We start from the raw sequence: 68,610 nt of genomic DNA on the forward strand, positions 1-68,610 counted from the left end.
CCATGAATAGCCTGTGAGTGGCTGGGGGCGGGGAAGGTCGCTGATTCCTCACCTTGGCTCCCTGGCTTTGACTGGATTCTTCCACCCCAGAGCTGTTACTAGCCCTTCCCAAGTAAAGGATTGTCAGCACTTAATTATCTGCATGCCCACTCTCTCTGTGAATGACCCAGGGCAAAGGTATGACATATTCCAGCTGGATTTCCTCTTGTCCCTCTGCACAATCCCATCTAGGGCCAGAATGTCCACTGCAATGTTCAGTACGATCTGTTCAAATACTGTCCCTGAGGAGACAAAAGACTTAAAACACTAGTCCTTGCCCTCTAGTCGACCTGGGAGGCCAGGACAAGAATGTGTGTGGAAAAGATGTGCTACCATATGGAAGGGAGGACCTGGGAGCCAAATGCTGCTTTGAGCTATCTCCAGTACCTGGAACAGTACGTAGAAGATGCTTAACAAATATGTTAAAAGAGATGAAAATCGCCACAGTTTTCAAACTTTTTTATTTTAAGGACGAGAAAGCCTTTCTTCAATGAAATCATACCCCAGAGCTCACTACATGAAACAGGTGGATGCAAGGTTGCCCTGGTTGAGAGGAGTTGGAGTTGAGCCCTGTCTGCTGTCTCCTCTGGGCCCCAGAGAGCTTCCTCAGAGCCCAGTTAGAAAACTTGCTGTAGTCATTTGGAAAGGAGGGGCAGATCAACTCTTGCTCTCTTTCCTGGTTAATCTTAGCCAGGAGGGGATACTAGCAAAATAAATGGAGGTTTGAAAAACCCGGTTGGCCCTCGAAAGGGAATATGTGTGTCTGAAAAAGTGTCATCAATTTCTCCTCTCCCCGCCTTCTAGGGAGCTTCAATTATGAAGGGCAGAGGGGAAGAAGTTTTAAGTAGATTTATGAGTTGGTCCACAAATGAATATCAATGTAATGTTTGTTTAAATAAAGAAGGAAAGAAAAGTACTGTGGTCGTATTTTCCAGTATTTAATAGAAACCCATTTGGTGTTATCCTACAGGCATTCCTGATTTGAAAATGCAATGTAGAGGGGAGGGTATAGCTCAAGCAGTAGGGCGCATGCTTAGCATGCATGAGGTCCTGGGTTTAGTCCCCAGTACCTCCTCTAAATAACAAATAAACAAATAAACCTAATTACCTCCCCCCACCAAAAAATTAAAAATTAAAAAAGAAAATACATTTAAGAATTAAGCACAAATATGTGTAAGCACACTTGCCTGTCCTTTATGATTGGATTACCGCAATCCGTTAATTCTTATTTTGTAGTTGGCTTTATTCCTTTGATAACTATGTAAGTTTAAAAAGCTAAAGATCTAATCTGTTCTTAGCAAGTCAGCAGGAACCCCGGCTTCTCCCTAAATGCCTGGCATAGCCCTCTCCTCCACCTCTTGACTGGTCTCCTGACTTCCCTAGCTTCAAAATCTCGCTCAGGGCCTGCCCCTGATGAAGAGGACTGCCACCCAGCCACCCTTGCCCTTCCACTACTACTGCTGACTTCACCCCCTTGTCCAAGCCACCACCTCCCACAGCATCTGGGCTAGTCTTTTATACTTAAGTAACTGAGCTGGGTATCATGACGTCTAGTCTTAGGATAGAAGCCACTCAAGGTTTGAGCTGGAGAGAACCTTGGGCATCAGGACGAAGACCTTGTCAAACAAAGACCTTGTGAGAGGGCTTGCCCAAAGTCTCCCAGTAAGTTGTGACAAAGCCAGAGCTGCAAGCCAAGTCTTCCTATTTGTGCCTTCCTGGCTACGTCCTGAGTTCCTCTATTTCTTTTCTTTGTCTCTTTCCCCTACGTGCCTTTGTCCCTTCTCCCCTCTGACCCTCTCCCCATATCCTGCCTCAGAGGGAGGCTCTAGGGATCGTTGCACAGTACTTGTTCTCTGAGACCTTGGCGCCGACTCAAGGGGGATTAACAACCTAAAGGGACACACACAGCCGAGCGAGCCTGTGGTTCCCAGCTCTGAAACATAATTTGTCATTCTTGACACTGGTTCAGAAGCCAAGACGATGGCTCCCAGAGTTTAAATCACTTGTCAAAGGTCACTCACCTAAGAAATGGCCACAGTAGGAGCCCATTGTAGGTCCCCTGCCCTGGGCACAGCTCCAGGTGCTACCCAGAGCCAACCAACTCTGGAGGCCCACTGAGCCAGAGGCAAGCCCAGACCCCACCTCCCTGCTCAGAGCAGCGCGACCCTGGGGGAAATGTGTTATTCCTTTAGGTCTCTAAGCTTGTCTGCTTATTTGTGCGTGTGGTTCCCTTCCAACGTGTCAGGGTGGGAGGGAGACATAGTGTGGGCGGCTCCCACTGGCCTTCCCACTGGAAATAAGCGAGGCACCCTCGAGGCCCCTAGCCATTACCGCGGCTCGTGCGAAGCCCTCCACTGTGACACACCAGGGTCGGAACTCCACTCTGGACCTGCGAACCTGGAAACAGCTGGGCCGGCGGCTCGAGTGCTCCGGGACCCGCGGACGTTCTCCCGAGCGGTGCTCTGGGTTCCTGTCTTCCGCCCGCCGTTCTCTCACGTCCCGGGAGTACCCACTGACCCCAGCAGGCCTTGTTCTCGCGGCCGCGCCCATTGGTCAGTGGCCCCCAGGGCCGGGTGCGTCTCTGGTGGGGCGCCGGCCGCCGCCCCAGTGCAGGCTCCAGAATTGGAGGAGAAAGAGGTGAGGAAGCCGGGCGCGCGGGGCGCCTCCTCCGGGCCCGAGCCGGCGAGCGCATCTTCTCCGCTCGTCCCTCTCTGCTCAGCGAGCGCCGCCCAACTGCTGAGCCCGGCGGGCCCGCTGCTCTGAGTCGCTCAGGGCACGGGAGACCAAGAGCACTTGGATGACCGCACTTACTACCTTTGGGGGACTCCCCGGGGAAGGTGGTCAGGGACTCGGTGTGTGAGGAGCCGGGACCGGGACCGGGGTTGGGGGCTTCCCTGGGACCCTATCAGCCCGCTTCCCTTCGAAGACAGCCGCCGTCGCCCCGGGAGGGCGAGCCTCTGACGTCCCCAAAGACCTAGCGGACTGCGCGCCTCGAGGTGCCGGCCTCTTGGGGCGGGGAGAGGGAAGGGGTCAGCTAGTGAGCGGCTGGCAGAGGGGACCTGTTAGCAAACTGCTGGCGGGTTTGGAGGTAGGCTGGAATAGGGTTTGGAGACGGAGAAGCCCAGGAGAAGACTCTGTTTTTTTTTTTTTTTCTCTCCCCCTCTTCCAAAAAGGAACCACATTGCGAGGGGCAAATAAGGCAGAGTGTAAACACAAACAACCTCAAAAAGAAGCCAAGAAAAGCGAAGCCAAAAGAAGCAAGCGCAACACTGTTACAAAACTGTCTGGTTTTGTAACAATCGCCCCGCCGCTGGCCAATGAGCGGCGTGGCGGCGCGTCACGTGGTGCCGTTTTATATAACACTTTGCTGAGACAAGACAGTTATTAGGCGGCGCGGGGCGGCCGGCATGGAGCTCGCGGAGGCGCGACTGGGACCGGCGCACGGCATAGCGGCGGCCGTGACAGCCCTGATTCCCTCCAGCCGCTGTTCCCTGCTCCACGTTCCCGGACCCTAGACGCCTCTTCCTCGCGCGTGTCCCTCTCCCTATGGATTCCTTTCAGACTGGACAGATGCTGAGCTTGCCGGCTGAGCTCGGCAGCAATAACTTAGATCTGGCAGAGCCGGATGCATCAGCGGCCCGCGGAAACAAGGGTCCCCACCCGGAGGCGGCTACAGAAGGCCCCGCACCTCTACTGACGCGGCCGCCGGAGCAAGAGCAGCCTCCAAGGGCTTCGACGCCGGAGTGCAAAGTCCTGCTCACGCAGGCCGACGCCCTGGCGTCTGGGGGGCGCCTCCGGGAAGCCCTCGAGGTGTACCGACAGCTCTCGGAGCGGCAGCAGCTGGTGGCCGAGCAGCTGGAGCAGCTGGTGCGCTGCCTGGCCGAGAACGTCCCGCAAGGCGAGGCGCCGGCGCCCACGGACGGGAGCCGCGCGGTTGCGGCGGAAGAGGCAGGGGCGGCGACGGCCGCCGAGACCACCGAGGTGTGGGACGGCTTCAAGTGCCGGAAGTGCCATGGATTTCTCTCAGACCCCGTGTCCTTGTCCTGCGGCCACACCTTTTGTAAACTGTGCCTGGAACGCGGACGGGCAGCCGACCGGCGCTGTGCGCTGTGCGGGGTCAAGCTCTCCGCGTTGATGGTGGCCACCGGACGGGCGCGCGGGGCCCGGCGGGCTGGGCAGCAGGCGCCGCCGCCGCTACGGGTCAACGTGGTGCTCAGCGGCCTCCTCGGCAAGTTGTTCCCGGGCCCCGCACGGGCGTCGCAACTCCGGCACGAGGGCAACCGGCTGTACCGCGAGCGCCAGGTGGAGGCGGCGCTGCTCAAGTACAACGAGGCAGTTAGGCTGGGTGAGCCCACCGTGCCGCCAGGGCTGGGACGGGGGACGAGCCCCGCGGGGAGCTGGGGGGTGGACCCGGGCGGAGGAGGGCGCGCGGACCGGGGGATGGACCGCGACCGGAGTTGGGGAGGGGGGTTCTGGAGTTCCGTCTCCGACTTTTTCTCAGTCTCTACCAATTCACCGCCCTTTCTCTGGATCTGTCTATCTCCCTGCTCTTTGTCTTTCTGTCTCCTGTTACCTTGTGTGTTTCTGCGTTTCTCAGTCCCTGTTTCTGTTTGTGTCACTGTTTCTCTTTTTCTCGCCCCCCGCATCTTTGTCACTGTCTCTTGCTCGGTGTCACCATCTCTGCTTCTCGGGCTCGCCTTCTCCTTCTGCCTCTGCACGCCTGGGCCCCTCTTACAACCTGCTCGCACCTTGCGGGCCAGAAGGGGAACTTCGCACCCTTCCCGCTTTCGCGCCGGGGCCGCTGGGCTCCCGCCAGCCAGGGATGTTCGGTCGGCGCCTGCGTCTGCCGCTCCCACCCGGCCTGGGGTTGCCGGGGCGGCCAGGAGTTGTCCCTTCCGGGGCCACGGCTCCCGGTGGGGTGGGTCCGGCGTGGAATTAGGTCAGGAGAGCACTGGTTGCATAAGGGCCGCGAGCGGCCCGGGCCGGGCGGCCCCTCCTCCGCGCGGGCGGGCGGGATTGTGTAACGGCTGAGGTAACCGAAGTGGGCCACGCTCGCCTCGGAAACCATCCCGCGAGCGTGTGCGGGCGGGGTGGGGGGAGCGCTCGCGCCCCGCTGCCCTGTGACTCATTGTCACCGCTTCCTATCACACGATCCTCGGCTGAAATAGATGGCCCTCCTCCCGCCCGCAGCCTGCGCCCTCGCCTCGAACCCCAGCTCGCCAGTCCAGAGGGCGACCGGCCGAGCGAAGGCTCAGGGATCCCCGGGAACCGTAGGCTGGCTGCGAAGGGGACCCGCCTCTGTCCCGCTTTCCTGGCCTCCTGGGGAGAAATGGTGGGCTTTGCGGCTTCAAGGGCAATGTGGGTAGCCCCAGGCCTCTGGCCGCACTAGGGAGCCTGAGTTCCCTCAGCGACCGACTCCCTCCCCCCGACCCCCCACGTTCGGACCCAGGAAGTGGCCGCCGAGCCTCTGGAATTGCCCAGCTCGGGCCGGCTGCCAGGAGCACGGCGGCGGGCGCAGTGTCTGGCGAAGCGTGCCGGGGAGGAGGTGACGGGGCTGGGCAGACAGGGCTCTGGGATCCGAGGGTGTCCTGAGCCTGACTACGATGGGTGGAGGAGGGGGTGGGCTGGAATCTCTACATATTGAATCTCCACCCGAGCTTGCAACAGGTAATGGGGGTGGGATGGGACGAGGGCTGACTGGGGAAGACTGGCAGCTAAGGGAGAGGGGGACTCCTCCACCCTTCACCCCCTGTGTCCAAGCAAAGCATTCTGTGAGCTGCCACCAGGCGGGCGTGTGCTACAGAAAAGGCACAGAGGAGACTGTAAGCTCTTGACTGATGTCTTAAGGGCAAGTTATGGGCACCCAAGCGAGCCCTCTGCACACTCCTGGGGGAAAAAACCAACAAAGCCTGTTCCTTCGCAGAAGCTGGAGCTCAGTCCCTGGGAAGATCAGGGCACTTCAAAGGAGACAAGCAGAGGCTTAAGCCCAGGTGTCCAAGGGAGGTCCCGTTCCCTTCAGCCATCCCCTGAGGGCCAGGAAAGCCCCTTCCTTCCTTCCTCCTCCTCCCTCTTTGTTGCTGCTGCCACTTTCCCCTGGGGGTTCTTCCTTGCACTGCCAGAGAAGTCAGGGTGAAAATGTCAAGACCACTTCACCCTTCTAAGAGGGGAGGCCTCCCCAACCAAAAGCTGGAAGATGGCCAGTCTCTCTTCCTTATTAATCTAAGTACTATACTCCCCTTTGGAAATAAAGGAACCTGGCTCCCACCCCAGATTCAGTCTGGCCAGTTAGCAACAAATCTGACCAGCTAGCTAGACTTTGAGCAGATGCCTTCCCCTCTCTGGCCTTGATTTTCCTCATGTGAAGAATGGGTTGATTGAGCCACATGATCTCTTAAGACCTGTCCAGCCATGGCATCTAGTGATTCAGTGTTGGTGAGAGCCAACCTCCCTTTAGTCCCAGAAGCCTTGTCCCGGTTCATTCACATTTGGCTATCTCTCTTGAGAGAATGGAGACTTGCAAATGTATTTTCCATTTTCTTCAGAGAAACTTCATATGTTCTGGGTTTTGTAGACAGAGATTTTGCTAATGTCACTGGAAGACTAACTTGGACTTGTCTTCCTGGTGGCCAGGATGGGGGTCACATCTGGCTACTCCCTTCTCCCTCCTCCCTGGGCTGTTTCCTTGTGGGTGATACCTCACTCAGAAGCCAGGCTGCCAGTTGCTAGCCATGTCTATGAAGCAGGGTGCCAGAGTTTGCTCTATGTCAGAGTTGCTAATGCACCGCTGACACCACAAGCCCTCTAAGGAACTGCTTGTGAGAAGGGCAAAAATGACTTCTTTACAGCTGGGGAAGCTCAGACCCAGAGTGGCTGGGGGTGTGGTAGGCAAGGCAACATTAGGGCTGGAGATTGAGCTTACCCCTTTGGATCCCTAGTAGAAGAGTCCTAGATAAGTTGCCATTTTGCTCAAGAGCCATCCTCGTATAGGACTTAGCATGTGTTTGTGCTGGGAGCCATTAATGAGGTTGTTTTTTCTCATTTTGGCAGCTCCAAATGACCACTTGCTTTACAGCAACCGGTCTCAAATTTATTTCACCTTGGAGTCTCATGAGGATGCACTGCATGATGCAGAAATAGCATGTAAGCTCCGCCCCATGGGGTTTAAGGTGAGTGTGGGATGGGAAGGATGGGAAGGAATGGTACTGAGACCGGAAGGGCTGCCTCCCTGTGGGGGTAGGGGCACTAGAGCTCACAAAGAGGAGGAAGGCTCTGCAATGGAGCTGAGGCTCCCTTGACAAAGGGTAACCCAGGGGTCTGCAAGAGAGCTGGATTCTTCCCCAATCTGATCTTTAAGTGATGACCTGCAGAGCAGCCTGGGCTTTGCGACTCTCCAGAACATGGACTAGGGAGCCCAGCTGCCTGAGTATATTCATGTCCCAGCTCTGCTACTTTCACTAGCTGTGTGGCCTTGGGCAAATCCCTCATCAATAAAATGAGGGTATTCAAAGCACCTACTTAACAGGGTTTGTTGTGAGGATTCCATGAGCTAATGCATGTAGATACTTAGAACAATGCTCGGCACATAGCATTACATGTGTTTGCTCTCAGCATCATCATTGTTCTCCTGGGACAGTGGGAAGAGGAGGGTGAGAGAAGTATTGCTGGCTGGTTCTGCCATCTCAAGTTGTTAATGTAGTCAGTCAGACTGCCAGTTTCCCTAAACATGTGAGTCACATGGAGGGGTGGGGAGGAAGACAGGTCAAGCATCTCTCGGATGCCAGTATGCAAAGTGTAACTTTCTGCATCTCTGTCAGGCCACATGTCAATATTTTGTTTAGAAGATTAGATCTGAGCCTGGGCTCTACTACTTGCAAGCTAAGTGACCATGGGGAAGTCGCTTCACTCTCTGAACCCCAGGTGTCCTTGTTTGCAAAACGAAGATCTTGCTTTCTGCCCTGATGGCCTTACAGGGATGCAGTGAAGGGTACAGGTGAGTATGACCAAGAGGCCATTCTGTCACTACAACACTGGGTCTCCATGTAGTGCTTTTTCTGCGCAGCCCCAGGATGCTGTCCTCTGAAACCCAATTCATCCAAGTCCAGGTCCATGATCCCTTCCTTATCTGAATTCCATGGGGCCAAATATGTTCAGAATCTGGAATGTTTCCAGTGTCACAAAGACCATGTATTAGCTCTGGACAGTGTCCCATAGTCGAACACACTAATATTTCTGCAGCATATTACATGCAAATGCACACCAAGTGGATAAAGACTGTAACACACATCATTTTAGGTCAGGTTTTGCCATCTAAGACTTTTGATGTCAAGCTTCTGAAAATATTGGATTATCAGCCTTTTGGGGGATCTGGGAACTTCAGATAAAACACTGTGGCTCTGCATACTGGGCCATTCATGTCAGAATGGATCCTTTATGTTCTTTCTTGAGGGGGTTTTCATGAGTGATGATGAATTAGTATATTCTCTTTCCCAAGGAACACATTTACAGTTTATTAAAACTCACCAATGTCTTAACGCAAAGGAGCTTCAGTGGGAGCATTTCAGGCCTTGTAAGCAGTGCAGGCCAGGGAGCTGCCTGGGGGTAAGAGGACTTCTCTTGCAACACTTTCTGCTCCCACCATAAACTTAGGGCCTAAGGGTGAGGGCCTCGATGGTGCAGTGGGAAATGGGCCTAATTAAGCAGTGGACCCTTTGGATGAAATGGGAAAAGTGATTTCCCCAATGAAGGAAGACTTGATGGAGGTATTAAACAGGAATTTCATTTCCCCAAAGTGCTGGGGTGAGCAGAGAGGCCGTGAGGAGACAACTCTCCTGACTTGCGGGGTGAGAGGAGACTAGAACTGATGCTTCTGACTCAAAGCTGCCTCACACCCTGATTTGCATATTTCTCACCATTTCACTACGTGAAATGCCCCTATGGGAGGAGTTCACCTCGTGTAGCTGTGTTTCAGCCCCTCAGCCAGGGCTCAGTGGTTCTCAAAATCTCCTGCAAGCAGTACAGCGCTCAGTGGGGTGAGCTGGCTGCCCTGAGCAGGTAGAGTATATGGGTTCCTACTTGGTATGACTGGTCAGATCCCAAACGCCTCTCCAGTCTCCCAGCACTTGTCCTCTCTAGCCTGAAATGCCCTGAAATGTCACGCAAGCCTTTCTCGAGAGGGCCCTTGGCAAGCACTGCTTGGAAAGGGCAACAAGCCATCAGCATCCGGTTCCAGAAGGAGGGTGGGGGGCTCAGGGAGAGGCCCCCAAGAGGTTGGGAGCAGGGGCCACTGCTCAAGAAGGCAGATCCCAGCTGGGCCCTGTAGGCAGGCCCGAGCCTGGGGCCTGTAGAGGCATGTTGGAAGGTGAGGCCCAGCATAGAGTGCCCAGCAGCTGCAACCTGGATCATTTCCTTCACTAAGTTAGATACAGGGTCAGCCATGGAGGCAAGGGAATGGGGAGACAGCCTCCAAGACATGCTGCCAAGACCACTTGTCCCAAAGCACAAAGAGAGGACAGCCGTCTTCCCACATGTTTTCTTCTTTCTCCCTCTTCCCCAGGATGCTTCTCTGCTGCCCGGTAGAGTTTCTCTCCCAGGGCAGTTGGGCCTGGACCCTGAGGAGCCCTAAAACTTATTTATACTTTCTCAAGGTATGGTGAGGGAGCAGAATAAGCTGAGCCCACAGGAATCAAAGCATTTGCGCAGCCCATGGTTAGCCCCTGAAGGGCGATCTGCTTTGCAGGGATGGGCACAGTTCTAGTTCCAGCTTTGCCACCAGCTACCTTTGAGGTCTAGGAGAGGTCATGTGCCTTGGCTCACTTGGGCCTCTGCTGACAAACGGGCGGTGAGTGTGGGCAGTCACTCAGCCAGTAACATGGACCAGGTCTCCGCTTGACAGACTAGTTAACAGGAAGGCACAGTTGGGCAGGTCCTGGAAGCTGGTTAGCATGTGCTCATGTGGGGGTTCTTATGGCTTTTGGTGTTCCACCCAGTTACAGCAGTGGGGCAGGGGGTGAGGGGAGGTAGCATGGCACAGTGGTTGAGAATTTGGGCTTTGGTATCAGCCAGTCCCAGGCTCAAACCCTGATTCCACAATTTACCAGCTGGGTTACTTTGGGCAAGTCACTTCTCTGGCTTTCAGTTTTATCTTCTTTAAAATGGGCTTCAGAACAGTTGCCTATACAATATGGCTGTACCTAAGATAGTCCTTTTAAACCCCTTCACAAGACAGTGAACGCCCACGAAGCATTCAGCTGGTGTTATGAATAACAGCAGTGTCAAGAGGCCGAGAAGAGCGGGGCTGAACGCTTATGTTTTCTTCCAGGCACACTTCAGAAAAGCCCAAGCCTTAGCCACCCTGGGCAAGGTGGAGGAAGCACTAAGGGAGTTTCTCTATTGTGTGTCCCTCGATGGAAAGAACAAAAGAGCAAGGTCTGAATCCCAAAGGGTGAGTTGAGATGACGTCAGGTCCAGCTGCCCCATGGGCTCCCACCTCTCTGTCTTCTCCAGGGTGGGGAGGGAGGGAACTGTCCTCCCTGGCCTTTGGGGTCCTGAGTGTGTGGCGCCCTGGGTTGAGGGGACAGGAGTGAGAATGCAAGTACCAGTTGATGGCCCAGAAGCACCATCCTTTTGGTGGGTACAATCGGATTAAGCAGTTCCTGCATTTTCATAGAAGCCTGTGAGGAATGTTTTTGCTTTTTCGACTCAGGGTCTGGGTTGTCACTGAGAAAACAAACAAACCAAAATAAAACCAAATAAGTTAACATGGGGATGAAGGCTCCCGAGGAGATTCTGGCTGTTGTCAAGAGGTCCAGGTTGTGAGGCTGCCTACAGTTGTAGAACTCTTCTTTGGCTAAGTCACAACTTCAGCAGCCACAAAGGGCAGCCGGCTCCTCAGAAAGGATGTTGGTACCCATCTGCCCTGCCATATGCAGAACTCCAACCTTCAGCTCTTTTGCTAGAAGCAAGGCACGTCCACTGTCTCACAATGTAAGTCAGGGACCGCTATGATATAACCCAAACCGTCACTCCAACTCTTGAGTCCCGGGAGAATGTGGTTGTTATTTTTTAAAACTGCATGAAATACTGAGAGCATTAGTGAGGGCTCGGGCTCGGGCACCCTCATTTCGTGGGCCGTGCTGCTGCCTGTTCTGCAATGTGCTCTCATGCTGTCTGGCTGCTTGGCCTGGAAGCTGCATGCTGACAGTCAGCGGTGGCCTCTGCTCTCCCTGTGCCCCGCCCTCTACCCACCACCGCACCCCGAGTACCTCTGTCCCAGTGTGGTTTGGCAGAGCATTGGATAAAGAAAGGAAGCAAGAGACAGGACTGGTTTATGAAGGCTCCAGAAAGGCATCTTTAGCAAAATGAATGAACTAGGGGAGGCCGAGCTCTGGAGGTTCTGCCTCTCACAGAAGGTTTCTTTTCCAGGAAGTCGTTTTAGCCTAGTTAGGAGCACTGGTGGCAGAGAACTGCTCCAAGCTGTGGACTCTTTCCCAGATCTTAACTGCAGTCCATAGTGTGAATAATAATAATAATAACAACAACAACAACAACAACAACAATAATGGCAGGTAACATTTATCAGGCATTTCTCATGCAGCAGGCACTGTGCTATGGACTTTATAGGGAAGATATAATTTAACCCCCACAACATCCCTAGGAGGGTAGGTACTAAGATTTATCTCCATGTCACAGATGAGACAGATGAGAAAGCCAAGGCTGGGTGATTTTCCTGGGGTCGCACAGCTAGTGATAGGTGGAAGAGCGATCAGACCTGACTCCACCTACCTCCAGAGTCTGCCTTGTTGGCTGCCACACCATCCTACTCTCCCAGGATGCCGTGCCAGGAGTCTCAGCACTCACTGCTGGGGCTGGGGGGATGGTAACACTGGGGTCATCCAGATCAGAGATGGATGGACAAAGGCAGTTAGAAGAACCTTGACTTTTGGGGACAGTGGGTCGGCCCCTCTTTCCGGCCTGCTTGTATAGACCAGCTAGTGTCATTTCCACAGCTGCCTTAAGGGGATGGGGCAAAAGCATTGTGCTAAGCTCTGGAGACCCAGAGAGGCATAAGTCTCAGTCCTCAAGGACCTTACAATCTTGCATTTGTTACATAATGTGATATAAATACCCGACAGACCAAGCCAGCATTTGCCTGTGACGAGCGTTCCGGAGTTCTGAAGCTAGGGCGAGAATTTAGAAACCAGTTTCCACTGAGCGTGGCGGGGGCATGGCAGTTACTTAAGCACACTGTGGACCCTCCGCTGTGCTTATTACTGGATTCTTCCAGTTCCAGGGCTACAGATATGACAGAGATGGTCCAAGTTCACTTGGCATTAATTAGCTGCCTTAGCCACTCACAGGCCAAGATTTCACTAAAAGCATTTGTTTTTATCTCAGATTCTTTTTTGCCTTCTTGACCCATTTGGGCCATGCTAAGGGTGACGTTGAAGTGGAATTGACTTTCATAAACATGGAATGATCATTCTCGCTGATAGTTGACCCTCAACTTTTGTTTTCTAAAGCCACTGAGAAGGCCTCAAATGAAGTCTTCAGTAGTAAAGGAAGCAGCTCAGTGTGGCTGTCATTTCTGCTTTGGTTCCTTCGAGTTTCCCTCTCTATCCCTCCCACCACTCTCTGCCCTTTTAACTGTGTACCTTGGGATGCTGTGTGGCCACCTCTGCTCTTTTTGGGAGAATTCCAGGAAGACCGCTTCAGAGTAGGTTGGTCCTGGTGGGCCACGCAGGAGGGCTTCTGAGTGTCAGCTTTGGCTCCTGTGAGGAGGGGCCTCTGAAAGCGGGCATTTATGGCCCTGGGCACTGGGAGTACCTCCCCACCTCACTTAGGGCTGGAAGGAAACATAGACATCTGTCTGAGGACTTTGGGCCCTGGGATGGATAGTGTCTTAATTCAATTCCATCCAGTGTGATGAGTCTTTATTGGACATCTGTCCTGTGCCCTCCAGAAGCAGACCATCTGGTCAGAGAGAAAGACTTACATCTGCGACACAATCTGAGGCTAGCAATAGACTGTGTAGTGTCAGGCTTTGCATTACAGTGCAGTAGAGAACGCGGAAGGACGGGGAGATCAGGGAGGCTGGGGTAGCAGGGGAAGGCAGCGCTGGAGCTAGGTTTTGAAGGATGAGCAGGATTTGGCTGCATGGAAAGTGCTGGCCTCGGAAGGTACATCATGAAGGAACTGCTGGGGGCCAGCAGGGGAACAAGTCAAACCAGAGTTTGGTCAGAGCTTTGGTCAGATTCTCCTGAGCAACTAAAACTCTTATTGCCCAGAGCAGGGGTGAAGCGCCCTTTAGTGGGTCTCAGCAGTAAACATGTGAATATGTTTCAGAAGCAAGTGCCTTTCTGTGTTACATGTTACATACAATATATGCATATGTATATTGGTAACTGGCGCTCTCTTGAGGGGGGGGACTGAAGCAAGGATGTGGGTGGCTGATGGTGTAGCCTTCATGGGGCCACACGTCTTTGACTCCCAGTCCCTTCTGGGTCTCCTACCTGCCCTATCCCACGACCCCCAGCTTATCCAGTGGCAAAGGAAAGCAGCCAGAGACTGAAACCTGCCTGTCCCCAGTACTGGAAGTTACCTGAGAGTCTCTGGAAAGTGAAGGCCAGAAAGGGGGAGGAGAGGCTGGGGGAAGAGGGAAGAAGGTTGAGTTCTGCTTTTCCTAACACTTCACTGCTGATGCGATTCAAGATCCAGGGATGATGTTCGAGGGAAGAGGGTGCAAAATGGGCAGGCGGAGGAAAGAAGTAGCAAGGAACCCAGAGGACGTTTGTAGACTTCTACCCACAGGGGTGTTACGGACAGGACTCAGGTCCCCGGCGGATGTGTCTCTCCTGCCTTCACCTCTCTGCCTCTTTCCTCCTGGATAGGTTTTGAAATCCCACTGCAGATATTTCTATGGAAGGGTAGCCCCGGAGTGGTGGTTTTTTAAAGCTGGCTAGGGTGACAGAGGCATCTGTGGTGCCTTTTCAAAATGCAGACTGCAGGGCCACATTTCAGACCTTGGGGAGCCAGGCAGGGGAACTGGAACCTGGAGTTTTCATAAGGTCTCCAGGTGATTCCGATGCCCGGTGTGTCAAGGTCTCTGGTCCGAGGCTTCCTCCTTGGGGTCCGGCCCTGCTAGCTGTGCCCCTCACCCCTTCATCCCCCACCTCACCTGAGCACCTGTAGAAACTTAAGTAGTGAAGTCTTCTGTTTTATGTCACAGCTTCTCCTTAGTTTCTTTTCACCATCAGTCCCGGGGGATTCTCAGGAACATTCTCCTGATATCCTGAAGCTGTTGGCACCTCACCCTAGATTAAAGGAACACGTAGAGTCAATGGCTACTGAAGGCATCCGCCATAATCTACCGAACTTGTCACAGGTAAAACTCCACTCACCCAGCTCGCTTGTGAGGCTTCGTTTGGCTGTTTTGTGGGCAAACGTGGGGAGTGAGCCGTACGTCTTCTACTTCGGTTCCTGAGAAAGAAGAAATGGAGTCACTAGTGGCTGTGTTCTTTGCTAGAAAGTTATTTCTTGAAGATAAAACTGGATTTCAGGCAGGGTCCCAGGGTTTGTGATTTACTACCTTCAGTTTTCAGTTCTTGGTCACATTCAGCTGAGAGAGATACTTGACAGAACCGGAAAGGAACTGGCCCACTTCCCTGGAGCCATTCAATCGGGGTGGCTTTATCAGTTCAGGGGCGGAGCCCGGGAAGAGGGCCTGACAGCCCCTCCTTTCCTGCTTTTTTGTTTGTTCAAGCTTTGAGTTCCTTGGGCAAAGGCAACTCCGTGTGACCCCCAAGTGGAGGTAATTTTGTATTCCTGCTCCGAGTCTTACACAGAGGTAGGCTTCCGATACATACCTGCAGCCGGGAAGAGGGAAGCCACTCAGGAAGTATTACGTTCCTAGGAGGAAGACAGGTATTTGTGTCTTTGAGAATGATGGGTTCCAGGTCCTGGCTTTCCCAGCAGAGGGTGGGTGGGTAGAAGCTGGGGCTCAGAAGCCCAGAAGTGAGAACAGAATTGAGCTCTGAAGATCTCGGCACATCGGAGCATCTGCCTCCCCTCCACCTGTGCCCTGTGTTCTTCCCCTGTATGTCAGCCCTGGGGTCTCTGTGGCTTCCTGGATTCTGCAACAGGTGGAAACCTTACATTTCTCTGGCTTCTTTCCCTGTTCTAGAGAATGAATAAAATGCAGGTGTGCTTGACTCAAAAAAGGGGGTGGGGGCAGAACTTAAAGTATCTCCTAGAATCAAAATAGCCCTTGTGCAGTTCAGGACTTGTTTGAGATCATTATTACAGAACTGAGAACACTGACACTGAACTGAAGGGTCTGGGGTGACTTCTAATTGCAGCTCAATATGAAGTGAAGAAAAATAGCACTCCTGGCTTTCCAGTGTGAGCCAGCTGGGGAACAGGGGGTGGGTCTCCACCCGAATTTTGCCTTGCAAAGCAGTGTACTCTGTGTAGACAGGGCCGGGGGCTCATGGAAAGTTGAGGATGCAGGTCAGAGACTTAGAAAACCCGCATCCTTTTTCTCCTCACTTCATTGTTTTCTCCCAACTGTATGCTCCTTGCTTTTCATCTACCTACCAATTTTTGTAGGGGGTGGAGTTGGAGGGGTGAAAACAGCATGTGCATTTTGACCCCATGTGCTAAGGGTGTAGAGTAGAGAGCGTTCTCCAGGTACATCTGCATAAACACCTTGTCATCGGATTCGTTTCTAGTGCTATTTTCTAGATCCTTCTCGCAGGCAAAATTCTTTAAAAGGCTAGAGACATTATTGATGGTTTTGCCAAATGATCATGTCTCTTTTTCAAACTTTTCACCCAAAATCTAGTAAAAGGACAAATTTAGCCCTAGTTCATTTGACCAGTGTAACATACAGCTCTGCAGCGTGAGGGAACTCAGGCCTGTGAACACACCTGTGCCAGAGCCTTCCTGAAAGTTCTTTTGGAGCTGAGTGTGGGGCTTGCGGGTGGCCCACGATGGCAATGAGGGCGAGAGGAGTATTGAGTGGCAGGATCTCCGCTCGCTGCACTGCATGCCTTGGTTTCCCTCAGGTGGTTTCCCTCAACTGGGGCTACACTTCCATTCTTTCCTTCACCACGGCCCCAGGACTCTCTCCCTGACACGCCTTTCTGTCCTTGTCCTGGTCCTCTGCTCCGCCCCAGCTGGGCCTGCCTGTGTCATAGATGCTGTGGACAGAAGTGCGAAGCCTGTCATCTGACTGCCCCCGGTTAGGCTATGTGTCCTCTAGGTGATGAGGACTGCTTTCTCTTTGTCCCCCAAGGGGAGAAATATCAGAGGACAACATTGGTCCCAAGTAGATCCTGATGTTTGGCTCTCTCTTCCTCCAGGAAACGCTGGAGCTCCCACACTGTTCCAGTCAGGAGGCAGCGGCAGCCAGGGGAGGCCAGGGAGGAGCAGAGGAGGGGAGGGGGAACGCTGCCTCCAGCAAGACTGGCAAATGCCAGGAGAAGAAAAGGAAGCACTGTCAGACTGAAGCCCAAGACCCAGAGGTGCCTAAGAAAGCCTCCAAGCCAGGTGCGGACTCTGCCTGGGAGAAGGGCACTTGGAGGTGGAGCTTAGGCTCACCAGGAACTGCGAGTCACCACCCTCCATGTCAGGGCTCTGCACGGCGGAGTGGGGATGTGGTCCCAGCTCCCGCACTCAGCCCAGCCACCTCTGGGCCAGGGAGAATAGTTCCGAGCATCCTGCCAGTGCTCGATACTCATTGTCAGGGAAAGCCAAGGCCTACAAAGCACAGCATCGAGTAACGACACCTCATGCCCTTGATGGTGTCACTTCCTTCAGGCCAACTTCTACCTACCACCCTCCCCATTCCAGGAAGGTAGAACCAGGGCAGTGTGACCAGGCCTCACTCTGCTCATTCCCAGTTGCGTTCCCCAAGGTCGGCATCAGAGAAGCAGCAGCTGCAGCTTGATATCTTTCCAAGAGAGGCTGGCAGCACCAAGATTCAGTATCAGCTTTGAAAGCCTGGCTCAGGCCACCGAGTTGCTGCTGCTAATTCTGTGTGTTGAGTGAGGTGCCTGTTGCATTTGAATGAAGTCCCTGGGCTCCTGGACATTCCCTGACGTGCGTGTCTCTTTCCATGGGGCTGCTAGAAACCTACCAGCACCTGTTTCCAGGTACCTCATCCTCAGTGGCTCAGGTGGCCACTCGATCAACTCTTTGGGAGGTGGTGAGAGTGGCAGACTGAAAACATAATTGGGTTCTTTTGCATCAGAAATACTGTCTGTGAAACCAAAGTTGGTTCACCTCTGACTTCCGCTTTCTAAATCACAGATCCTCCCACTGATCCAGGGGCCAAACCTGCTCTCAGTGTTCCGCTCGCATCTTTTGACGCCTCCGACCTTGAATGCTCCCTCTGTATGAGGTATGTGATGTGTACTGTCACTTACTGCCCGAGGGTTCTTCCTCTCTGGCGTCTGGACCTCTCTGCGTGTGACCTCCTGCTTGGTGGGTTAACACATAAAGGCGTGGTTCTAACAGAATGGAAATCGCAATGTTGACTGTCCCACAGGCTAGCTTGTGTCCCCTGCTTACCGATTGCATTCCCTGCACTCCTGGCTTGGAAATACCTAGAGAGCGGGAAGGAAATGGTCTACTCAGAGATCATAGATTGATGGCCCACAGGCTGGATGTCTTTTGTTTGGCCTTCATGGGATTTGGGGGGTTGCTATTAAATGTGAATGTTTTGAGACCAGATACGCACTTCCCAGTTGGTCACAGCCCCCACCCATGCCCACTGCCTTACACCAGCCTTTCTCTCACATTCGCCTTGATTTCCTGGCCCCTTGTAGATATTTTAGTTTGTGACTCTGGAACTAATCTCAACTGACTACCAGCTCAGGATCTCAAAGCCCAGGGGCTAATGTCACTACCACAGGCCCATTCTTCAGAGGCCAAGGAGAGGGCCTGACTAGTTTTTGTTCTGTGCTGTGAATAGTAGTTAGTAGTGGCCATGAACTACTTAGCCAAGCGTCTCTCCTCCACCCGGTGCCAGATCATCTCTGCTTTCTCAGATCTCCAGAGGAGCAAATTACCCACATGCCCCAACCCCCAACACACACACACAAGGGAAGCTGCTACATTGTGGTCTGTGTCCAAAAAAATTACTTTCATTTGTTTCATTTCACAGCTGTGACTTTGTGGCTAAGAGGAGGCACTCCAAAGCCAGATGGCCTGGGTTTCAACCCAGGCTTGGCCACTGACTGGCTGTTTGAGCTGGAGCAGGTGCCTTTCTCTGCCACTGTTTTCTCATCAGTACAACAGTAGTATCTGCTCTGTGGGGTTGTTATGATTAATTGAGAAAATCCATTTAAGACACTTAGAATAGTGCCCATTAACTTTTTTCCTAGACCAGAGGTTCTTTAACTTTAGGCCCATTGGACCCCTGAAGAGGTTCTATGCATGAATTCTAAAAGATCTATGAATTCCCTGATTGTATGTAAAAGTGTGTTTGTGTGTGTTTGCATGTGCGTGTGCGTGTGCATGTGTGTGTTTTCCAGGACAAGGTGTACAGCTTTCAGTAGATTCTCAAATGTGCCTTTTATTTTCTCCAAAAGAGCATCAAAAGGAGGCTGACATATTTGCGCAAAAGTTGTTAAGATGGTTGAACCCAGAGAAGAGATGTCAAGAAAAATCTTTCAGTTCAACGCAGAGAGGGATCCAGCCAACGGAGGCGCCTTGGGTGTTTTCTTGCCCTTTACAGGCCCAGACGCCTTCCACAGCATTCCCTTGAGTTTGTACTTGGAATGACTTTTCCTGTCCTTTGAATAAAAATGAGTAAGGTAGCGGGTACCCGAACATGTACTTTTTCTTTCTCTTAAAAAAAATTAGCGTTGTCAGATTTGCTCATAAGCTCAGACAGACCTAGTAAATGAATGCAGCAGCCCTGGAAGAGAGCGTTGCACACACTGTCGGAGTTTCAGCTGGAGAGGGCGAGGGTGGGGTGGGTTGTATAACCAGCTCCCTTTTGCCACCTCACTCTCCTGCTCACAGCAAAGTAGCAGGTGGGTCATGTCAGAGCCAAGGTGTGAGAGAGAGAAACTGCTTCCGAGCAGAGTAGTGAGCCCCAACAGGTAACGCCTCTGTGGCTATGGCCCATGACATGAGCCCTGGCCTTTCAGATGTCAGACTTTGAGAGACTTGATTCGGCTCACTCAGAAAGCCCAGGTCTTTGGTGTACTTGCCCTCCTCAGCCCTCCTCCTGGCGAAATCAAACACACAGGCTCATCCTGCTTGTGCATTCCCTGAGGACTAAGAATCCCGAGGCTGAAGTTCATTTGTTCCCTTTCCTCTGCTTTCTCCCTTCCATCTTGTTTGTCCCTGATCTCAACAGGGGGCTTCAGAGAAGGGCTATAAGTTTGGTCCAAGAAATAAACACCAAGAGGATAAGACCCCCTTCTAGTTTGCTCACTCTGAGTTTAAAAGCCATTATTTCCCTTGTCCTGTCCTCTTTTCTAAATGATACTTCAAAGCAAAAACCCATCTTTGCCCAAGTGGCTGTTGTTGGGGCTGGTAATTCCAGGGGAACTCTAGCTGCTTTATGGTAGAAGGAACCTGCCAAGTCTAGAGAGCATTTTTGATTTCAAGGCTCTTAAAACCATAGCCCTAGTTCAGAAGCAGGTAGTCAGTCCCCCTCCCGACAGGGTTTGTCTCCAAGTCATAAATCAGATGTTGACAGAGGCCATTTCAAACACATGCTTTAGCTTGAATTATTGCAGTCTTGAAAAACTTCCTGTTTCCGCCTCTCTTCAGTGTTTTTCTTGTTGTTGTTGTTGTTGTTGTTGTTGTTGTTGTTGTTGTTGTTAGGGTGATTATTAGGTTCTATTATGACCCTCATGTGTTTTGTGGGGAGAGGATTTAAGAGCAGAGATATTTTCAAACAATCTGCCAGGTCATGAAACTAGACATTTGTACCTCCTGTGCACGTTTCTAGGATGGAATACAGTCCCACAGTGCCGCATTGCTAGAAGACAAGTTAGAGCGTGAATTTATTCTGATTCTAGAGAGAAAGTCAGCAGCAGCCTCTAAATTCCCCAGGGAAAAGGGTGGAGCGAGTGAATGGGACAGTATTTGGAGGGTGCGCTGAGGCACTTTGCCGTCTCCGGATCTCCCTTGCTGGGTCAGGAGAGCTCTGCTGAGGGAAGGTACTCTGATTTCAGCACCTCAGAACTCTGCTCCTCAGTCTTTAGTGACTGCACATCCTCCCTTGAGATTTACCCGAGCCAGTCCCTGAGCCCTGGGGGCCACCTCGGGGGCTGCTGTGTGGCAGCACCTTTGGGGTGACAAGGATATTTTGAGATGTAGAACAGGAATGTTTGATATTTGAACCAGTGGCCTAATGGCCCACTGACCTCTTTGCCAATTGAAACAAAAAGCTTTGTATTTAACCTAGTTTTAGCTGCCCCAGTAGCTGGGTATTAAGGAGTCAGTACCTCCCCCCTCTCTCTCTCCCTCTCTCACTCTTTCACTCTTTCTCTCTCTCTTCAACCCCCTACCCCGCCTCCTCCCTCCTCCTCATTCTCTCTTTGCTTTCATTTGATAGCAGCAAAAGAGCACAATACAAGGATGTAACTGGTGGGAAAAGATAGCTATTTCCCGACAAGCCAAACATTTTATCCGGGCGGACATCTAACTGAAAGCATTTATTATTACTATTGTTTACTCCATCACTGTGACAATGTAAAATGCTTTCTTGTGAGAAAATCTGGGCCTACTCTGATTTATAAATGCCTCCGTGAAGTGTTTTCCAAAATCATTGCCTAAAGTGGTAAATAAAAGAGGAATTTGAGGATATATCTATTTCTAGCTCTGTATATATAGAGAGAGAGCCTCTGTGTCTCTCTGTCTCTGTCTCTCTCTCTGGCGGTGGGGAGAGAGAAGCAAGAGAGAGACAGGGAGGGAGAAGAGGGTGTGCATGTGTGAGTGTGAGTATTTGCATCTACAAGTAGATGGTGGTGTTTGTTCTAGGTGGAGATGTGCACACCGTCGTGGCTGTGTCATATAGCGGACAACAAAGACAGGCTTGGGAATCACATGTAACTTCACATCCCAAGCCCTGCTACTTGCTAGCTAGCTGTGTGACTTTGGGCAAGTTACTTAACCTGTCTGAGTCTGAATTTCCTCAAGAGTGAAAGAGAGCTAATCATAATTACTGCCTACTATTCTGTAAAGTTAATTTATATCAAAAACAGTATTGCACACATCCAGGATAGCAAAAGAAATATATTCCCTCTGTTCCCACTCACTTTACTTGGTCAGCCTGAGTGTATAAGTGGGCTGAGTATTGAAAGTTGATATATTCTAAGCATCTGAACCTTGAATTATTTCAAAGCAATAATTATGCAGCATCTGTGGTAGCATTCTTGTTTGTGATCACTCAGATCAGGAGCATTTTAATCACAGCTCTTGCTAAGAGTTGCTGTATCCTTTTGTGTCCATTTCATCTGCTCACTAAACGTCAGTATTTATTGCAATGCATTGGCCAGCTATATCACTATTATTTGTATGTGGATTACATCTTAAGTGAACAAAAGGCCCAATTTTTAAATTCTCTGGAAAAGTCGTTTTGCAGATACAGATTCATCACTCGGTCTTCATCGTTAACATCATCGAATAATGTATAAAAAGCATTCAGATTCTCAGGTCTCAAATCACTGAGGGAATGAGACCGTCTGGTTTGGCTGCTTCTAAAGTTAGATCACAGCAGTGGTTCCCCAAATCAGCCTGCAAATCACAGTTTGGACAAACGTCTTATATTGTAAAATACATACAGTGGAAAAGTACATAAAATCATGAATGTATTCTCTTAACAAAATATTGTAAAGAGGATACCCATGCAACCCCTCTCAGCCCAAGAAAGAAAACATTGCCAAGACTCCAGAAGCCACCCATATGCCACTTCCAAACATCTCCCTCCCCCACTGCCCCTGAAACCATCATCTTGACTTTGATCTCTTCTTTTAAAAAAAGTAGTTTTACCACCCATGTACGCATCTCTAAACAGTGCAATTTAGTTTTGCCTATTTAAAAAAAACTTTATATATATTGAATTATCTAGGATGTATTCTTTTGTTCTGGCTTCTTTCCCTCAGGATAAAAATTTATCCATATTACTGCATGTAGGTGAAGTTTGTTCATTTTCATTAGCATGTCCATTGTATGAATCTACCACAATCAGTTGTATTATGGATGGATATTTGGGTTGTTCCTAGTTTAGGGCTATTATGGATAGTGTTACTGTGGACAGTGTTTATGTCTGCTGGTGCATATAACTCTTTGCCCAGTTTCAACTGGGTTCTCTCTCATTTTCTTACCAATGTTGTAGGCACTCTATGTATGTGCTAGATAGAAGTCCTTTGTTAGTCGTGTGTGTTGCAAGTATCTTCTCCCACTCTGTGGCCTGCCTTTTTGCTCTCTTAATGGCATCTTTTGATGCACTAACAAGTTCTTTAGTTTAATGCAGTAAAAATGATCAATCTTTTTGTCTACAGTTAGTAGGTTTTTGTGTGTGTCTTGTTTAAGAAATCTTTTTTTTTAATCTTGAGATAATAAAGACATTATATTTTGTCTTCTAAAAGCTTTACTGTTTGCCTTTCACATTTATTTTCACAGCCCACATGGGATTGGTTTTCATGTATAGTGTGAGCTATGGTCCAACTTCTTTTCCCCCTATGGATAGCCAACTATCCCAAATAGCATTTACTGAGAATGCTACTTACGTATTGAAAATCCCCCCTTTGCTCTGAAGTGCCCCATTTGTCATAAGTCAATAATCTGGGTCTGGGTCTGTTTCTGGGCTTTCTATTCTATTCCACGGGTCTCTTTGTCCTTGTTTTATTCACTACTGCTTTATAACAAGTTCTGACGTCTGGTAGAGCAAGTCATCCCACACTGCTGCTTTTCAAAAGTGTCTCAGCTCTTCTTGGCCCTTTGCCTTGCCTTATACAGTTTAGAAATCAACTTGCCAAGTTCCACAAAAACAAACAAACAAATGAAATAACTCGTTGGGGTTTTTATTGGGACTTAGTTAGATCTTTACTTTCTTTCAGTGAAGTGTTTACAGTTTTTTCTGGTAGAGATCTCATCAACTTTTGTTAGAATTATTCCTGGGCACTTGATTTTTAAAAACAATCGTAAATATCATCTTTTTAAAAATGTATTCTCTTATGCTTGTTGATGGTATATAGAACTTGTGTTTATCTAGCATCCTTGCTAATTCTATCAATTCTTATTAATTCTAATAATCATTGTGTAGATTCTTTTAGATTTTCTAAGTTCATCATCATCCCATTTGTGAATAAAGATAGACTTGGTTTTTTCCTTTTCAATCCTCATACTTTTATTTATTTTTTTCTTGCCTTGGTGCACTGGTTAGGATCTCCATCAGAGTGTTTTTTGAAAATTAATTTTACTTTTTGGGCAATTTAGTAACTAAAATTTATTAATTCTGTTAAACAAATTAGCTATTTTTTAAATAGGTTGATCATACTAAAAAAGTAGAAAATAGTAAATATATGAAAATCTCTCTCCTAGTCCAAACCTTCATTAGCTTGTTAGAAATATCAAACCTCTGCCACTCCCCTTGACCTCCTGAATCCTAAAATTTATCCAGTGAGACTTTACCATGTCTATGTTTTTAAAGCTCCACTGGGGACTTTGATAATTAGGTTTGGAGACCAATACAGAAAATTCACCTTCACAGAGATTAGTAGGATTGTGTAATACAATGATCCTCACCCTGGCTGCACATTAAAACCGTCCCAGGAACTTTAAAAAATCCTGTTGCCTGGCCCCTACCCTGGACCAACTTATCTGAATCTCTGTAGGGGAGTTCCTGCGCCTCTGTAGTTTTTAAAGCTCCCCAGGTGATGAGGGTGCTTGTGTGGGGAGGAGCAGGAAGGAAGGTTTGCCAAGGGGTATGGGGAGACATTTGGGGGTAACAAGTATGTTCACTATCTTGATTGTGCACATGATTTCATAGGTGTGTACCTGTGTCAAAACTTATCAAATTGTACACTTTAAGTATGTGCAGTTTATTGTGTGTCAGTCATACATCAGTAAAGCTCTTTAAAGGAAAAGCAACCCACGTAATTCTCATGCATAGCAATGGTTAAGAATCATTGTTCTAGTAGAAAGGCCACACGACTGGAAGGGGAAGTTGGAAAGACTTTCATCTGCCAACAGTCGGTTGTGTACTCTTAGACCAGTGACTTCATCTCCTCTGGACCTCAGTTTCATTCTGATTGGTGGGTTCAATTTTTTTTCAAGTCCTTCAACTCTGACGTTTTTGATTCTTTTGCTCAGCCTGGCTGGGTGGGCTAGGCGGCTGGTGCACCTCCTGGCCACACGAGGGCGCTGTGCAGCCTGCAGCCTCTTCCTCTCAACTGAACACTCTTGTGAGGTCAAAATAGGCTAGTCAGGCGTCTTTCCCTTCTTTCTGTCCTCTTGGTGAATGCGAGCTCCACTTCTGAAGCATCATCTTCAGCTGCCCCCTTCCAGTGCTCCTGCGGCAGGTGAGCCTTTCTTTAAGCAAAAAAAAAAAAAAAAAAAAAAAAAAAAAGAAAAAAAAAAAAAGAAAAGAAAAAGAAAAAAGAAAAAAAATCCATGAATCTCTGAATGTACAGAACAGCTTTTTAAAGGATCCCCAGATTGCTTTAAAAAAATAGCCAGCTCCTGCAAAGCAATTAAAATAGGATCTAATTAAAGTATATGTATGGATAATATGTATATATGTGTGTGTGTGTGTGTGTCTATCAATCAATAGGAACATTAATAATATTACTCTACTGCCCCTAGGAAAATTCTTCATCCATATAAAAGGCAGTTATATGTTTGTTACAGGTGCAATTTCGAGATCCTTCAGGCTGTAAACATTGCTTAGGTGAAAAATGAAATCAAGGTTAGCAACAATCCTAGTCTTTTCCCATTGTAATGTGATATAAAGTGCTTAAATGTGGGAGTGTGCATGTGTATTTATCTATCTCTGTGTTTGTTTATCTATGTGTTTACACATATTCAGGTGAACAGGTTGGCTAGATATTTTAGAATGGAATCTATTCAGACACTCTGGGCATTCATCTCCATTTTTCTGGGACCTGACAGGGAAAAAATCTGGATCCCCTGGAAGAGACTGACTAGAACTAATGTTACAAAATGATCTAGCTATGTCCTAAATTTTAATAAATGCATTATTTTAAATCCAGCTCAGAAATAAAAAGCAAGTGCTTTTCTGAAGTGCAACAACAGCAGGGATTTTAACAAAAAGGAAAAAGAATCCCCTCCCACCCCCACGCATAGAATTTCCCAAATAATACTATGAAACCTTAACATTGAATAGCTCTGTCTTTTATGTTTCGTCTTATTGTAGTTTTCTTCCATTTTTATTCCTAAATTTCAGATTATTCTATGAGCCAGTCACAACACCTTGTGGACACACCTTTTGCTTAAAATGCCTTGAAAGATGCCTAGATCACAATGCGAAGTGTCCACTGTGCAAAGATGGCCTTTCACAGGTAAAACGTTGTTTTTTTTCTTGATTGGGTTAGCTCATTGGCATTGGGTACGAAGACAGTATCCTATTGGATCCCAAGCCACTGCACTGTGCTAGGGCAAAACACCCCCTCAGACCATCTATTTCTCCTGTCTTAGAGCCACCCCTCCCCCTCCACAAAGCCCTTCAGGGAAATGAGGCAACATCTAGCTTTTTATAGTGAAATTAGTCAGTGGTGAAATTAACTTATGTTGGAAACAAAGGCATCAAAATGGTGATAAACATGGATCCTGGTTCAAAGCCCATCATGGCACCTGATTCACTGTCATCTTGGGTGAATCTTTTGTCTTCTCTGGGCTTGGACTAGATGAGCTCTGACGTCCCCTTATCATCCATGTTTTATTCCGTGGTTTGAAGAGATCACTTCCAGGTCCCTAAAAAAAACCTCACAGACCTTCATTGTGGTCTTTGTCCCACTCCTCAGCTGCAGCTGTACTTATTAGCAGATATTTGGCTACTTGAAAATCTCTGGGGCATCCAGGTCCTCTAAAATGAATCACGCAAACTGCCACCTTTGTTTTTCAAGTGGGCCTGATGTGATTTTCTATAGCACAAGAAGATCCAGGAATCCATCTTGTTTCCCCCTCTCAGGGACTTGTGGGCCACATTTTACAATCAGTATTAGTGTTCCTTGACCCCTGTCACCCCTGAGGAGAGGTTGGAGACACAAGACTATCTCTAGGTGAATGTAGATCCAGAGAAGTCATGTGTTGAATTTTCCCAGCACTGCAACATTTAAACTATGGGAAGGGAGTGAAATAAACATCCAGAATAGCCCTGAGGGTGTGTGTTAGGCTGGTGTGGGTGGTGGCCAGTGTCATATATGGCCTAGGTAAAGAGGTGAGATTTGCTGTCTTGATTGTAGGTAAGAAGCTCATGGTCCTTATACTTAAATAATACGTTTGTGTTGTGGTTAACACTGCAACATTCAGATAAGCAGAAAGAAAGAAAATCTACCATTAAAATTTTAGTATGTGATTTTCCTGGGTTTTTGTTTTGGCATTAGTGGAGAAGTCACCTCCTTCTTGGATAGGCTACTTCCTGAGGCATTTTTTTTCCCCAAAGGCTAGGACTGGGCAAAACAGCCAATTTTCCTGCAGCCAGACAATGGCAGTAGCTGAGAAGGCATCCTGGGGGCAGATGCTGTAGGGTCCTGGCTTAGGGGCTAGAAGATATTCCTACCTATCTCTGTATATCCACATAGGGTCACACTTGCACCATTTTCCAGAGAGATAAATATCTTATTCCGATTGTGTTCACTGCGGAATAAACAGACATAGCCCATGCTGGGAAAGGAAAAAAATGTCTGAAGCCTGCAGTTTTATACTCAGGAGCTCCCCCTGCTGGGCCTGTGTGGGTAGTTTCCATAGCCCGCAGTTCTCTGCAGATGTTTTCACTCCTATTGTCTGGTTCACAGTGTCAAACACCCACTCCTTACAGATCCCTGGATATGCATGGGGTAGGGGTGTTTGGGAGGAGAGTAATAGTGACAGTTGATAATTGGGCCCGAGTTAGAGTCTGAAATCAGGATTTATAACATAATTTCAGTGGTACCTAGATGGTATAATAAAAAAACAAATAGGCAAACAAAATCACCAGTATTTAGCTTTTTTTTTTTTTTAAACTGAAGTTAGAGGAGAAAAAAATACGTAGGCTTGAAATATCCAGAAGCCAAGCACCAGGGCAGGGTGGGAGTAGGGGAGGGCAGGAAAGGATCAATGATTGAAAATTGCTTTTATTTCCCTGGACCTTTTGACCACAGACTTTCAGCATATACCAGATGGAGACCATTTCCGGGAGCTTGTAAACACAATAATCAGAAAAAGGAAAGGAAGGATTTTCCCCCTTTTTTTTGTGACAAGAACATGATCTCAATTTCAATGTTTTAGGAAAACCTTGAGACATTTAAAACTTCAGTGCAGGTCTTTTCAGGTTAAAATATTTTTTTCTAATTGTAAAAATAATTGCATATTTTTTTAAACTAAACTCTTAAGTTCCAGAGAATACATACATCATGATAGTATCAGTTGCCAATGTGTGGGTCCAAATTACTCCAGTGTATGGGACATTTAACTATTCTGCTGATTACATCAGAAGCGCTTTGTGTTTTTGTGATGACTGCCTAATATCTAATTGCCTTGTTCCCCATATAGTGCTTGGCATCAAGAAAGTACAGCAAAAATGTCATAATGGAAGAGCTAATAGCTAAATTCCTTCCAGAAGAACTCAAGGAACGAAGGAGGCTTTATGAAGAGGAAATGGAAGAACTTTCTAAGTATGCATATGCACATTTCTATTTTCAGTTTCACTCATACCAGCTCCTAGAACTGAAAGTGCACATTTCTTCCTAACTCCTCATTTAGTGATACCAGGTTGGTAGTTTGAAACTGGCCATAGTGAAAGTATTTACACCATGGAAATTGGCAAATGCTGTACACCAGGGCTTTCTGCCCCCTCCTCCCAGAAAGCCAGTTGTTCCACATTCACCAGCACAGCACTGAAGAAACCTAAGCTGAACCACTGACCAGGTCACATCTTGGCACTAGTAATGGGTGCCATGGGCAGGAGTAAACTGGAATAACTTAGGGGAACTTACCAAGTACAGTTGATTCTTAAACAACATGGTTTTGAACTGCACGCTTCCACTTCTATGTGGATTTTTTTCTATAGTAAACACTATAGTATCACACGATCTAATCAGCGGTTGGTTGAATCCACGGATGTGGAACCACTGTTACGGAGGAACCATGTATGTGGAGGGGGCTGACTATAAGTTATCCACAGATTTTCAACTGTGCAGAAGGTCAGCGCCCTGACCCCCGTGTGGTCCAAGGGTGAACTGTATCCAGAAGACTGTTTTCAGATACATAAGGAGGTTCCATGAGGTTAAGAACTTTGATGTCACCCAGGCCTGGGCTTCTGACCCAGTTTTGCCACAAAGTGAGTATGCTTCATGACCCTCGGCAAGTCACTTAACCCCTCTGGGCCTCAGTTTCCTCATCTGTAACTTGGGGATAATAACAGTTCTTATCTTGTGGATTTGTTATGAACATGAAGTGACCTAGTGCATAGTAAGAAGTTAATAAAAGTAGTAGTAAGAATGCTGCTTGCTATGATGTTTCCTCCGCCGTCACAGGTACTGTGAGATGCAGAGAGGAGGGGTGGAGATGGAAATAAGGCTCCAAGCTCTCTGCCTGGCCGGAAGAACAGCTCGCTTAGCAGAAAAAGCAGGAGGAAATCACTCATTTTTGCCTCTTATACTGCTGCCCTCCCCCCTTCCCACCCCCAGTGGAATTCTCAGTGTGAAGCTCTCAGTGGCAAAAGCTGTTCTGGTTTTATCCCCACCCTGTAGAAAGCGTTTCTATACTGCCAACACTTTGGGCCTTTTGAATCACATGTTTTTCTGGGGAACTAGAAATGAAATCCTTCTTTTCTTATTGACATGTTAGATCTACTCAGGGCATCTTTATCTTTATTTCTGATTGTTAAGTTCACCTGAGTCCCTCTGAGCCCTCTTCTCTTCTCAGATATCATTTTAATGTCTTATTAACAAACACTGGAATATACTAGGGGGATTTCTCTTTAAGGGAATCCTAAACGTAATCCTTTGGAGATTTGGGCAAATGATCTTCTATCTATTGGTAGGTCTAGGTGTAGATGTCCCTGTATTGGATTTACTAGACAGATAAGAGAAGAGTGATCCAGGGGCAGCCGATCTGGTGTGTGGCTTCCCATCAGGCTGTAGGTCTGAATCTTCATGGGCACATGTTGAGAGGCAGACTCATAGGTCTTGATCCCAGAGCTAATGCACCCGTGTCTCTGGGGGTGCAGTGGCCCGGTCATCTGGGTTGACGGGCCTCCGGTGATTCGGATGCACAGGAACATTTGTCCGTCACTGGGCTGGATAGACTCTTGCCTCTCCACTGCTCTCCCCTCCTCCCAGCTGGGCCTGCCATGCAGATCCTCGAGGGGCTTTGTAAATGTGAGGTGCTCACGGGGACCTTGCAGAGATTTTCCCACCATCCCTCTGGAGAGCTGAGTCCACTTTTACCACCAGTACCCCTCCCCATACTGCCAGCAAGACACCTGGAGACATTGTTTTGAGTGGAGAGCATGAAAGAAAGGAAAGTAGGAGGTCTAACTATCACCGACAACGTAAAGGTACTAGAGAACTTCTTTAGCCAAATTAGAATGTATAGAATGTCATTTTTCATCTTAGCCCTTAGGCTAACCTGGGCACCAGGTAGTGGGACTCAGCCCACAGCATCAGTTGCATTTTAGTATTTTTTATCAGCCATCAACACTTGATGTCTCCTCACCTTCCTATGGGGGAACCACATGGTGACATTTGACCAACTTTTCTGTGTTCTGCTCCAATGCTGTGAGATCCATGTCATTTGCTCTTCCTGACAGCTTAAATAAGAACGTGCCTATTTTTGTGTGTACCATGGCCTATCCCACGGTTCCCTGTCCCCTGCACATCTTTGAACCTTGTTACCGGCTGATGATTCGTAGGTGCATTGAGACAGGCACAAGGCAGTTTGGCATGTGCCTTGGAGATCCTGTCAAAGGGTAAGTGAAGAGCTATGCGAGTAAAGGGACGCTGGGTGGACAGGGGCTTTTGTTTTACTTTGGGGCCCTCCTAGGAACGTCTGTACGGATCAGGGTCCCTCTAGCCCCTAGTTTACCATGTGAGAAGCTGCCTATTTAAAGGAACCTCAGGATCAATCTTTTGTTAAATTGGTGGTATATACTATAAAACTTGTTTTATAAGAGCACGGGCCCTGGAGTCAAACTGTCGGGGTTCATATTCTGGCTCCAGCCTTGGAGCAAGTTTGACTTTGGGCCAGTTACTTAACCTGTGACTCAGTTTCCTTATCTGTAAAATGGGTATGATAATAGTGCCTACCTCTTTGGGTTTGTTGGGAAGACTTGTGAGTTAATAATGCATGTAAAGTACTGAGCACCATACAATAAATGGTAGCAGCTATACATTAAGATTTTTTTCACACAGGCACTGCCTATGGTGTAATTGCAGCTATAGACCCTGGGACAGGCAAGAAGGCAGAAGTCCCTCAAGGCACAACATGAGGTCATTGCAATGTTGGTGGGAGGCGCAGGGGAGGCCAGAGAAGAAACTCATCAAGAATTTACTTTCTTGACTCCATTCCCAATAACAGGTTTGCGGAATATGGCTGCATCCTAGAGATCAGAAATGTTCAGTTCTTTGCCGATGGCCGCTCGGTGGTTGACAGCATAGGCAAGAGGCGCTTCAAGGTCCTCCATCAGGGCCAGCGGGATGGTTACAACACAGCTGACATCGAATACATTGAAGACCAAAAGGTGAGGTCCTAGAATCCCAAAGCCTGGCTAGCCCTGTAGCTTGACAGACCAAGATGATTGCAAAAGGGTCTCTCAGCACTGATGCGGGTCTTGTGATTTCTCACCAAGTGGCTGTAGCGAAGTTGAATGCTGCCTGATTGCTGTTTGATTGTGGAACGGCAGTAAGTGCGCCCAGCACCCGGGCTTTCCCTGCCTAGTTGCTGAGTGATATTCATGCATGAGAGATGCCAAGCCAGACCAACTCCAGGGCCCATTCAGCCTAGGAGTTAGGTCTCTGCCAGGGAGACCAAGATCTGGAGCTGGATCCGTACATGTGTATTTTATTTTTTTATTTATTTATATTTTAAACCTTTTTCTTTTGAGATAATTGTAGGTTCACATGCACATTTATATTTGTGAATGTGCAACCTGGCCAAGAGCCCCTCCCAATAATTCATCATCCCATAAGGTGGAAAGATGACATGTCCAGTTAATCCTTGGTTTCCTGGATTAATGGGTAGAAGAAGAGATAAATCATCCCATATCTGTTCATATTTACATTCACTACATCATACAAGATTAATAAATATTTGATCAATGAATACACGTATTTGACTTGGAAGATAGAGTTACACACTGAGACGTGGACACATTGGTGTTCCTCTTCCCGGTGAGCAATGGGAAAGCAGAAGTTGAAAATGAAGAGGACAGAGGCATGAACTTGCACAGCCTAGTTTGGCATCATGCCTCCACTCAGGCCAGTTTGCATCTGCATCACTGGTTCTCTGTATGTCCTGCTGTTTCAGCTCATTTACCAGCTGAACCTCTCTCCATCCTCCACCCTCAACAGTGTTTACACACAGTCCATCACCTGGCTGAGGAGCCTTTCACATACCACACGGGAGAAAGCCGGAAAGGCGAACCTTCCCATAGTGTGACAGGGTGGATGTTCAAAGAGTCAGGTGTCAAAAGGGGCTGTAGGCGTGTCAGAGAAGGTGTGGAATGCTTCACTTCCACTCTGATACTTTCAGGTTCAAGGAGAGGATTGTGCTGAGCTCATGGGATTACATAACTGTGTCTATGAGCAAGCGTCATCATGGTTTCATTCACTCAAATCATCTCTGAAGAATCGGATACTCAATCATTTTGGCCCAATGCCAGAAAAGGATGCTGATCCCCAGGTATATAAAAATGTCTCTTTGTAATTTTTCACCAGATGAGAGAGCCTAGGGTTTGTGATTAGCTGGGTCTGTGGGTTCCATCCAGCAAATCAAGTGTAGAGAGGAAGATGGACCCAAATCGGTCTTGTTTGGCTGGGCAGTGGACATCATGGGTAAGACCAAAAGGATCCCAAGTCAGAATTGGAGTAACTAAAGGGAAGCAGCAGGAACTTGGATCCAAGACAGGTTTTGAGAGGTAAGTCAGGTGAGAGGATGGGAACACAGGCACCATCAACAGAAGAACCTTTCATGGGAGTCCAGATTCCCACCATGGTGATGTGTTAGGGTGAAAAGATTCACGCCAAGCCAGGCTTAAGAAAAGGAAGGGTACCCAGGGCGCTGAGACCAAAGGCTGCTGCTTCCAGAGGGCTTCATAACTCTCTCCCCCCATCGCTGCAGGAGCCAGGAGCTGGGGCTAGCCACCTTACATGATTCCAACTGCAAGACCAGAGCAACTTTTCACACCCAGGTCCCTCCATGCTTGGTCCTGCAGGCCTAGACCTTTGTCATTGTCCTCATCAGGGGTGAGCAAGTTTTCTTGAGAAAACTGACCCAATCCTTAAATTTACCCTTGGCTGAGTTATACTAGAAGACAGTTCATTAATGCTACTGGATCAGTCTATTTCCTGGGGGCACAGATCCATTTGAGAGATCAAGCTGCAGATCACAAGCTCTCCAGAGATGGAGATGGAGATGGTTAAGTTTCACCAAGCTTTGCTTGCCTGCTGTAAGTCAGGGCATACTCTCTTTCTAGGACAAGGCTAGAAATAAGCCAGTCAGAACTTTTCCCACCATCACCTTTTCCACGTTCTGAGCTGGCTCTCCTACATAATCGCCACCATAACTTCCCTGATTCTTTACTTACACACATTCGTGACTCTGTAGAATGTAGAATAGAATATGTACATTCTGACTTTCCTGCCCAAAGACTGGCCCTACTTACCTTTCTAGCTGCATGATCCTGGTAAGTCCCTTCCCCTTTCTCAGCGTTTTTCCCCATCTCTGAAATGAGGGATGTGGATGAGGAAGTCTCTAAAGTCTCTTCTTCCTCTTGCATTCTGAGGCTGTAAAGCACCAGTCTGTTCCCTAATGGGCTGAAGTGTCTTGTTTTCTCCAGACCACAAAGGTGGCTCCTTTACCCCCCATTCAAAGACATCATGAATGTTGGAGGGAGAAAGGCCAGTTAGTGCCTCCCGATGATTCAGCTCCTGGCTCTGGGCCCCTGTGACTCAGGACTCCAGCGGAGCTCTGTGCAAGCTCACAAGCAAACAGAATGTTCCCCTTCACCTTCTGGAAAGCGTTCTCCCCTAGTCAGGCAGAAGGTAGCAATCAGCAGTGATAACAGCATCTTCCACAAGAGAAAACACAGATGTTACACAGTGATCCGTGAGGGCTCAGTGACACAGAAAGCGGAAATCTTAGGTTTCATTTTGTTTCTTATTATGACTGTTACCATGTTGCTCTGGCAGTAGTGGCAGCAGCAGCAACAACAACAACAAAAAATCCCATCCGGTTTGATCCAGTTAGTGCTGCAGTCCCAGCGGTCCCAGGTCTCATTAACAAGAATGTTCTAAGCTTCTGGAGGAGATTTCTTAGAAACCTCTACATATATTAACATCAGCTTAAACATCTTTGTTAATGATCCTGGGAAATAGAGTTCAGGATCTGTCAATCTAATATTCAGAACTGATTGTAGGAGGGGGAGCATGTCACATACTGCAGCGAGGACAAAAAAACACTTCAAATGAAGCTCGAGGCACAGAGAAGCAGAGGCAGCAAGGGTTGAGGGACATCAGGTGGCCAGTTTGGAGGCAACTAATCCACCTGTGGGTGATTTGACCAGAATGTGGTTCTCTGCAGTCCTAGAGCCAGGCTTAGTAGGAAGTAAGTCACTGATGTCTACAATGTGTGCCTGGGACGCTGCTGATGAGCAGGATGTTGGTGCAGGATTTCTGTGGGATGGGAAATCTCTTTATTAAGAGGAAACCTGGGACAGTCTACATTTCTGTGTGACTGTGTTTTCCAATTGGAATTTTTGCAAAGTGGGATTGCTGTGCTTTGGGGCTGTGAATCATAGGCTTTGGTTTTGGGGGAGGAGCTAGCTGTGGTCCTATAGTGACCTGGCCTATGTGGATTCTGTTGCGTTCAGCTGGAAGCAGGGAAATGAAGGGAGGTAAGAGACACCCAAAGCGTAAGGGGTCATGGGAGCTGAAGGCCCCCATGCTGTATGCATCAGGCCAAAGGGTCCACACGGGATCTAAGAGGTGGAAGAGACTGAGTAGTTGTCCCTCGGTATCTGCGGGGGACTGATTCCAGGAGGCCCCGTGGATACCAAAATCCCTTATCTGAAATGATGTAATGCAACGAATACAGCCAGCCCTCTGCAGCTACAAGTTTTACATCTGCAGATTCAACCAATCAATTTCAATCCACAGGTATGGTTGAATCCATGGATACAGAGGGCCAACTGTAGTAGATAGTTTAGCTCGTAAAATCACACAGGCTAGAAGGTATGGTGTATTTGTTAGGATATCAATTTGTTTGCTTTACCCACTACCAAAAACAACTGTAGTTTAAACAAGACAGAGAGCATAAGTCGTGGAGGGCTAGGGCAGATCTGTCCCAGATCATTCAGAGACCCAGGCTTCTTCATGACAGAGCTCTGCTGTCCGCTGAATGTTGCTCTCATCCTCCTGACTGAAGAAGGCTGATGATCACCACGTCCACGTTCCAGCAAATGGGAAAAGGAAGGAAAGAGGAGGCGAGGGCTCGTGCTTCTTTTCTAGAGCATGACACAGAAGTCACATATCACTTTCTTTTACGCCTCATTAGCCAGGACTTTGTCTTATGGCCTCACCTAGCTGCAAGGGAGTCTGAGAAATGTAGTCTTTTCCTTCCCCCTGGGTGGGCATATGCCAAGCTAAGATAAAGGGACATAGGTAGGTAATCAGCAGTCTCTGCCACACATAGAAGCAGTTCCACCTGGGATGTTTACCTTGCTGCTTTGGAAACCTGCGGACTTGTATTACTTCCACGGGGATAGGATGAGCCCACTGCTTTTCTCTATTGCAGATCAACCCGAATGGTCCAGCCTGGTGCTGGTGGACGTTAGCGGTTCTTCCATTGGAAAGCCGAGCTCAGCTCCCGTTCCTAGCAATGAGGTCCTTAAAGGATCGACTGAACGGTATTCGGCGGGTCCTGGCCTTTATATCCCGAAACCAAAACTAGTGAGTGGATTGCTGCAAAGGAGCTCCCACACTCCCCCACCGCCCTGGGGGAGTCGTCTTGTAAATATATCTAATTGCAATAACATCTGAGAAGGAAGTATCAAACAGAGGCATTATCCTGCTATGAATCACAGAGAGAAATTAAGTAGAAAGAGCGAACGGATGTGACCTGTTTGAAACTTTCTTTCTTAAGATGCTTCTTGACATGCTGCACAACTACATGCACAGCAGAGGTTGTTTAAGAGCCCAGAAGAAAAAAAAATTTTTGATTTTGACATAAAAATTTTCTCAAAGTTTAAAGTGGTTTTGCTTTAATTTTCTGTCTTTCATAGATGAATGACTGTGTGGTTGAAATGTGAAGCCAAGTCACTAATCATGTTGTGCATTTTTTCCCTGACTTGTGGTCTCATTCCAAACAGTTCAGGTTTTACATGGCATTGTGTAAAATAATGTTCATACTTCTTTCTGTTTTAATAATTTATTTTTTGCACTACTGTATCCTTTTTCTCCTCATGTATGTATGTAACTATTAAGTGTGCATTACTGAAAATTATTTATTGATGTGGTTTTCCATGTACCTAGGGGGAAGTAACAATACTAGAAATGTGCAATATTGCTTTAACCGATTTTGCTATATTTGATCCCAGTTCTTGAACCATTTTTGTATCTATCAGGATCATGCTAAGATCATTTATCCTCACAGATTCCCTTTTGCTTTCAGCTTGAATCGAACAATATAAAATACTTAAGGGATTTGTTTTCGCTTATGGAATAAGCCAGGGTAAAGTAAACTAATCCACTTTCTACATGTTATACAGAGCCAGGCTGAAGGAATTATTTTTCTGGAATCAAGAGATGAATTAGAGGAGTGTCTTTTATTACAATCTATTATAGGCATTTATTTCTGCAATCTAATTATAAGTATATCTTAATTTCTGCCCAGTGCAGTTAAGAATGGAATTTTTAGGCAGGAGAATATTTAACCCTTCAGAGGGAATGGTTTTTGGTCTGGCGTGTCACAGTCATGCCCAGCTAGCCTCCACACCCCACCTTTTCCCAGGGTTCTGAGGATCTGGACCTGGCTACCATGTGTGGAAACACTTGATGAAGGACTGTCCATTATGAAAAGTGTAAAGAAGCCAGGAACAAAAGTAGAACCCTTAAAAAAATCCTCAAACTATCTTTTTGGTTTTTGAATCTTTTTAAAGGAAGCAGACAATCCATGATTTTATCTAAAGACTATCTTTCCTCCTAGGTGCAATGGGCCAGAGAGTTCAGTACAGGGGAAGAATAGTGGTCAGGAGGTAAGAGTGAGCCCTTGTCTAGCTGGTTTAGTGCTAGTTTGATGTCATTAGTGCCAGGAGAACCTGAAAAATACCTTGAGTCCAAGAGTGTTATAATGACAGAGTGAAAAGATTAGGGCAGGGAAGAAGTGAATCGTGTTGTTCCTCCCTTCAAGCAAATTATCCCCCCGCCACCATGTGATTCCGGACAGCTGCAGTGTGTGACTCACATGCGGCCCATCCACTCTGTTCCAGCCAGAGGTTAATGCTTCAAGCAATCAGTCTGACTTCTTCCATTACCACCTGTGGCCAGAAACAGAGAAGGGAGAATGAGATGATCCAGGTGACAAAAAAGAGATTCCCGTAAGCAGAAACCAAATGATCTTTTCTGCCCTTTCTTAATGAACACTGTGTTTTCAGAACACTCTGTTACCAGATTTGATGCTTGGAGCCCCACTGGGCTGGTAAAGAGTGAAAGTATAGGCGTGGTTACTGCCACCTGGTGCCCAACCACGTGGTCACAGCACAGTCCTAGTACAACTAGTTGCCTGATATCGAATGTAAATGAAGCAAAGAAAAGGGTCATAAATGTCTCCAGTTGCTAGATATGTTACTTTTGTGATTTCAGTTTCTCCCAGCCCGAGTTTCTCATCTAGGAAATGGTGGTGATAAATACTGCATATAGGGTTATAACATTAAATGAGATAATATATGTATATCACATAACATAGTGCCTAGCACATAGGAGTCATTTAACAAATGCTAGCTATGATTAGACCAGTCATAGCTGCAGAATGTCATTGGGACTATATTTGCATAAAACCCTGCCTTTACACACAATACCCATTTCCAACCTCTTTTAACTTTACTGGGGGAATCCACACCTTTGATTTCCAGACCATAACTTGATGATTTACATGTAGTTCCTTTGGGGGTCAAGTCTGTTTGGGAAAGTGAAAAGACTGGAAAACACATGAGAGTCAGAGATGAGGGAGAATTCTGTGCCAGGAAATGTTTCCTCTTTCAAGAGGGCTAAAAAGTAGCGTTGTTCGGAGGTGTAGAATTTCTGATAACATAGAAGCCTTAAGTTCTAGCTCTGTTACCATGACCAACTCATCACTCCCTGCTCTCTAAAATGTATAAAATTCCACATTACAGAATATTGCATGTTGCTAAGTGAGGACCCAACTCCAGCAAATGTAGAGCTCAGCAGGGCAGAATTGCACTTTCCTCTCAGTTAGCCTGGAGATGCATTGGGGTTATTTTGCAGCCAGCTTTGGTTTCAGTAGTGGTGGGAGGCAAGTTGCCAGGCTAAGCCTTGGCTTTCTTTGGTATGTATTTGAATGGGGTAATCAATTGGACATGACCATTTCACCGCTTGTAAATTGATTTTACTGCAAAGCTAGGGAATGAAGCATATACAGAGAAAAAAACATAAGGTTAAATCTAGACCAGAAGGGCACGACTTCCCCCTTGGTAGTTAGTGCCATTTATTTGGTTAGTTTATTCCTGCCTATTGTGACTGGCCTAGTCTTTTCCTAGTAGATTATTTTGTGTGTGTGTGTGTGTGTATGTGTGTGTGTGTGTATGTGTATATAGATGTATATAGATGTGTATATATATGTGTGTGTGTATATGTACATGTGTGTATATATATTAGGTACCAAGCAGACATTATGCCTTTCTGCTTTGTACTGTACTATTGCTGCTAGCTAATAACCAGCAAAATGTAGAAAATGAAAAATGATAAAACTAATTTTCTGTAGACAACTTGGAGAAAAGAGTGCTTGCCCCTTACTTGAGGGGGGGTGGCAGAGAACTGACTCTGTTGACAATTTGCCTTTTCTGAAGGCCGACTGCTTCTAGTCCTATGCTGCCTCAGCATGCTGGGGCTAGTCGAGTCACTCATTGCCTGTGTGGCACTTCCAGTTCTGCCTGTGGAGCCGGACTGGGCTCAGATCATCCCCTGTGACTGGCCATTGGAGCAATGGAGCTCTAAGGCTGGTTCACAGCACCCAGAGGTCTCTTATTGTCAATAGATCACATACTGTTGATGAACAGGAACCCAATGGGGACTGTGTTCCCCACCACCAACTCCATTTCCAAGATGGGAATGTTATTTGGGGACTTAATTCTTGAGTTCCCAACTTGTTGACTTTGCATCCATTTCTGTTTCCCAAGGCAGAATCATAGCAGAGGTGTGTGATCGAGATGCAAATGGAAGGCAGCCCAAATAAGGGAAAAGGACAGATTTTTCAGCCCATTCTTGGGCTTGAGGAGTGAGACTTTGATTTGATCAAAGATAGTTCTAAGAAGCAGCTGGCAGCATGGGCTGCAATTTGTGGCCCTTCCTGAGTGCAGTGAGAAATAAGGAAAGGAGCCAAGTAAAGTATGTATTTGGTTCCTCTTATAATGATCACTCCCACTGTTCGACTATTTAATAATCTGGATTATGCACATCCAGAGGTGAAATGAAGACATTTTCCCTTACAAATGGGTATTTTCAAATGCGCTAAGTTAACCTTGAGAGAGAAGTGCCTGTAATCTCTGTTCCTGGTGTCATTTTAAAGCTTTTGCTTCATGACTCTGTAGCCATTTAAAACTTTGTCGCAGCAAATGTGATTAACAGAAGTTTACAAAGCAACACTGTAGCTTACGCATCATTTTTAAAGTTGCCTGACATTTATCTATCGTCAAAGCGACAATAATAAACAACAACAAAATCAAAGGAAAGCAAATAGGTCAATGTGGCATCATAGGCTTACCTTAGATAAACTAGTTCCATCATTTTCTGCAGTTCTCAGTAATGCCAGGATTAAAATATCAAGCAAGCCATTTAAACAGTGGCAAATGTGTCTTTGTGTTTGTAATTCCAGTTGTTTCTTATGCAGCCACTTTACTCTTGCACTGTAATGAACTGAAAGGGGAATTAATGCTTTTGTTTTCCTTCCCGTATTGCTATTCAACTACCTCTATATGCTTGATGTCTCTTTAGGGTCTTCTTTCCTCCAAATCTGTGCAAAAGAAGTTTCAGCTCATCTATGTTGTAATAACAATGTGATATAGACAGTCTCTGTGAAAGCTTGTTGTTCATTAAAAAGTGTTTCCTATTGTCTCACTTTGTATCTAGCACAACTGTACCTGTACTTTAGGGCAAGAATTGCTCGAGTTACTTCAGTATCTTTTTGTTGAAGCTGAATAGAAGGGAAAGTGATCAGAACATATATTTTGTTCTTGTTCCTATTGATTGTAATGCGTTTGACTGGAAGATCTTGTAAGAAAATAGACCTGCGCTCAGAAAGCAAGCTCTTATGTATGTGACAGTGAGGCAGGTGTGACCTGATTAAATTAATTGTTTAAAAATGCACCAGAAAAGCTTGTTACTACTAATTATGTGGAAGCTTTTTGCTAATAATCTGCTCCTAGTTTATTTGTCAATCCATCCATATATTGGGTTTGCTTAAAGCAGAGCGTGCTACCTACTGTGTTTTCTCTGGCATGATAAAATGTTCATGAAAGCAAAGTACACGTTTTTATTTCAATTAAATGGTTTCTCAACACTAGGCTAAAGCTAAGGCCCGCAGCATGAACCCTTTGACAGGAAAATTGGTAAAACTGACTGGGACAATGAGCCATATTGACCAAACTGACTCCAGCCCGAGGGCTTTGGCAGCATCTCATCCCCTTTACTGCACAGATTTTGGTCTTGTGCCATCGATGACTTTATACAGGTTCTGTTTTACCACCGAAGAAGAGAAGACACAGGAGTAGAGCAATTTAAAAAAAAAACCCAAAACGACAGAAAACTCCCCTTGGGCCTGACCTTGTTCTTTGTAACAGGATTTTCTGGGGGTAACTGAGAAAAATCAGAACTCCTGCCCAACCAGGCCCCAGAGGGAATGCTTGGCTCTGTTGGCCCTCACCCTTCTGTGCCTAGCCTGCAACTCTCTGGTTCTCATGAGATAGAGCACATGCTGGCCGAAGGTACAATCTTCCCTCCAAGGCAGTTCTTCTGCCCAGAGTGCCTGCCTAATTCTCTCTGGAGAACTAGATTGGATCATCTAAAAAGAAGATCTTGCTTGAGCAAAGAAAGCCTAAACCAACACTTTCTGCTTCCTCTCCTCTGGGCTCCACTCTTTGAGTTCCCCAGGGCAAAAGAGGCCTCCCTAGAAGGAATTCCCAGTCTCAAAACAAGGTAGGAGCAAGAGAAGGGAAGGCCAAATGCCTAGACCCACAGGCTTCTAGATATTTAAACTTTCCCTTCCTCCCTTATGGTTTTTAATTCCATCACTTCCAGGAGGGGCTGAGGTGGGGTGGGAAGGGGCTGGTGTTAGTACTCTCCATACTGGCTTCTTCCAGGTAACACAGGAACTTCCCAGCCAGACTTGTCCATGGTCAGCCTAACGCAGAGGCTTGCCCTGGTCCAGGCAGAAAAGTGCAGGCCCCAAGGAGCCCTGCCTCTAGATCCTGAAGCCCACTTCTCCCAGCCTTTTCAGTTTTCTGTTAACTGATGTCCCCATTTCAACCGGTTCTTACATTGACTGGCCACCCATGTTCACTATCCACCTATACACGTCTTAGCCAAAGTCATTAGAAAGCCCTGGGAAACTCTGTCCTCTGCTTACTGAACTGCTGCCCTCTCGCCCTCCTACAGAACACCACCTGCCTCCCAGTAAGTCAATATCCACAATTTCTGCATACCACAAGTGCAGTGAAATTAAGTCCTGAAATCACTTACTTAACCTAAGTCTAGTTTGGCTATAAAAATCTTGCTTCTCTTGGATTTTAGAGGTGCATGATGGGAATATTCAACACAGCCATGGGAACTGGGGAGATCACTGCTTCTTTGGCCCATCAAGCTGCCCACTGCCACGCCTGGCAGGCACCTGCATTCTCAGGACCATGTACTCTTCCTCTAAGCCCCAGTGAGCACTTTCATAAGAGGACCAGGGCTGCAGGTTGGGGGAGCATGAAGTCGGCAAATGGAGTTAAGCTCTTCAGTTTTAGTGGTCTACAGGGATGAGTTCCAACAGGGAGGGGTGGGAGTAAGAAGGGAGGAAGAGAAGGGTGTGGACTTTCTCATTAGATCCTGACTATAACCTGTGAAGTAGATCTCCAGTCCCATGTTATAGGGGAGTCAACCGCAGCCCTGGGTGCTTACATCACTTGCCTATGGTCATACAGATTAACACCCGGGCAATCTGACTCCAGAGCCCACACCCTTAACCACTATCATGAGCCGCCCATCACACGGTGCCACAGACCCAGGAGAACAACTCAGCTGGTGGATACCTGGTGGGGAAGCTGTAGTGAGGATGACAGTGAAAGAGCGGCAAGAACAGCTCCCATCTACCAAATGTGAACTATGTGCTGGGCACTACCTCTTGGTACCTTGTTTAGTCCTGAGGTGGGTGCTGTTATCACCCATCTCTTACAGAGGAGGACTCTGCGACTCAGAAAAATAAAGCAACTTGTTGAAGCCGCATGGCTCAGAGGCAGGGAGGCTGGGCTTGGAATCCAGGCTGTCTGACCCCACAGTTGTTATTCTCACTCTGCAAGTCAGACTGTCTCTCATGGAGCCCATGGCTCTTCTCACTTCTTAGGCTTTCGGTTTCCTATAATCAGCTGCCCCCCATAGGCATTTATCTCATTTAATAGGAAGACCAGAAACAAGAGATTTCAGGGTTGGTTCATAGGTCCAATAATCCCATCAAGGACCTGGTCTGTTTCCATCTTTCCTGCATGTTTTTAAAGCCTCATTATTAATGAAACCACTTCACAAAGAAAAGAAGGCTGTCAATCTAGTCCTACCTGCTGGGGGCCAGATGCCTAAAGGGGAGGGGTTTTCTGGGCCAGCAGCAATACAGGGCTATAAATTCATGGACGGAGGAATTTTTAATGTAGAAAAAGGTACTTTGAATTCTCTTTGGAACAGGTTGTAACATCTTACTGGTTCCCTCATTAATTATGAGTTAAATAAAATCTTTGACATGTGTTCAAAAAATAAGTGGAAAAGGGAGGAGGGTCTTCTTATGCTCAAAGTTCAGATATGAGGGGGTTCACCAAAGGCCTTTCCACCTATAGGAACTGGCAACAAACTAGAGGCTCAGTAACAGTGGTAATTCTTCGTCCAGGTCTGCCAAGGCAGTAACACCTCCAACTCATTCACTTATTAATGGAACAAATATTTACAAGACACATTAAATGCTAGGCACTGGGCTACAGAGAATAAAACAACACGGTCTGTGCCCTAGGCCTAGGGAAGAAAACCCAGAGCGTTACTTTCCTCAGAGGAAAGGCACCTAATCTTGCTTGGGGCGGTATTCAAGGAAGGCTCCCTTGAGGAGGTGATGAAGCTGAATCCTGAAGGATGAGAAGTTTTCCAGATGAAAGAGTAGAGAGAGGTTGAAGAACATTCCAGGCAAAAGAAACACATGAAAAAAATCTAGTGGTCCATAAAGAGAGCACTGGCCAGCTGAGTGGCATATTGTGAGTAGTTCAGCCCGGCCAAGCCCAGGGCTCAAGGCATGGCAGTTCCTGACAGGGAAGCAGAGCCCAGTTTCTCACACTTTTGTTTTATCCTGATTGAAACCACCAGCTGGTCTTTGGGGAGGTCTGTGCAGCAGGCTTCTGGGAGAAGGGGGAGGGCTAGCATATGAAAGCGCAGCTTGCTGGCCAAGTCAGGGTTTATTGGGCAACCGCCATGGGAGTCCTCTGGGCACAGCCTGACTTCTGGTCCTGAGCCTAGGAGGCCCGTTAGGGTTTGCACGAGAGAAAGCGAAGTGGGGTTTGGGGGGATGGACATGTTTGGAGGAGTGATTTGGGTATTCAGAGGAGGCCAGGGTGGGGCGGAGAAAGGAAGGAGTTGGCAGGGCTGGAGTGAAGGGTTGTGACTGATGAGATCTGGAGTCTTCGGGATGATGGATCCAGATGAATCTCCTCATCTTGATCAACTGCACATAAACCAGGGCCCCAGCCGTGGTGCGCTGCCTCCTCCTGGCTCACAAAAGCCAACTGTTAGGATTTCAGCATTTTACCAGCCAGATGTTAAATACAGCCATTATTTTAATAAGTTATATAAGCTTACAATTAAATAAATTACATTAAAAACAAGGTAACAAATACTCAATGTTTGTCCCTTCTGAATTGTTTTACTATTTTTTACTCTCATCTTTGCTTTTGAAGTTATTTGGTGTTCCTGCATCTGTAGGTGGAAATGGTATATAACAGTATGCCACACACTGAACACCTCTTTCCAAGTCCACGTTCGGTGACAGCAGGTTATTAGCTGAAATCAACCGCAGTGGGAGATGTACATCACACTAGAAATTAGGCTCCTTTCCCAGAGAACTGGCTGCTACATTTTTACCAGCATAGCGCTGGCTCTGGGTCATTTTCCCTTTCTCTGTCTCTAAGCTTCCCCAATGCCAATAGCTGTTTTCAGGAAAAAGCAATTCTGAAAACTAACTCATGTGGACATGTGAAGTGCTAGGAGTCCAGATTTCTGGTTTGGGCTCTTAGATAATTTCTTTGAGCTTTAACAGAGGTCTTCTGGGGATGCTATGATGGTGTGATTGACAGACATTTTCAGACCAACCTTTTCCGTGGCTGTTGAAATGGACATAATAGACAGTAATCCCCTCTGTGCTTTTGTTTAAGGTCATCCCTCCACACCCACCTCCTTCAAACCACAAGCCTGAAACCTTCCCCCCAGCCTAGGATTTCAGCGGAATTAAGCAGCTGAGTCCTCATCATTCATCCCACTACGATAATGACAAAATGGACTGACAGGCCTTCAACCCAGGAGCTCTCAGCTAGAGAGGTTTACTTTTACCCCCAGTACACAAGGGTAAGTAATAATAATAATAATAATAGCAGGAGCAGATAATATATGTTGAGTGCTTACTATGTACCAGGCACTCACAACACTCACAACAGTCCTAGAAAACAAATACCATTACCATTCCTATTTTATAGAAGAGGCGACTGAGGCTCAGAGAGGTTAAGGAACCTGCTCTAAAGCATAGCGCAATCAAGCAGTGAGTGAGATATGAATTCAGGCCGTCTGCTTCCAGAGTGTTTCTTTCTCACCATGGCAGGGAGCTTTCTCCCATCAAAGCTGTCCTCATGCCTCTTCCCCTGGCTTGGCCCTGCTTCGGCCCCTCCTCTCTCTGACCAGCCTATTCTCTCTCCCTGTCCATTGTGGGAATAGCACACCTAGGGGCTTAGATGTATGGCTGAACTTGACCGTTAAGTGAGAAAATCGCAGAAACTGAGAAAGTCCCAGACCATTCCCATTTTACGATCCTTCCAATGTATTAAAACAAAGAAAAATATGAGGAAATGCCAAAGATAAAGTTACAAATTTGTAGTAACACATTCATACATTTAATATAGAGCAGTTTAATGCAATATTATTTTGCTATTCGTAAGATAAGAGGGCAGCTGTTTAATGAGGATAGAATTTGTTTTGCAAGGTGAAAAATTTCAAAGGATCTTTTGCACAACAGTATGAATATAGTTAACACAACTGAACTTTACTTAAACTTGATTAAGATGATATATTCTATGTTATGTGCTTTGACCCCAATTTAAAAAAAATCTTATAGTGAGGATATGGGAAAAAAAAAAGAGGAAATGCCAAAGAGAAAGTTACAGAATTTGTGGTAACACACTGACACGTTTAATTACAGAGCAGTTTAATACAGTATGATTTTACTATTCAGAAGAGAAATTCAGGATTTATATAAAAATTAACTTGAATTGCACTCTATGCAGTGTCGTATGACACCAGCTTTAAGCTGTATGATGAATGCTGTCTTTGTCCAGACCTATCAGTGCAACTCTGTGAATGTATGAAAAATAGCCTCGTTGTGAGATAACTTCAAACACTGAGGTCTGTCATGAATGTAAGGTCTTCATCAAACAGCTTTCTTCGCTGCCCCAGCCGTGTTTGGCCCAGACCTGACATGAGGCTTCTGGTGACAGAGGGCCTCTCACAAGTACCATCAATTTCACGCTCAGTTTCACAGCTCTGACTCACACTGTAGTTTCCAGAGGGACCCCACAAGCTTGAAAGTCCTTCCAGGCCAAGACAACCTTCTCCTGACTTTTTGATCATCTGAGCAGATGGTTTGACCTTATTTCATCAGTCTTTATATTGCTGTATCTCATCGGTTATCACCATTATTGTATCACACACAAACGCAGAACATTATGTACCTGCTCTTTAGAAAAACATACATACATACTATTTTGAATACACTTTGCATATATACAGTTTACAGTTGGAATCAATGAAGCCCATTCATGTGCTCTCTATAGAAGAACTCTCCATACACCGAAGTCCACACTCTGTGATAGGAGGTTCTAAGCCATGATTGCTTGAGGCCACCAAGGTTAATACAAGAGCCCCATAATATTTTAGTGATTTGGTGGTGGTTCAGCATACAGGATAACATGCTAAATTTGAACTTGACCCAAACTCCCAAACTTTCCCCATCTCACAAGTTTGAGGACTGCCTCTCAACCCCTCCTTCTTGCTTGGTCTCCCTGGCATGCTGACCACCTGGCTACAGCCTAGAATTGACCCAGCAAACAAGCAAATGTAAATATACATTGAGTCTCTCTGGGGCCATTCTGTGTATACAGAAGATGTATATAAGTCATTCTGCCTTTGAGAATCTGCTAAGAGCCATGTACACAGGCACATATATTGAGGGCTCTTAGACCCTCTGACATGCTCTATTTGCCCTCTGGCTTCTGACCTGGGCCCTTCTTGGAAATCGTCATTCTCTGACTCTAGGGTCTAGACTAAGCCCAATTGGACATTCACTTTCTGCTTTCCCCCCACTGTTTTTTCCCCTCTGGTAGTGTCTGTCCTTGCCCCACCACACCTGAGCTCTCTCATCTTTGATCCATAGTTATATTTCCCCCCAGCTTCCCTCTTTTTCTCTTTAACCCTTATTTTCTGAGGCTTGCATTTACACTATTTTGGTATTTTGGTCTCAGCCCCCCCCTTTTCCCAACAGCCTCTGAACACTGCCTGCTTGGCACAGCTCATGGTTTCCAGCATCTCCCACAAATGGGCTTTGTCTCCCTCTCCTGAAGTGTTTCGTTATGGCTTCACAATACATATTTGCATTTTGATTATGATTTCCATGGATTTTGGCTTTGCAAAAACAAAAACCTGCAACTCAGGAAGCCATGTTGATGTATTTTTCAAAAGTCCCATTCGTCTATCCTCCACTGGCTTCCACCATTCAAAACCCCTCGTTTGCCAAGAGTGTCCTCACACCTCTCCCCACCTCTCCCATCTCTTAATTGTGGGACTAAAGCCTAGAACATTCTGTTTATTTGGCTAAAGAAAAGAGGTCATCAGATTGAGCCCAGAGATGTATATGTGGGGGCTCAGAAGTGAAACAACCTCATTTCACTCTTTTTAAACAGAATGTTAGCTAGGTTACTTCTACTAACAGCCACCCATTGGGGAAAATTAATGACTATCAATTTACAAAACAGGATTACGGAAATTCACAAAATGAGAGCTAGATAGACAAACTCTTGGGTTGACGCTCTTCATTGACCTAGAAGTACACTGCAAAAAGAAAATAGTGTATTTCTGATAATGAAAACTTGGCCTCTGTACCTAGCTTTTTTAGGTTAACAGTGGTGCATATACACTGTCCCTTCAAGGGCAGCAGGACCACATTCTAGATCACTTTCTTCCGAGCTTATCTGGAGGAACATGCGAATCAAATCTTCCTAGATAACTCCACTCATCTGGTCCCTGGGACAGGAGTTGAGACTTGCATAAGAACCAGCTGCCATTAGATGAGCGAATTTGAAGTTCAGTAGCACGTCTAGAAGAGTATCAGATCAGAAGATTTAAGAACTCCAGATGTTTTAATCTGGGAAAGTGCAGCCACAAAACTTGCTGGGTCCTCAGTAGAGGACTCGGTAGAGAAGAAAAAGTAGCTGGTATTAGATGAGATTAGGGGTGGGGGGAGACAACCTGGTTTGTCCTTAGAAAGGTCGAGGGAATGGAGTAGTGAGCCATCCCACACTAATAGTGCCCAAGGCAGGGTGGCGAAGTCCCCACTGATGAGTACTGGGGAGGTGGGAGGTGGGCAGAGCCTCTCTAGCAGCAACAATGGTTGCATCAAGATGGAGTTTAATGTTGAGACCATTAACGGGCAGGCTGCCTCGTCTAGTGCCCATTGAAGGCAACGTAGTAATGTCCTGAACGGGCTCGCTCTACAGTGTCATGATCATTGTTCTTGCTTACATAGACATGGGCTTGGCTCCCCAGCTCTCCCAAGGACTCTGTGAGCTACCAAGAACCTTTAAATAAATACATTTTCTCCCTACATCAGTTAGCGATTGTTCCTGTAGCTTATAATTCAGACCACCGACTGCTATGATTCAGGTCTGCATCTGTATCCTGAGAGTAACTCAACTGCAAATGTCCCTAGGTATCAGGGACATTCAAAGCTGGATAGGTGATGGCCTTGGGGTTCTCAGTAGTCATGTGGTTTTGGGCAGTGCTCCCCATCAGAGCTGCCGGCAAGAGGAAGCCCTGACTTGAGGTTTTTGTTTTCTTTTCTCCTCCCTACTTTCTTTTGGTCCTCCTTTTTTTTTTTTTTAGTTCTTCCTTTTCATTCCTCATCCTTAGCCAAGGCTTTGTCTAGGACACTAGGCTCTACAAACATTGTTCAGCCCCAAGAGGGGCCTTTGGGAGCAAGGAAGCTGTGAGTCCTGCTGAGTCTGGGATGTCTTGGGAATGAAAGCTGCCTTGGGATGTGTTCCCCCTCCACCCTCTCCCAACCCTTCTTGGACGAAGACTGGTAGATAAGGATAATACGCCTTTATTTTTGTGTAAATATTGATCCTCTATTACTTGGAAACCAAAGGTCAGCCTGAGACAAAGCGGCAGCTCTAGAATATCCATAAAGGAAGGGCATCTATATCTCTATTAAGGACAGCAAACGGTTACTAGTGGGAGGTGGACCAAGAAGGAGGGGCAGTGTGTGTGGCCAAGGGGGGCTGTCTTGAAACGGAATTTACATAGCAAGCACACTACTTCTATTTACATGGTATATGGTAGAGGAGCAGAAATAGCAAAAGTCTCCAAATATGTTCTTTTTTTACCCTCTACCAATATTTAAAAATGTGGGTTATCCTTATCAAAGATGGCTTTTCATATTTTAATTTAGGGGTAACTTTGGGAGACAGATGGTTATAGTGGGGTCTATATAGCTCTCCCAAGCTACTGCTTGGTGCCACCACTCTTGGGCAAGAGGCATCTAGGGCCCCCAATCTTAGATCAGAAGGCTGTTATTCAGCCTCAAGTTCAATTATTGCTCCTAGGGACTTGGGCTGTTCCTCAGCCACCTGCCTGGGGCCTGAGTTCTGGTTGCCTGGGCACAGGCCTCTGCTCATTGGTCTCCCAAGCACAGGATCCAGGGCTCCTGTGGCCTCATTCCTTGGACCTGGAACATAGTCTTTAGCTGATTTCCAATGTGGTCTCAGGCTTGCCAGACTTCTGATACCTCCAACTCTACTTTGGCATATCTTATCAATTCCCTGATCTTCGCTACTCCATTCCAGCCTGTGGAATTCAAGCATGATCATGAAGTCAGCCCTTTGGCAACAACGTGCACAATTAGAGATAATTCCCAGGTTATTTTTTCTCCTTCTGGGTAACTCAAGAGGATTATTTGATTGAAAATGTAAAAATACAAGACAAAACAAAAAACCAGGGGACAGCCTGAATTTGTCTGAGGTAGAAGGCTTTCAAGCATTCACTTAAAATATACCCAATCTCTCATCGGATAGTTGATTTAACTTTGTTTTAACATTTTATTAGGGGAAAAAAAAGGTCAGTGGAGCAAAGGTTTCTATAGCAACCTGGCAGCCACACCTCTTGTAACCTATGAAATCATTAGATTATGAGTGCAACTAGGTCAGAGAAGGGCTTTATGGGAATTGACTGACCAATGGTTATATAACTGGAATAAGGGAAGGTTCCAGCCCACTCATCGAGGAGACAAGTAGGCATTTACAACGCCTGAGGCTGTGTCATATGGCTCTATTGTTAGGAGGGCCTCAACTCAGGGTTGGGAGTATATAGGTTGTGCACATGTCTTTAGGATGGGAGGTGGTGGGGGCAGTGCCCTAAACAGTGGAAGGGCAAAACCTGAGAAAAGAGAAAAGTTAAGGCTTAAGTCTGAAAAGCCTGGTGCTGCTCAGACTAGGTCATCCCTGTTGGTCTGGCTCCCTGGCAAGGGTAGGCAGGCCTTTTTTAGGGGATGGGAGGAGGGACAGATGATTACAAGCCAGCTGTACTTGAGAGTAAAGTGACATGTGGGTGAGAAAATGCAGACCAGGATGGGCATGCTGGCAGGTACCAAAAAACCAAACCAGACCAAACCAAACCCCTATGCCTGGGAACCTGAAGATTTGCCAAGGTTCAAAGGGCTAAACTGCCCCACAGACACATCCTCCGCAGCCCTCCTTCTCCCCTATCTCACAGCCTCTGACAACAATCGGAACTTCCTCTGAATGCTTACAAGTGTCATGTAGAAAACTGATGATTAATACAGAGACTGCTGGAAATGAATACCCACCATTAGTTTCCCTTATCTCGGCAACACCTCTGCAAACCAGAGGTAAATAGATGAATCAACCCACTTTCACTTACTGTGGGGAATGGCGTTATATAACGCAGCTGTTTTATTTTGCACCTGCGGATGAGAACAGGCTTTGACTTAAAGAAATTTGTTTCCAGTCTGGGTCATATGATGAAGGAGAGAGAGAGAGAGAGAGAGAGGCATTCTATTTTCTCAGCATCCTGTGGGAGGAAAGCCTGATCAACAATCAACATGAGCCCCACCATAGGGGCCAGAGTCCCCATTCTCCCCAACCACGGGAATGCTGAGAGACCGGTCTGGGAGGCTGCCCAAGTCCTGGGACCCTGGAACTTGCTTCTTTGTCAACCTCCTTTGGGTCTCACAACCTACCTCTGCCCTCCCATCCCCCAAACATATTCAGGCACCCTATTTGTGCCTTTGATCACATTTGTCTGACAGAAGGCAGGTGTGGGAGACTAAAGAATGTTTAACTTCATGGGAGTGGTGGTGAGGGAGGTTAGTTTGGGATAACCACCAGAGCTACAGCACTCGTGTGTTGGCTCGAATACTAAAGCCCAGGGTCATTTCCAACTTGCTGAGTGACCTTCAGTCTTCTATGAGTCACAGCTGCAGCTGAGTCAGAGGCAGAAGAAGAGAGCCTGTGTTTTCTGCTTATAAACCTTTCTTATTCCCTCCCCCTAGTCTTCCCAGTTACTCGAGGAAGGGGCTCTGTCTTCTATTATTATCACAACCAATGTCGTGATGGCTTTGGAGTCACAGAGGTCTGTCATTTACTGCCTGTAGATGACTTCCTCTGCCTGGGGCTACATTTCACGATCAACAATGTGGGGAGAAAATAGTACCTTGTAGTGTATCACAGGATGACTGTGAAGTCTAAATGCAGATCAATCGTGTAAATATTTCAGAGTTCCTGTCACATACTAAGTACTCAGTGAGTGTGAATCATTATTAAATTATTCCCCCAAATTATTTTGGAATTTTTTAAAGAAATTCCTCTATTACGAGCTTGCTTAGTGAGAACCGTTTCCTCAGAACCTCATCACCCTGGAGGAAGAGGCAATGATCCAATTTGACTTCTGCCTCCTAAAAGTTAAGGACCAGCACTAAGCATGTGTTGACCACATCAAAGGGCACATACACCACCAAGCGACACATGAAACAACACATGGGCTTCTCTCTGGCCTCCTCTGTACACGGTAAGGAGCAGATTATGCATTAACTACCTTCTGCTTGTTGGACTTCTGCTAGGGGAGGACATATCCCAGGGTTCTCCATGTTTATGCTAATGGAATGGTTTGTCCAACCCGCATAGAAAAATGATGGTGCACCTCACTGTCAGTAGAATCTGTTCTTTGGCCACCTGGGTGCCCCCTGGGTTCCTTGCATACTTGACATCCCTTATAGATGTTCCCCTGGGAGATGTCCCTTGGGTGCCCTGACATCATACTCAACCAATGGAACTGACTAACTCTCAAACTGAAGGCTATTTTGCTAGTTTCTTCCTTTGGAAACAGCACATTAATCAAGATGTTTCCTTCCAAACTTCTTTATTTATCTCTTTATTTTTTCCTTCTTTTTTTTTTTTTCCTTCAGAGATGGGGAAGTCTACCAGTGAGATTTTATGAAATGTTGCTAAGTCTTTTCCACAACAGGTTCAGTGAGCCAATTTCAGGGCTGAGTGTGCTTTTAATACCCCCCAAAATCAATAAGGACCAATTTCCCACATAGCCTTTCAATACGGGATTTTTAATCATGAGAAATCGACCAGCTTCCAAGCTCCAGAGACAGGTTTTTTTCAGGAACCAAGTTTCGGGACTGGTTCATACACACAAAGCCAAAGGCAAGATCAGTGCGATGTTATAATTATTCCAGACACAGTTGTCAAAGAATTATTGTGTGGGAGCCTCTGAAGCACCCCCATGTGTTCCAAATGCAAATGGTAGAGGCACATAAATGTCGATGATCAGCGTGGGCTCCGCAGCCTCATTCAGCGTGCAAATGTCACTCTCCAGGGCTGTGCCATCCTCCTCTATGGTCACTGCAACCTCCCCCCACCACAGACTACAACCATGGGCAGAAAAACCCTCAAGTACTGCTGAAGAGCCTGGACAGATTTTCCTCTGATCACCTCATGGGTATTTTTTGTGAGGGGGAAGGAGGTAATTAGATTTATTTATTTAGTTATTTTAACAGAGGTACTGGGGATTGAACCCAGGACCTTGTGCATGCTAAGCACGTACTCTAACCACTGAGCTATATCCTCGCTGCTCATGGATCTATTTTAAACCAGTAATTTACAGATGTCAGTTTTCCTCACTTTGGGGCCAGTAGGAGGCAGGGAGAGTGGACTTTTCTGCAATAGGGAAGTTACGGAATTGTTGTGGAATGATATTTAAAATTGGACAGGCCCTTCGAAACCATCTAGTCCAATGTCTTCATTTTTTATGAGTGAATAAACTAAGGTCCAGAGAGATTTTTGTCACTTATCCAAGGCCATTATGGCTATTTAGTGACAGAATCAGAACTAGAATCCAGGACTCTTGCCATCCAGTTCAGTGCTCTTTCCAGGACAGCATGTACTTTCACTGTAATACCATGTATTTTAACGTAAATAATAACAACAAATACTTTTTGACCACTCCCTATGTGCGAGGAATTCTGCTAAGAATTTAAGTGCATTATCATATTTAATCGGCAAAACAGCGCTAAGAGTTAGGGACTTATATTTTACCCACTTTACAGACAAAGAGATGGAAGCTTAGAGCGTGGTCAAGTAACTTGAGCCAACATTACCCATCATACCATACAACTTTTATTTTTTTCTTTGATAATGGCTGCTCTCTTGGACCTTTTTTTTTAATTGAACTATGGTTGATTTACAATATTGTGTTAATTTCTGGTGTACAGCATAGTGATTCAGTTATACACTTATATATATTCTTATTCATATTTTTTCATTATAAGCTATTACAACCTATTGAATATAGTTCCCTGTGCTATATAGGACCTTGTTGCTTATCTATTTTGTATATAGTAGTTTGTATCTGCTAATCCCAAACTCTTAATTTATCCCTCCCCCCTTTCCACTGGTAACCATAAGTTTGTTTTCTGTATCTGTGAGTTTGTTTCTGTTTTGTAAATAAATTCATCTGTACTCTATTTTAGCTTCCAAATATAAACAATATCATATATTTGTCTTTCTCTGTCTGACTTACTTCACTCAATATGATAATCTCTAGGTCCATCCATGTTGCTGCAAATGGCATTATTTCATTATTTTTATGGCTGAGTAGTATTCCATTATATCTATATACCACAACTTCTTTATCCAGTCATCTTTCAATGGATATTTAGGTTGTTTCCATGTCTTGGCTATTGTAAATGGTGCTGCTATGAACATCGGGGTGCATGTATCTTTTTGAATTAGACTTTTCTCCTGATATATGCCCAGGAGTGGGATTGCTGGATCATATGGTAAGTCTATTTTTAGTTTTTTAAGGAACCTCCATACTATTCTCAATAGTGGCTGCACCAATTTACATTCCCAACAGTGTAGGTGGGTTCCTTTTTCTCCACACCCTCTCCAGCATTTATTTGTAGATTTTTTGATGATAGCCATTTTGACCAACATGAGGTGATACATCACTGTGGTTTTAATCTGCATTTCTCTGATAATTAGCAATGTTGAGTATGTTTTTGTGTGCCTATTGGCCATCTGCATACAACTCTTTCAATATTTAATTTACTAAACTAACCTAATCCAAGGAGAAGAATACTCAGACTCGAGGGGATATTTACATTGACCAGAATCTATAAGGCAGAATGTCAGAATTTATATGTACATTTTTTTTTTCCTGGGAAGATGATTTCCTCCATTAAGGCTTGCAAATCTATTTCTGAGAGGTCTTTCCCTCTTCTGAATGCACTCATTGACATTCACCATTACGTTTAGGAATGGCACTGTCCAAACATCCCACTGTTCCTTGGCAGGAAAGTCAGAGCTAGTGGATGGAGTTGGTAATCTGGAGAGTTAGACTTCAGTCTCAGTTATCCTTTCAGAGGCTCAGTTTCCCCTGGGCTTAATACCCACCTTTCTGACACACAGAGTGACTATAAAGACAATGAAAGGAAATAAGTGAATGTTCTTTGACAAGTTACAAGTTATCATTTGTGATGGTTACTTTTACGTGTCATCTTGACCCGGCCACAGGTCTTTTTGAGACGGAAAGTAGGTTAGTCGTTTCCCAGGGATGGGGTGGAGGTGGGGCATAAAGAAAAATGGGTTTTAATGGCTAATGGCAACGGGTTTCTTTTAAGGTGATGAAAATGTTGTAAAATTAGATTGTGGTGATGGATGGATTCATAATTCTGCGAATATACTCCAAAACATTCAATTGTACGCTTTAGGTGAGTGAGTCGTATGGTGTGTGAATTAAGTATCAATAAATATGTCAAAAAATAAGGAAGCCTTCCATGGCTCTTCCTGCCTGCCTTGTTTCTCACCACTGTTCTACATCTATCCCAGCCTCTGGCCAAACCTCAGTAAACCCCAATCATCATCCATACATTCCTGCCTCTACATTTGTTCAGTCTCATCTAATTCCATCCTATTTCTTTTCTGGAAATCTCATCCATCTTCTGAGACTCATTACTCTTCACTTCTTAATGATCAGATACTCTAACTTGTTTTGTAGTTATTGACCTATGCCCATTATTAGACTAGAATGCTTTGAGATCATAGTTCACGTCTATTTGGCTACATTGCTGCCGCACCTAATGTGGCAACAATTAGGCATTGAAAAGTTTCCCTTAAAACTGAGGAGGAACAGCAGGACTTTTCCTCCAGCTCTTTTTATCTTGACAATGCTACAATTTTCAGTTATTGTAAACTTTTGAACTTTAGTTCTTAGTCTTAGTCAATCCTCTGACCTCAATAGTTTTTACAGCCATCTCTGAATTCCTGCCAAGTTTTTAGTCTTTTGTTAGCCATATGGTCTTGGAATGCTGCGACCTAATCTTCTACAACCATGTGATTAAATATATATGTATATATGTGTGTATGTATGTATGAGAGAGAGAGAGAAAGAAAGAGGGTGAATCTATTGTGTGCCAGATACTGGGAGGATACCAAGATGTAAAAATCATAGAGTTAAATGAGTTCCAGTCCTTGTGGGTGAAGATGAAGGTGAGCGTATATGGACACAGTATACAGTAGACTCAGAATGCACATAGGACGTAGCGATACCCTGCAATGAGAGACTGCTGAATGCCAGCATTGCTCTCCTCAACCCACCTCCCCCCACAAGGTACATGGACCTTTTTAGCTGCCTCAGTGTGCTTTGAGGCCATATTTAATTTATAGATTAGCTTGCTTAATTTCCAAACATAGTGCTTTTCAAATGTCTTCTTCTCATCAAGTATATGGGTTTGGGTTATTTTTCCTCCCTTGATTATGTATTAACTTGCTTGTACGCAGATTGATTTTGTTTATTGACATATTTTAGACTTTCTGTAGTCCCTTTTCTAAAAATTGAATATTAATATATTGAGGCCTCTGATTGCTTAATTTAGAAGACATGCTCTCTAGCCATCGGATCAAGTTATACAACATTTCACCAATAACCTACAGAAATAGAAAACGCCCATTTTATCATCAGTGGCTTTATTTGATCAAGCTTAAGAATGTTTTCACCAACTGAAGGTGAAAGTCTTAGGCCAAAGATGTTCTTAGAAATAAAGGGGACAAAAACACAGATTTTCTAATTCAGGAATTATCCAATATTTACTTCTATTGAAGTCACATCTACTTACATTCCTAAACTTACTATAAATAAACGTTTTTAAAAATCCTAAAATAGTTTGAAGTAACCCTAACTTTGCTTATACTCCTGCAATTCTCTTTTGCTTTACATGGTACCAACAAAAATGTTTGGGAAAGGGGGCCCAAATGGGTAAAAGACATGCCAGGAACATCAGTCAAAAAGCACAGCACAGGGAAACCAACCATAGAAATGCCTAAGAGACTCTGTACTCTGATTAACAGAGGGTTAGAGAGAATCTATCATTTACTATGTTTTGGCCCTTATAAAATCGCCCCTATATTATGTGAATCCACTTTCCTGCCCTGGTCCTATTAATGATGCTCTTCTAAGTGAGGGTGTCACTGGATGTCTTGTTTAAAAATCTCACCTCTACATTTCCTATACCTTTTTCCTCGATTTTTCTTCACATCACTATCATCACCTACTACACTATTTTGTTCACTGTCTGTCCACTCCCGCCAAAATGTCAGATCTACGAGGCAGGGATTTCCCCCACCACCACCATTTTATTCAAAGCTATGTTCCCCTCCAGCATCTAAACCACACTAAAAACAAAACACATACTAAACATGCAATTAATTATTATTTAAATAAACTTTTTATTTTAGAATAGCTATAGAGTTAAGAAAATAGTTGTAAAGAGAATACAGAGACTCCCCGTATACTTTCTCCTATGTTAACATCTTACACTAGTGTCATACATTTGTTACAATTAGATAATCAATGTTGACACGTTATTATTAACTAGGGTCCATAGTTTATTCAAATTTCCTTAGTTTTTTACCTACTGTCCTTTTCCTGTTCTAGGACCCCATCAAGGACACCACATTACATTTAGTTGTCATGTCTCCTTAGACGCCTCTTGGCTGTGACAGTTTCTCACACTTTCCTTGTTTTTGATGACCTTGTACTAGTCAGGTATTTTGTAAACTGTCCCTCACTGGGATATATCTGATGCTTTTAACATGAGGTTATGGGTTTGGGGGGAGGAAGACCACAGAGGTCAAGTGACATTCTAACCACATCAGATCAAAGGTACCTGCTATCAATGTAACTTATTACTGTTGATATTGACCTGGTTGGAGGTAGTGCTTGTCAGCTTTCTCTGCCATAACATTACTCTTCCCGCCCCTCCTTCCTATAACACACTCTTCAGAAGGAGGTCACTGTGTCCCAGCTCACACTTAAAGACTGGGGTGTTACACTCTGCCTCTCTGAGGCCAGAGAATCTATACAAATTATTTGGAATTCTTTAGCACAGATTTGGTTTGTTTATATCAGTATGGACATATGGATATTTATTTTACACTTGGATTATGATCCAGTACTACCATTGTATATATTGTTGCTTAGCTAGTTTCAGCTTTGTTCATGGAAACTCTTTCAGATTGGCTCCTGTGTCTCTTTGATATACTCCCATCATTTGGGGATTTCTTTCTTTCTTTCTTTCTTTCTTCCTTCCTTTCTTTCTTTCTTTCTTTCTTTCTTTCTTTCTTTCTTTCCTTCTTTCCTTCTTTCCTTCTTTCCTTCTTTCCTTCTTTCCTTCTTTCCTTCTTTCTTTCCTTCTTTCACTTCCTTATTCTCTGTCACTACAAGATGCTCCAGGCTCATCTTATATATTCCCTGCCCTAGTCCTAGAATCAACCATTTCTCCAAGGAGGCCTGGTTCCCTTTACTGGAGAATAGCATTAGAAACCAAAGTCAAGGAACTGGGTGTGCTCATCGTTACTAGGATTTTGTTGCTTCTAGGCCCCTTCAGCAAACAGAGCAAGGAAATATTTGCATACATACTAACCTATGTATACTCACATATCAAGAAATATTTTTGTATCTATCCATCTGTATCTGTATTAAGCTGAACATGAGTTCATACTGACATCACAAATTGGTTACCACTTGGGTCATTCTAGCCTCCTCGCCTTGCTTGTCTGTCGCCTTCCACTACTACCTCCCACTACAGATGGGAACCTGGCTCCCATCCTTTCACTTAATTGCTCAATGTATACATGTACAGCAATTTGAGAATTGTACCTGTGTCCCCATGAGAAATAACTTTGCCAACTAGAGTAGAGTGTTTATGCACACTCTTCTCTTTAATTTTGTATTAGCCAGTCAAAACACCATTTTTCAAAGTTACTTGGGTCAGCATCATTTTCCACACTCCATTCAGGGAAGTTATGTCGTATATTTGAAATATAGCTAGATTCATTAGTCTGCATTTCATCCTGGGATCCTCCAACCTCCTGGTTGATGAAAATAATTTTTTTCCTTCGTTAAGGTTTACTCTCTGTGCTGCAAAGTTCTAAGGGTTTTGACAAATGCATAGCATAGCATCCTGTGTCTACCACCCTACTAGCATACTGGTTAGTTCTATCCCACTGAAAATAATCTCTTGTGCCTCCCCTAGTCAAATTCTCCTCCTCTCCAAACCTCTGGCAGCCATTAATCTGTTTTCCATCTCTCTGGTTTTGCCTTTTCCAGAAAGTAATATGAATGGAATCATACATTTATGTATCTTTTTTGGTCTGACTTCTCTGACTTAGCAAAATCCACCTAAAATCCATCTGTACTGTTGAATGAACTAGTAGTTCGTTTATTTGCATTGTTGAATACCATTGTATGGAAATAGCAGAATGTGTTTATCCATTTACCTTTTGAAGGAAACCTTAGTTACTTCTAGTTTTAGCTTCAATATAATGCTGTATTTGTTACCAGTTTGAACTTAGCCGGCCAAATTCTGGAAAATTAGCACTGAGTGTTTCAGTGCTAATAATCCTAACAACCTTTCTAGTATTTCTCTGGCAATCAGATCTCTATAACACAGTGCTTCAGTTCAAAATGAAAGTTTGGATTTAATGGAGTTGGAATAGATACACGTCTCCAGGTGACACCCTTCCCACCTGTATTGTGTCACCAAGCAGCTCATCAAGAGATAAATATAGGCGGAAAACATGGGAAACAATGTGAAGCAACTGAAAAGTTTGCACATAGCTCACAGTGAAAAAATGTGACAATGAAAATATATATTTTCATGTATAATTTAAAAATTGTGCTCTACACTGGAATTTGACACAACGTTGTAAAATGACTATAACTCAATAAAAAATGTTAAAAAAAAAGAGAAAAAGAAAAGTTTGCACAGCAAGAGACGAGTTCTTTCGAACTGATTTTCTGTTAACAGCTCATTAAGACAATAGGACTGAACATTTTACCAAGGATACTTCACATATTTCAAAAGTTTCTAAAATCATGGCACACAGACCTCTGCATTGCTATAGTGAGTGGGTTGCTTCTCTGCAAGTGGGAGTCTAAATTTAAAGTTTCAGAGATAATTGGTACAGTGCTATGAATTGGAATTTGTTATTGTGGGTCTGTGATTTATTCATAACTAAGGAAATATTCCACTCATTTTTAGAAAAAATGTTGTCAGCATGTTATTAATTGAAAAGATGATGTATCAAAATGTTAAAGAACATGTTTTAAAAGAAAATATGTTTCATAGCTGTAATCAGAGCTAACTTGCTTTAAAATTTTTAACGTAGCACAGTATTTTTAATTACAAAATATGGAAATTCCAATTCATATACAGAAGTGTTCTTTCAGTTTCATAGTTTAATAGCTGCCATTAACTATAGTCCAAATACTTGAGGTTATTATCTTTTTTATTGAGGTATATTTGATTTACAGTATTATGTTAGTTTCAGATGTACAACATAGTGATTCAATATTTTTATAGCTTGTGCTCCATTTAGAGTTATTATAAACTAGTGGCTCTTATTTCCCTGCACTGTACCATATATCCTTGTAGCTTATTTTTTTTATATCTAGTAGCTTGTACCTCTTAATCCCCTACCCCTATCTTGCCCCTCTGCCCTTCCCTCTCCCCACTGGTAACCAGTATTTTGTTCTCTATATCTGTAAGACTGTTTCTGCTTTGTTATGATGAAATAAAATTACTTTTAAGGCAGAACAAGAAAACTTTTAAACATAAAATTCTCTCTCTGTCCATTTGGGCCCCTACACCTTCCCCTTTAGTATGCGTTGTATATCTGCATTACACATTAACCAGATCCTCTTAGAAGACACAGGAAGATCTGATTCCCTCCCACCCCCACTCCCCAAATAAAAGCAATTTTCTCCTGGTGCCATCAAAGTAACTCCTTGGGAGATAACATTCCCTTCTCAATCCTGTAAGGGGTCACGATGACTCAGTACTCACTTTCTTGGGCTATGTACACTGTCAATATGTTAATTTGATGCATAATCCTTTGTCTCAGAAACTTTTTTAACTGCTTTGACCTCAGAGCTTTCTGAAAGTCTATCTCTTGTATTATAATCCTCAGGTTGGCTGGGATAAAATTTCTTTCTTAGATTGACTATTGATTAATTTTTTTATAAACAGTTATATTCATTTTTTTTAGTTTTCAGGTTCCACATGCAAGTGATAACATACAGTATTGTCTTTCTCTGACATTTCATTAAGCATAATGAGGTTGTTATCTTAGAAAAGATTAAAAGCTTAGCTGTTTCTTCTACAAGAAATATTTTAATACATTTAAGAAAAAGACTTGAAAATGTATTATGTAAGCATGTTTCTTCAGTGTATAGTAGGCATATGAAATAAAACTAAAATATTTCTACACAGGAAGATCTTGTCAATAAAGGATTATTTCATACCCACTTTTGATTTTCTGGTCTATCTATTATTTTGATGCTGGTAACACTGATGAAAAGGGAAAACAAAGGGGACAATATTAAAAACTGAAAATCAAACCAGAACATTACTAGTATTATACTGGAAATAAATCACATTAAAATTAATTTAAATTACTTAAAATTAAAATTAAATTTAAAAGCCAAATATAGAAGCTTCATGCACAAAAGATAAATTAACACTTTATTTTACAGTAAATGAAATGAAAATCTATAAAATATGTAAAATATTTTGTCTTTTAGATACAATAAACATTTATTTATATTTACTATGTGATATGCCTTTCTCCATACATTATATTGGGTTTACCTTAATATTTTTATGATTTTAAAGGTAATATTATACTCATTATAGAAAATTAAATTTAGAAATTTATAAAAAAAATTAAAGTCACCCACAGTCCCACTACCAATAAACCACCGTCGTCATTTTTAGCCTTTTTTTTCCTGTACATACATATCTATATCCATTTAGAAAATAAAATGAAAATCATGCTGCATATACAAAGTAATTGAAGCATCCTATACTTACAGGAAAAGCAAAAAGATAATGACAAGAATTAATGTATGTGTCTGCAATTAGGTTTAAAAGTCAATAAATCTTATTAACTGTACAGCCAAATAGGAACTTATTTTCATGGTTGGTGGTTATAATAAGCAGTTCATATATTCTAGAAAAAGTTGTACATATATAATAAAAGTGACAAACACAAACATCCTCCCTTTCTCTCTCATGAGGACTGTAACCCAAGAAACTAAAGATTAAAACATTGATCAAGAATGATGTTACTGTTGATGGACATTTAGGTTGCTCCCATGTCTTGGCTATTGTAAATAGTGCTGCTATGAACATTGGGATGCATGTATCTTTTTGAATTAGAGTTCCCTCTAGATATATGCCCAGGAGTGGGATTACTGAATCATATGGTAAGTCTATTTTTAGTCTTTTGAGGAATCTCCATACTGTTTCCCATAGTGGCCGCACCAAACTTCATTCCCACCAGCAGTGTAGGAGGGTTCCCTTTTCTCCACACCCTCTCCAGCATTTATCATTTGTGGACTTTTTAATGATGCCCATTCTGACCAGTGTGAGGTGATACCTCATTGTAGGTTTGATTTGCATTTCTCTGATAATTAGCGATATTGAGCGTTTTTTTTACGTGTCTATTGGCCATTTGTATGTCTTTATTGGTTAAAAAAATGGTGTTACTAGGAAACAAACAAACGAAAACCAGGTGAATGGATAAAGAAAATGTAGCATATACATGCAGTAGAACTAATTCAGCCTTAAAAACAGAAGGAAATTCTATTGGTCACATGGATGAACTTGGAGGACATTGTGCTAAGTGAAATAAGCTAGTCACAGAAAGACAAATATTGCCTGATTCCTCTTATATGAGGGATCTAAAACTGTCAAGTTCATAGAATCCAAGTGTGGAATGATGGCTGTCAGGGATTGTGGGGAAAGGAACATGGGAGGTAACTAATCAATGGGCATAAAGTTTTGTTAAACAAGATGAATAAATTCTAGAGATCTGCTGCAAAATATTGTGCCTATAGCTAACACTACTGTATTGTGCACTTAAAAATTCGTTAGGAAAGGTAAATCTCATGTTAAGTGTTCTTACCACAGTAAAATAAAAAATTTTAAAAACAAAACAAAAAAAAGAATGTCAACAACCATGCTGAAAAAAAGTTTTCGCTTTGATTTCCCTAAAGATGTGTAACTAGTGGGGGCAGGTATAGCTCAAGTGGTAGAGCACATGCTTAGCATCCAGGAGGTCCTGGGTTCAATCCCCAGTACCTCCTCTAAAAAAAAAAAAAAAAAGGAGACAAAATTTAAAAAAATACAGGGCCCAAGATACATCATTAGCATAATTAAGAAAATTATTCTTCAATCAGAAACAAGACATATAAAAAAATCACACTGTACCGAAATCCTGTATTTAATATATTGAAAAAATGAAACCACAGAGACACGTATGGGAACAAAGTATATGAAATGTTCTCTATTAATATAAGCATATGACCTAAGAATATGACACCTATCAGAATGACTAAAATAAAGTACAGTGACAACAAAGAATGCAGGTGAGGATGAATATCCGTCACTTGTGATAAGTGGGGTTTTGCAGATGCCAGTGACACAGGAATTCTCCCTGGCAAACCTTGACATCAGAAGTTGCAGGTCTTTACACATTTTTAAAAAAATTTCTATCTTTATTTCTCTCAGTTTCCATCTTTAACATGTATTTTAAGTAACCTTCTTTTTTGGTGGGGGAGGTAGTTAGATTTATTTATTTTATTTTTTAAGGGAAGACTTTATTTTTTAAGGGATTGAACCCAGGACTTCCTGCATGCTAACTAAGCATGTGCTCTACCACTGAGCTATACCCTTCCTATTTACACACTTGTGATTCTATGGTTTTTCCAAATGTGAGAAAATTTATATATGATGAAATGTGCAGATAGCTGCTGGGCAACATTTCTCAGGAGAGCTGGGATTATAGTAAAAAGTGAACATTTCTAACACTGATTCTGTGACATCCTGGATAGGCTCCAACAGTCTTAAAGGAGCACTGCAGAATTCCCTCAAAATTAATTATTTATCCCAATTCACTTTATACTAAAGATAAATCAAAGCTTGAAATGCTCCCCCCCCCCAAGCCTCTTTGGTCTAAAGTGTATTTTACACCCCCCTCTTCCTCCACAAAGCCTCCCTTGGCCCACAGTGCACTCTTCCTGTGAGAATTCCTCCTGCTTCTATGGGACAAGTTCCGGTGGCATTCCAAGAAACGTTTAATTTAGCACATTGTTTGGTGTCCATGGTCTTACTCTGTTTGTCAATAATTTGCTGCCTCTGCAGTCAGGTTGTACATTCCTGAGAATAAGGTTAGCATCAGATACTTTAGTTACACCACCTTTTCCACCTCCTCAGTGGATTAGCACAGTTTGGAACCAAACAAATGCTCAAAAACAACACTTGAGAAGGAACTGGGGGATGTCATAAACATAAAGTTAATGTTCCTCTAAAGCATTTTTAAAAATAGCTACAAGAGAGTTCCTGCATGAGCATAAGTGAACAACTTATGTTGGGCTCTGTATTTAACCACCCTGAAATTTGGACCTGTTCTCCCTGGGCCCTGAGCCAGAGATTACAGAGAAAAACCAGGCTTAGCTGAAAGTCTTGCTGGGAAGTGTAAAGACTGTGCAGGTGTTGGCGTAGGAACGACAGCAGATAGGAGCTGAGTCATCTCCCTACCCACAGCGTCATCAGGAAAAAAGGAAATCCGAGGCACGCTGATTTGTGGGATTGTGATTTGTTGCTAAAAGAAGTCTTCCTCGGTCTCTGCAGTGCCAACGATTGCTTCTGTCATTTCATTTACCCTACTGTGTTGTATGAGGTGGGGCTGCTTTTGTTTCAGATATTTCTTGGATTGATTCTGGGGATTCTTGAAAGGAAGCTGAGTGGCGGATCTGCAGCCATAGCCCACAATCACTTTAGTGACACTATCAAGGCCCTCTAGCCAGGGTCACCCAGGAACACACATGTGGTCAAGCTGGGCTTGTCCCTTGCTGTGGTGAGAGAGAAACCACACCATGGAGAACCGTGAGGCATCTTAAGAGTAGGATATTAGTGGAAAGGGTATAGCTCAGTAGTAGAGTGCATGCTTACCATGCACGAGGTCTTGCGTTCAATCTCCAGTACATCCATTTAAAAATAAACAAACAAACAAACAAACAAACCTAATTACGTACCCCCTCCCAAAAAAAAATACGGCATTAAAAAAGACTTACAGAATTTGAGCTTTGGTTGGGTGACTTGGGGGGATGTTGTCAAAGGAAGCTGTGGTTCACTCCAGGCTGGGTGCTGTCAGAAAGCAGGTTCGGTGCTGTGAGAAAATAGAGCAGTTCTGTGATCATCTCAATGAATCCTATCTGGGGTAGGGGGACAGATTAGAGTGAGGCTGACCGGTAACTGGTAAAGGAGCAGTGGTCACTCATATTAGCCAGGAAAGAGAGTGATTCTGTCATTTCTGTGATTTGCACAATGTTCATACTTTGCCTGGGTTCAGACATTATAGAATGGTCTTGTTTTTTTCTTGGTCCATCATAGTCACAGAGTTGCCTTTTCTGGTATTGATGTCCTGTGAAATTGTCCATGTTCAACAGAACACCAAGCCCTAGTTTGGTGTTGCTGCTGGTGCCAGGCTAGCACATAGCAACACCAAGGCTAGCCAATAGTACCAGACCAGCTCCCGGATGTTAGGAGATACTTTTCTCTTTCTTCATTTGGCATTTTACCAGAAGGTCATGTGTAAGGGGACTTCCTTAAGTGCATTGCAAATAGGCCTGACCTCTCCCTCGACCCCACAGGCATGCCCGTCTCTAAGCCCACATTCTCTTGCCCCCACTGCCTTGCTCTAGCTCCATCTACTCATCCCCTGGCATATTTCTGGGACCTATCCCAAGTCCTACCTCTTCCATGAAGCCATCTCTGATCACTTCACTCCAAAGGACTTTCTTCCTGCTCTGATCTTGGTGCTTTTACTGTTTACTTTATTGGCACTTTTAGGGCCTAAGACTACATGCAATCTATGTATGTAGTAATAAGAGGTGGTCTCTTAAAAAAAAGATGTTGAGAAAACTGGATATTCACATGCAAAAGAATGAAATTAGACCCCTATCTTACCCCACTGACAAAAATCAACTTGAAATGGATTAAAGACTTAAATGTAAGACTAGAAACTGTAAAACTCCTAGAAGAAAATATAAGGAAAAATCTCCTTCACACTGGTTTTGGCAATGATTTTTTTGGGTATGATACCAAAAGCACAAGCAACAAAAGCAAAAATCAACAAGTGGGACTACTTCAAATTTTTTAGTGCTTCTGTGCTTCTGCACAGCAAAAGAAACAATGAAAAATGAAAAGGCAATCTATATAATGGGAGAAAATATTTGAAAACCATATATTTGATAAGGAGTTAATATCCAAAATATATAAGGAACTCATACAATAGTACTTAATAGAACTCAATAGTAAAAAACAAATAATCCAATTTAAAAATGGAGAAAGGAGCTGAATAGACTTTTTTTTTTCCTAGGGAAGACATCCAAATGGCTAACAGGTACATGAAAAGATGCTCATCATCAATCATCAGAGAAATGAAAATCAAAAGCACAAGGAGATATCACCTCATATCTGTTAGAATGGCTATCATCAAAAAGACAACAAACAACAAGTGTTGGCAAGAATATGGAGAAAAGGGAACCCTTGTGTACTGACTGTGGGAATCTGTGGGCACAGCCACTATGGAAAACAGTATGGAGGTTCCTCAAAAAATTAAAAATAGAACTACCTTATGATCCAGCAATCTTACCTTTGGGTATATATATATCTGAAGAAAGTGAAATCACTATCTTGAAGAGATAGCTGCACCCCTTAGAAGAGATATCTGCACCCCCTTCAAGAGATATCTGCAGTTCCCTGCAGTACTACTTATAATAACCAAGACATGAAAACAACCTAAGTATCCATCAATGGATGAATGGGTAAACAAAATGTAATACACACACACACAAGAATATTACTCAGCCACAAAAAGGATGAAATCCTCCCATTTGTGACAACATGGATGGACTTTGAGGGTATTATGCTAAGTGAAATAAATCAGACAGAGAAAGACAAATGCTATGTGATCTCACTTATATGCAGAATCTAAAAAAGCCAAACTCATAGACACAGAGAGTAGAATGGTGTTTGCCAGGGACTGGGGGTTGGGGAATTGGGGAGATGTTGGTCAAAGGGTCCAAATTTCTAATTATAAAATAAGTAAGTTCTTGGGATCTAATGTACAGCATTAGTTAACAATATTGTTAACTACACTGTATTATATACAGTTAAATATAGTTAACAATACTGTATTATATACTTGAAGGTTGCTAAGAGAGTAAACCTTAAATGTTCTTTTAAAAAATTTCCTGTGTGACATGATAGAGGCATTATCCTTACTGTAGTAATCATTTCACAATATATGTGTGTATCAAATCATCAGGTTGTACATCTTAAATTTACACGATGTTCTATATCAATTGTATCTCAATAAAGCTGGAGAAAAAAGGAAAGTGGAAGGCTGGAGGTGAAAGGATGGTGGCAGAGGTTTGTGGGGGTGGGTGAGGAGAAGTGAGGGAAGGTTTAGGTAGGCGTTTTTTTATTGTGAACCTGGAAGGACAAGGGAAAGAAATCAGGACTAGAACTTCCCTGGTGGCACAGCCTATGCAACCCTCCTGGAATGAGATCTGAGGTCAGAGTTGCCAAAACAAACAAACAAAAAACCAACCAAACAAAAACACAAAAACTTGTAATTTGTCTTCTCTCTGCCTGTAGCAAAGCCCATCTCTGCTCCACAACACGGTCCCACTGTTTTCCCCAGTGGCAGTCTTGAGGTAGTGCACCAAGAGTGTCTGCCAGAGCCATCCAGACTGAATCAGAACACTGACCAGGTAGAGAGAAGTGGCTATGTTGTTGTTGTTGTTGTTATTATTATTATTATTATTATTATTAGTGTTATTATTATTATTATTATTATTATTATTATTATTATCATCATCATCATCATCATCATCATCAAATCCCCAGGGAATTCTGATGTGTTGCTGTACTTGAGGATGGCTGGCCAAACTTGCACTTTCCCTATAACACAGACTTTTTCTGGTGCCAATCAGGATGGTAGGTGGCACCTGGGCATGTTGCTAACCTAGGCCATCTGTTTTTTGCATTGTCTACTCAGGAGTTTCACTCTTTCTCACCAACTGTCATTTCTCGGGAAGTGGGGGTGTGTTGGATTGTGTATTAGGTGCTGAGGATAAAAAGCTGCATAAGACAAGCAAGGTCTCTGTTCTCATGGAGCTTACAGTGAGGAAGACAGATAAGTAAATCTGTCCTTACAGATGGTGATCATTTCTATAAAGAAAATGGACATGGTGTTGAGATAGAAAATAACTGAGATGAGAGAAGACCTCTTTGAGGAGATGACACTGAAGCTGAGACTTGAAGAATAAGAATTCAATTATACCTCTAATAGCCAAAGCAATCTTGAGAAAAAAAAAACAAAGCTCTTTAGCTTCAATCCATACTACAAAGCTATAGTAATCAAAACAGCATGGTACTTGCACAAAACAGACACATAGATCAATAGAACAGAGTAGAGAGCCCAGAAATAAATGTCAATTAATCTATGGCAAAGGACACAGGAATATACAATGGAGAAAAGACAGTCTCTTCAATAAGTGGTGCTGGGAAAACTGGACAGCTACATGTACAAGGATGAAATTACAACATTTTCTCACACCATATACAAAAATAAACTCAAAATGGATTAAAGACCTACTTGCAAGACCTGAAACCATAAAACCCCTAGAAGACAACATAGGGAGAAAACTCTTTGACATAAATCATAGCAATATATTTTTTTGATCTGTCTCCTAAGGCAAGAGAAACAAAAGCAAAAGTAAACAGATAGGACCTAATTAAACTTAAAAGCTTTTGCACAGCAAAGGAAACCATAAACAAAATGAAAAGACAACCTACTGAATGGGAAAAAATAGTTGCAAATGATATAATTGATAAGGGGTAACGTCCAAAATACACAAACAGCTCATACAACTCAATATCAAAAAAGTAAACAACTGATTAAAAATGTGCAGAACTTTTGCAGCAATATGGATGGACCTAGAGAATGTCATACTA

At 44.6% G+C, this 68,610-nt stretch overlaps 1 protein-coding gene across 5 annotated transcripts; it reads left to right on the forward strand.

Annotated features, from left to right (window-relative positions):
- Positions 1-3,019: 3,019 nt before the first annotated feature.
- Positions 3,020-54,787, forward strand: LONRF3 (LON peptidase N-terminal domain and ring finger 3). 5 transcript variants are annotated; one of them, XM_074359736.1, is made up of 12 exons: positions 3,044-4,384; positions 7,087-7,205; positions 10,358-10,480; positions 14,264-14,419; positions 16,398-16,584; positions 17,347-17,437; positions 25,469-25,583; positions 27,775-27,896; positions 30,035-30,193; positions 30,802-30,964; positions 31,975-32,124; positions 35,236-54,787. In XM_074359736.1, exons 1-12 carry the CDS (start codon positions 3,586-3,588, stop codon positions 35,389-35,391), a joined length of 2,340 nt encoding a protein of 779 aa, XP_074215837.1. In that variant the 5' UTR covers positions 3,044-3,585; the 3' UTR covers positions 35,392-54,787. The 5 variants fall into 5 exon arrangements, 4 of the variants coding, with proteins under 4 accessions (XP_074215839.1, XP_074215837.1, XP_074215838.1 ...); XM_074359739.1 differs by lacking the exon at positions 3,044-4,384 and adding an exon at positions 4,485-5,371 and having other exon boundaries at positions 35,236-40,196; XM_074359738.1 differs by lacking the exon at positions 30,035-30,193 and having other exon boundaries at positions 3,032-4,384.
- Positions 54,788-68,610: the final 13,823 nt, after the last annotated feature.

This window comes from Camelus bactrianus, chromosome X (genome assembly GCF_048773025.1).
Source record: "Camelus bactrianus isolate YW-2024 breed Bactrian camel chromosome X, ASM4877302v1, whole genome shotgun sequence".
Lineage (NCBI taxonomy): Eukaryota > Metazoa > Chordata > Mammalia > Artiodactyla > Camelidae > Camelus > Camelus bactrianus.

Coding starts and splice junctions, on each gene's coding strand:
- LONRF3 (XM_074359736.1), top strand. CDS start 3,586: ATGGATTCCTTTCAGACTGGACAGATGCTGAGCTTGCCGGCTGAGCTC. Junction 7,206..10,357: donor TCCGCCCCATGGGGTTTAAG/GTGAGTGTGGGA, acceptor GTTTTCTTCCAG/GCACACTTCAGAAAAGCCCA. Junction 27,897..30,034: donor GAAATGGAAGAACTTTCTAA/GTATGCATATGC, acceptor TCTTCCTGACAG/CTTAAATAAGAACGTGCCTA.